We start from the raw sequence: 66,176 nt of genomic DNA on the forward strand, positions 1-66,176 counted from the left end.
AAGGTCCCTTCCACTTTTCTTTTAGTGGTTTATCCTTCCAGGTCTGGATGTAAACCAGATCTCTGGGCTTGAAGTTATGTACCGGAGAGTCCAAAGGAAGTGGAGCCCGCTGGTTGAGATACCTGTGTAAAGAGGATAATACCTGTGAGAGAGATAACAAATAATCTTTCAAAATTCCTTCGCCTTTAATGTGTATCTGATCAGTCTGGCTACCCACCTCATTGATGGGATTTGGTTTTCCATATAATATTTCAAAGGGGCTTATCCCTTCCCTCACTAGTGGAGTAATCCTAATTCTCATCAGGGCAATTGGCAGGATATCTACCCATTTAAGCTGGGTTTCTTGTCATAATTTAGAAATTTGTCTTTTAAGGGTCTGATTCATGCTTTCTACCTTCCCACTAGACTATGGTCTCCAAGGGGTGTGCAGATCCCACTTTGTCCGGAAGAATTTAGATACCCCATGGACTATGTCTGAAATAAAGTGAGGTCCTTTGTCCAAGGACACACCCTCAGAAACTCTGAACCTGGGGATTATTTCTTTCTATAAAATCCTAATTACTTCCCTAGCTCTATTGCTGCAACAAGAGAAAGCCTCAGGCCATCCAGAAAACGTATCCACTAAAACAAGTAGATACTTGTATTGTCTGCATTTTGGAAATTCAGAGAAATCTATTTGCCAATATTCCTCGGGTGTTATTCCCCTTCTTACTTCACCCATCAGAGGTTTCTCCTGAATTTTAGGGTTGTTTGCACAGCAAATTTGACATTTCTTTACTATTATATCTGCATTTGTCTGCATTTTTGGCTCTATAGCATATCTCTTGATACTGCTCATCATTGCATCTGATCCCATATGTGTTTCTTCATGCAACTTTTTAAGGAAGGTCTCCATCATTTTAGATGTGGTTAATGCTTGTTGATTTGGAGTTACCCACCATCCTTCTCCACTTTTTGTGCACTTCAACTTTTCTGCCAACTGTTTTTCTTTTTCTGAATATTATGGAGGTTTCATATCAGGTTTCCTGTTGGGTATGAGGGCTTCTATTATCGGTTCGTATAAAGCAGCACTTTTTGCAGCCTGGTCAGCCAACCTGTTACCTTGGGTTATTTCCCCTTGTCCCTTTTGATGGCCTCTGCAGTGGATTACTGCCACCTCCTTTGGTTCTACTACAGCCTGAAGCAAATTTAAAATCTCTTGTCCATATTTTATACTGCTCCTCTTGGAATTTAATAGCCCACATTCCTTCCAAATAGCTCCATGAGCATGTACAACTCCAAAGGCGTAGCTGGAGTCTGTATATATATATTGATACTTCAATCTTTTCCAATTTCAAGTGCCCTTGTAAGAGCAACCATTTCAGCTTTCTGTGCTGAGGTATTTGGGGGTAAGGATTTGGCCTCTATTTCTTCCCATAAGGTAACCACTGCATATCCAGCTTTTCTTTCGCCATTCCGTATAAAGCTGCTGCTATCTGTAAATAGTTCCAAATCCACATTTTTCAATGGGTCATCTCTCAGATCTGGCCTGCTGGCATAGACCTGTTTGATAGTTGCCAAACAGTCATGTTGTAAAGGTTCTTGTTTTGCCATCAGCAACAAGATGGCAGGGTTTAGAGTTGATGCTACACTTAGAGTGACATCTTCTTGATCTAGTAGCATGGCTTGGTATTTGGCCAGTGGGTTTGGAGAAATCCAATGGTATCCTTTTTGGTTTAAAAGAGTCACCACTGCATGTGGGACTAGTACTATTACTGGTTGTCCCAAGGGGAGCTCCCAGGCTTCCTGGATTAACAGAGCAGTGGCAGCTACAGCTCGGAGACAAGCCGGCCATCCTTTACTCACTTCATCCAATTGTTTCAAAAAATAGGCTACTGGCATTTTCTAGCTTCCAAGCATCTGAGTCATTACCCCAGAGGCCACTTGCTGTCTTTCATGTACATATAACTGAAAAGGTTTTGTCAGATCAGGGAGGACCAAGGCGGAGGCTTCCATCAGTTTTCTTTTAATTTCATCAAAACTACTCCCACACTCTGGAGTCCATTCTAACAACTCCCCTGGGCCCTTTGTGGCTGCTTGTAAGGGTTTGGCTGTAAGTCCAAAATTGGGGATCCGTATTCGGCAGAATCCAGCATCCCCAGAAACCCCCTTAATTGTTTTTTTTGTTTTGGTGCTCCTATTCGTCATATAGCCTCCTTTGATTCTTCCTCCAGTGCTCATTGTCCTTTTGATATATTAAAACCAAGGTATTGGACTTCCTTCCTCACAATTTGTGCTTTTTCTTCAAGACCTGGTATCCAGCCGGTCCCAGGAAGTTTGGCAGGCTTACCATACCTTCTGTACAAACTTCTTCAGCATCAGCCCCAATTAAGATATTGTCCACATACTGTAAAAGAGTAACACCATCATTATGTGTTCACCATTGTTCTAATTCTTTAGCCAATACTTCACCAAACAAAGTAGGACTATTTTTTAAATCCCTGGAGAAGAACAATCCAACACAGTTGTCCTTTCCTTCCAGTAGTCAGATTCTCCCATTCAAAAATGAAGAGTGTTTGACTTTGTTCTTTTAAGTCTAGCACTGTAAAATAGGTGTTGTTCTCTGGTACAGCTGTTAATCACGGTATAAGGGTTAGACACCGTAGGATGTGTGTCTCTGGTTATCTGATTTATAGCCCTCAAATCCTGCACCAATCGGTATTCCTGGGAGCAAGGCTTCCCCACTGGTAAGATTGGTGTATTTTATTCAGATTGACATTCCCTGAGCAGTCCATATTGCATAAAAATATTTATCAGGGGTTCGAGGCCTCTGTGAGCTTCCAGTCTAATAGGATATTGGTGCACCTTCACCCATTTTGCCCCCTCTTTTAGTTTTATCTTAATTGGACTTATGTATTTTGCTTTACCTGGTTTCTTAGAAGCCCATACCAGGGGAATTACCGCATTTAGCACAGTGTTCGGAATATTTTCTTTGGATTCTTCATATGTCTCATCTGTCAGCAAGCAGTTCTGGGCTCTCCAGGCTGTTTCAGGCAGGATATGGAGCTGTACAGCATTCTCAGAAAAGGTTACTTGTGCATTTAGTTTGCATAGCAAATCTCATCCCAACAGAGGTACAGGGCATTCTGGCACATATAGAAACTCATGAATTAATTTAGTTCCCCCAGTTGTGCATTCCATTAGTTGTAAAAATGGTCTTAAGGTTCTTTTTCCCATCGCCCCAACAATAGGTATAGTTATTTCACTTAGAGGTCCTTTACAACTGGTGACCACTGAATGAGTGGATCCACTGTCAATTAAAAAATCTATGGTCTCATTCCCCAGCTTAACTGGAACCAGGGGATCGACTTTAATGTTTTCCCCCGTCCCCTTCATTCATTATCTGAATCTTCTAACATCATAAGATTAGCATTTCCTGCATGACCTTGTTCTTCTGGCCCCTTTCAGTTTGGGCATTCATTCTTCCAGGGCCCTTCCTGTTTACAGACCACACACTGATTTGGTCCTGAAGGGGTTCGGTTTGGTGGACGCCTTCCCTGCATTATTCCTCCGCGTCCTCCTCTTCCTCTACCTTTCCCTCTGACATCATTTCCATTTATTGCTGCTGCCAGCAAAGATGCTTGCAACTTCATTCTGTTCTGTTTTTCTTTTCTTTCTCTCTCATCTCAATTGTTACACACTTTATATGCTATTTCTATCAGCTGTGAGACTGACATTCCCCCAGCTCCATTAACTTTCTGCAACTTTCTATTATCACAGCCTATGCAACAACCGCTCTCCTTTTTCTCAGAAGCTGTATACATCACTAGGTCAGTAGTTAGCTTACATTTTTCCTTTCTGTACAAAGTCGTAAAGGCATCAACATAAGGTACTTTGTCCCATTTCCCCATCCAACGGCAAAAGAACATCAATTGTCATATAATATTATAGTTTACCGATCCATTTTCTGTCTGGACTTCATTGTCATCCAGTTTATAATTCAGCCACCATTGATTACAATATCTTTTTATTTTATCTTTAGTCATCGGATCTCGCCCAAACTTGTCCAATTTTTCAAAACACACCCCAAAGGGCTACAGGGAGGAATTGTGGATTGGCCTGATCCCATTTTCGCCAAATATCTAGATTATTAATTATTTGCCACCTCTGACCCCCCGGTCAGTAATTCCCTTGTGTGCACTCGGCTCTAACCCCACTGGTCAATTAAGGCACCCTTTGCCAACCATCTATGTGCGACTTTCCATGGAAGCAATTAAATTAGATTAAATTAAATTAAATTAAATACTCACCAATCCAGAAATTCGCCCCCTTTCACCCTTTTACAAATATCTCTGGTGGGTGTTGCACCTCCAAGTTGCTCGTCGCCCCGACTTCGGAGCGAATGCGGAGAAGACCCCGATCAATAGGTGGGTGCGTGCTGGGCCTCGCTCCGCTGTTGGGGATGGCAAGATGATGCAGGCAAGGTCTTATGGCCATCCCACCTGGGGTGCCAAAATGTTGTCCCAAAATGGGGTTCTTTGCCCGGTGGGTGAAAAGCCAGTAACACCCAGAGCCGAGAGATTTGTTTCTCTCGTGCCTGCGCAGAGATGGGTGCCAGGTGGTGACCCCACTAAGCCAGCACCCCTCGGTTAGCACGCGGACAACATTTATACATCCCGAGCAACAGCGATCAGTACTTTCACAGCTTCGCTCCATCACCCTTTGCTCCTTTTGGTTCTCGCCAGCCTCGGCTCCACTTAAAACCACAGCATCCTCCTTTTTACTGCACATGTGCCCTGAGGAAGGGGCTGCTGGTGGTAGGGGGCTTTCCCTGTCCGAGGGCAGGGTTTGTACCATGTTAATTAGGCTAGTTCACTCAAAATTCAAGTAGCTCTTTGACTTTACCAGTAGTAGAGTTCCCCTTGTGCTTATCTTGGTATTCCCTTGTTCGACTGATTTACAGTGTAATTTTGTTCTTTCGCTCAGGGTCACGCCTCGTTAACTCTTTACAGAGGTTAAGTAACATCCTTTGTTTTATTTCTCGCATATCTCCAGCAGTGCCCTTCAGGAGGTAAAGACAGCTTGAAAAATTATGCTTACGGGGGAGGGAGGAGGAGGGGAGAGACATCTGTGCTTGTTTATTCATTCATGTTTCTACTAGCCTTTATTATATTTCAACTAGGCTAGATGATACTAGAAATATTTTGCATCTAATGATGATCTGGGGAGTGGGAGTGCTCTATGGCTGCCTTTACAGCTCCTCCTGGCTCAGGTTTCCTTACACGTATTTGACACTTTTGATGCAGGTTACGGTGCACTGTCATCTGACAGAGGTGTAAACTCCTATCTTTTTTGTTCAGTTGCTTTGCTTTGTATTTTCTTTGCTGGCGGGCTGTAATCAGACAGGAGCAGAAGGAAATCAAACATCATTAAGCACGGGGAGACCTCTGCCCTTTTTGAGCTTACACAGGAAAGTCTTCATTTCTTTGACAGCTAAATGGGAGAAAACGAAACACAATGTTCCTCGTATTTCTAAACAGTCGCTGAAATGAAAAAGGATCAATTCTGAGATGAAGGAATTATTCTTAAAGCTGGTGCTTGACAAACAGTGGTGTCTGTGTTTGATATTTGGAGAAATACTAGGCTGGGACATTGTTATAGCTTCTTCGGGTGCCTTTATCCCTCCCTTACAGAGAGGCAGAAAACCGGAACCAGTTTATTGCTTCTTCCGAAGTCTATCAGGGACATTAGGCATACAACGTAACTTCTGTAAACTGCTTTAATCTGATCTTATTTTCCATAATAGTGACATTTAACGATCACTTTGTCTTAACTTGTCCCTGGTCCGAAGGGAAAATTCTTCGAATGCGGGGAGAGGAAGGAAGCAAAGCCAGCAGTTTCAGCAGCTCGCAGCCATGCCAGCTTTGTGCTCTTAGACAGGAATTAGCCGAGTGGGTCTACCCTGACACGTGAAAATATAATTTTCCTTTTTGCTATATCCTGATGAATTCTGCAGGTTTTTACCCACACAGAACTCTCTCTGGTGTTTACGATGAGAGTTAATTCGGCTGAGGATTGATCAGAAGCCTTAAATGCACAGCTCCCAGCCTTTCCAGTACGAGGGCAGGCTCTGAAACCCTCTTGGTGTCTGACAGTCATTCCGCAGGTCCCATCCCCATATAAATTATCACTGTGCAAGACAGATCTGTACCTTTTATACTTTATCACAACCTGTCTTACCGTTGCAGTGGGTTTTTTACTTGGGGGCTTTATTCGACGCTGTCTCAGTGTCATGGCCAGAAGTCGTGCTCTGTGCCCAACGCGTGCTTTCCAGAGCCTGTGCACGCAGTGATACGTGCCACGAAACGCTGCCTGTCCTGATGCTCAAGAGGTGCAGAACAGCCCAAGCGGGGCTGTGGTTCCTCATGCAACATCAGCAAGAGGGACGTGCCTTGGCCTTCGTTAGGAGTGGTTTTAAACCAGATGCCCCAGGGGGAGTGGATTGCTGGGCTGTTGAGTTTTGTGCCCCCATTCAGCTCCCAATTCCCCTCTCTTACCTCTCACATGTTCACTCGCTGCTGGGTTTTCCCACTTCCTCATAACTCATTCCTGGAAAAGGGAGGGTGGGAACGGAAAGACGCCATTAGACCTCTCTCCAATGATTTATATTTCCATGGTGCATACAGTAACAGGCAAGCCAGACTCCTCCTGGGTTTAAGCACCACATACAAATCTTCCCTGTTCAATTAGAGCAAACCTATGCTGCCAGCTACCACCGCTGACTGACACATCAGCAAGGACTAAACCTGGCCAGAGGAGCTTCTGATCAAGAAATCAGATTTTCTAGGGTCTGGAAGAGTCAATATGTTGGATCAGATTCACCTGCTGGCTGCCGTGACAGTCCTGGGAGTCCTGGAGCAAGGTAGGGACCATCGGATACACATGTCCAAATACTTGCTGGGTCAGTCTACTGTACCTCCAGGGATTTCCTTTCATTTCAGATTTCCTTTCTGCTGTTGCACTGGTGCTTCCCCGCTTTTCAGACAGCAGACTGATATCTTGTCTGGGTTTTGAAAAGTATTCAACGAGTGCCTGGGAAGCCCTTCCTCTGAACTGACCTACCTCCTCAGTTCAGAAACTTCTTGGTAGATGTTCTCCTCTGCAAACATGTAGAATTCTTTCTTTGAAAAATGTGTTTACAGCAGTTCCTTAAGTTCATGTAGACGTTAGCATACAAAGAGCACTGCCGTGCAGAAAGGTGGAAGAACGGGCTGCGGTGGGTCACACAGAACATCTCCCAGCCATGGTTCCACATTGCATGACAATTTAATTCAGTGTCTGGGTGGCTTATCTGTGGCATCAGTTCCCTCCCTACTCAGCTATCAGGATTTAGAAGGGCAAAAAATTAAAGATTGAAAAAACCTTAAAATTGGCAGTAACAAAGTGCATCTGAACTGTGTAACAATTTCTGTAGATAATAGATCATCTGTTAATTACGCAAGAGAGAAAGCAGATATCTGCTGGTGGTACGTGACTGCATACTCCTCCCTTCACCGTTGCACTGGGTCATTCCTTTTCCTTGTCTGAAACTTAATCTGGGATTTTCATCCAGCTTTCTCTGCTATGCAGGAGTGCAAGGTTAGGAGGAGACCACAGACCTTTTGCCCTTACCTCTGGCAGTCTCCAGCAGAGGACTGACCACTGCTACTTTTCTCTCTTTTGCCGCAGCCTACTTCTTGCTCCAGGTGATCTATGCCAGGAGGGTGTTTGGCATTTCTCCTCCAAAGATCTCAGGCCCACCTGAATTTGAAAGGATCTTTCGAGCACAGTAAGAAACTCCTCCGACAAGACGTTTTCCAGATCTCGCGTCTAACGGCACTGCCCCTCCCCTGCTTTGCCATTTATTTCTCGGGACTGTAATTCAGCAGTTACTCACCTCCCTCGGGGGTAAATTAATGGGCTTAAGAGTCAGCATCGAGACTGTTGGCTCACCAGTCCTAAACACACCAGCCGTTGCTGACAGAAACCACACAGAAATCTCTGCTGTAGAGTGTAGGGCTGCTAAAGACAAAGTTGTGGGTGCCTGAGCCTTAGGCTGGTTTTAGCCAAGAGGTGTCAAAGCCTCGGGCAGCTTCAGCCCTGCTCTGAACCCTGCTCACTGGGAAGGACAACATCCCAGAGAGATCTCAGCTGAGGCTGGTACGAGGATAGTGACAATCCAGCATCTCTGCTGTGACTTCTGTGCTAGGGCTGCGGTGGGGAGGGAAGCAGAGAGGGAGGACGCTTCCACTTTTGCTGTAGCTGAGCAATGAAAAAAAGCAACTGGGCAGCAGGAGCAGGATGCCCTCAGCCATCCCCTTCTCTGCTCCTTTGCCAGCCTAGGCTCAGCCTCATCCAGCATCTCTTTGTCCTACTACTTTGTCTTTGGGGGGAAAAGGGCATGGTGTACAAAGAATCCAAAGAGCTAAGTGCTCTCTCCCAGTCCTGCACGAAGCCCAAGCTGTTCTGGCCTTATCTGCTTAAGATGCACTTCATCCTCAATATGTCTGCAGCCTGCTGGGGCAGACCTTCCTTGCAGCTTTGGGGGCTTCTACAGCAGGGTTTGAGCTGTAGCGCTTGGGAAGGGGCAGTCGGGGTGGTCCACAGAGCCTTTCTGTGCATGGTCTGATCTGGGCATCTTTTACTTAATTCCTTGTGCCCTGGAGACCCCATTCCTTCTACTGTTTAATTCCTGTGAATAAAGGTGGGATGGAACTGCAGGGAAAGGTGCAAGCCTTGGATGCTTTTTATGGTGATATCAGCTCTAAAAAGCAACAGCCTCCAGCCCCTGGAAACTGCTAGGGGAAGCAAAAAAGGAAGATCTTCCTTTCCCTTGTGTATGACCTTCCTCTTTCCTGCCAGGGTGAACTCCTCCGAGTACTTTCCCATTTTCCTGGCGCTTCTGTGGCAGGCTGGACTCTTCTTCCATCAAGGTGAGAATAGCCCGTTATCTGGTTTGTCACTGGATCTGTTCCCCCGAGTGCTTGCTCAGTCCTCAGGTCCTGCTCACCTTCTGAACAATAAAACAGGCAATAATTCTGTCTCTGATGGGAGGGTAGAACCAGAGGACACAAAGCCTCTATTCCTTCACTTTGGGCTACCTGCTTGGCTCAAAGTAGCTCTAAAAAGCCTTTGGAGATGGTCACTGTCATCTCTCTCAACTGCAGGTCTGGCTGCAGCCTTGGGTCTGCTCTATCTCTATGCCCGCTACTGCTACTTTATGGGATACAGGGCATCGTCCTCAAAAAGGTAAACACCTCTGCCAGCCTGGAGTACATGATAACCCCTGGGGGTTTGCATTTGGGAGCATAATGTGCTTTGGGGAAGCTCAGGACTCCCTCTGGCTGCTTCAGGGTCCCTGCATGGCTCAGCCTTGCCGAGCTCTCCCCGGGGCATAACGTGGGCATGGGTACGGGGCTGGGGCCAGAGACACAGGTACGGGGCAAGGCTGGAGCTGCCCCGAGCTCTTGCGGGTGCGTGTGTGCTCCCTCGAGGTGGGAGCAGGGCACAGGGCCCCATGTAGGGGACAGGGGACAGCCAGGGGCTGCCTTTCCACCGCCCTTCTCCAAGGAGGAAGGGATTATTCCCGGGCGAGAGCAGCAATGCTCGGTCTTAGCAGGGTCCCTCTCCTCCACCAGGCTCGCCCCGATATACTTTAGCACTGGAGTTCTCTGGATTCTCATTGCAGCATCAGCCCTGGGCATCTTGCATTTCTTCCTCTCTCACTACGTGGGGCTGAACATCCTCCAGCTTCTCACAGCGTGACCCGCTCCTCTGTCCCTCATCGGTGTCCTTGCCTTCGAGTCCTGCTCCCTCCTGCCCATGGTAACAGACTGGCTGTACCTAATACAGCTAAGCAACAAATCCACCCTCACCTGAGTTTTTAACACCTCCCTCCCCGCTGCCCAGCACCGGCATGAACTGCTGAGCTCTTCAGGAGGTATTTTTCCCCCACAGCACTCTTTGTGCCAAGTGCTCCATACCTGGCAGCTCCATCATGCCTGATGCAGAAACAGCAATGCTTCAAAACAAGGAGAATTTTAGGGAAACTGGACACATAAAAGCAAATTCATCTCAGCATGAGCTTCCCAGTGAATTGCCATGTGTTCCCCTTCCTCCAGCAGCTCTGCCTTCAGCCCAGGCACCAAACGTGGGTTCATGGCAGTTTTCCAAGGCCCACGCCTAAGAAAGGCATTTGAAACCAGATGTGGGCTGGGGCATAACAAGAGTCAAGGTGTAAACAGGAGTAGCCATCAACATGTTGTGTGAAAGTCTATTAGTGCCCTTGTAATGGTTATCAGCCATTGCCCTTGGACAATATTGTAAATCAGACTGTGCTAACTCATAACCACTACTGCATGTATAACTTGGAATACTGCTGAGCGACAACGTGCACAAATAAAAAGGCACTGAGCTTGCTGTGCTGGGTGTCTCCTTGTGGGTCTGCAACTAGCAGAGAACAAAACCACGGGTGTTTGAACACGAGGTGACTGCCTCGGTTTCCCTGCCGTGCAGCGTAACACAGTCTGCAACCCTACGTCCCATGGGAGGAGAGCTCTGAGTAGGGAGAATCTGATTTTCAGAGGTGCCGAGCTCCCAGGTTGGGGGCTAAGCTGCTCAACACCAAACAGTGGTCCCTGCTGGGTGGTTTGCCCGGTGCTCGGGTCCCCATCCGGGCTTGGCCAGGATTTTTACGGGAGCCCAGCGTTCACAACATTGATGCTTTTGCTTACTGGTCCGCTCATGTTAGTGACACAGCTCAGAAAACACCAGCAGCGCTCCGTGCCATTGTCACAGGGGGATTTCACATCAAACCTGGAGAGCGAAAAAAACTGCATTAACATGCTGCCAGCCTAACCACACTTTAAAGCCTGCCATTCACCCCTCCTTTCCCCAGGAGTAGGCATATCTAGATTGTAAGAATAAAAGGCAGGGGTTTTTTGGAAGAAGTGATTAATTTTTCACATTGTTTCATTTCCTTCCCTGCATTTTAAATGGGCTTATCCCACAAAGTCCCCAGTCTGTTTCCCATTCGGGCTTTCCTGCCTCGGAGTCATGCTGCTGCATTGAAGTCGGCAAACACTGCAGGGAAAGCCTTAAATCCAAACAAAAATAACTGTACAGCACTTGCTTCTGCAAAGTTTTCAATGCAGCAGGGCCCCATACTCACACAAACCCACGGGTGTCACAGCAAGGTAAACAACAACAAAATAACTTCTTTTCTAGCAGCTTTGCTAAAACACTTTGGAAAAGGCTGAGCATCATTTAACACCGGCTGTGCCTTAGCAAGGCCAGGGAGGAACAGACATGCCACATGCCCCCACTGAGATTTTACTTAGCCTTTACATTAACATGTCCCACCACCTCCTGAAGTTAATTCTCTGTCCTCACCTTTTTACCTGCATTTTACCAGTCACCTCCCAGAGGATTAATACAGAAGGACCAGCCCCAGCTGCCAGTGCAGGTCCTGGCTCCGTCTCAAAGCTCTGCTGTCTCGGGTTAGTGCAAGTGGGTGCTCACTGCTTCTGCAGACACAACCTCCATCTTTTACCCTGCAACCACTTTTCTAACCCTATTGTATCAGCCTGGAGCCACCACCACCTCAGCCCTGCTTATCTCGGCTCCCTGACAGGGCTGCAGAATGACTCAGAGGAGGGAAGTTAATGATTCAGCAGCGAGGTTGTGGTGAGCCAGCTTCTCCCCTTGGAGGCACGGAGGACCATTAAAAATCCTGGTGCAGCGCAGCCAGGCTCTGGCCTCGGCTGCCTGCCGTCGTTAGTTCTGTCACAGAAAAACTGCCCGGCACATCAGCCCCTTCAAACAGTTGTCAGAGGGGTCGATTCAGGTGCCTCTAGCAGAAGGAAAGCTCCCCCCCTCCACCCAGGGATGCTGTCATTACTCTGCTGCTTCATAACTGTCATCAGAGAAAATTACGTTGCACCAGACCACGGTTCAACGATGCAGTCGATGGTTTCAGGATTTACCCAATTCGAAGCGCTGCCGCCGCACGGCACGTGAAACCACTTTGCCCACTCGCGTCCTCTGCAGAGATGCCGAGGGGCCAGTTTTGGACTGGGAACGTGCGTGCTGGGTGGGACAGGGTCTGCCCAGGCCACCCCAAGGTTACGTGGCTCCCGGTTCACCATCCAGCTGGTGTGAAGACCGTCCCGCGAGCTCCAGTTTGACGGCAATCCAACCGCCCGGCGGTACTGGTCCTGCCGCAGGGCCCATTGCAGAACCGCAACTTCCACCGCTGAGAGGGTGAAGAAGGTTCCCGGTTGCTGCTCCCGCCCCGGGCTGTGCCCCCTCCTCACCTCCCGCTCCTGCCCGGCCTAGTGGGAGCCGTGATGGGGCGGGGGGTGACCCACGAAGCCAGCTCAGCTCCCCCCCAACCTGCGGGATTTGCGTCCCGGCTTCATTTTCTTCTGGTCTGGTGAGCTAAGCTGGCTGAGGGAAGAGCCGGGGGCGGGGAGAGCCGAGGCCGGGCTGCCGTGCCCGCAGCTTAACGGGGCCGAGGCACTCCGGGCTGTGCCCGAGCCCCATCGTACGAAGCCCCTTCCCCGGCCCCGGGCTCCGGCCGCCGCCGCCGCTCGGGAGAGGGCGCCGGTGCGACGCGGCTGCGGCCGCCGGGCCGGGGGGAGCGAGAGGGGAACCGGGAGGTGTCGGAGGGGGTCCGGCAGCCGGCTGCTCCGGGCCGAGGCGTCTCTCGTTGCACCCCCAAGAGGTGCCCAGGCCGTCACTGGCTGCACCCCAAAACGGGGCTCGGGCAGCGCTGAGGCAGGCTGCCCGCACCCAGAGCCGTGGCCGCGCTCCTGCGCAAACCCTCCTGCTTCCAAGTTTTCAGCTGTGCTGGGCCAGGCCCTGGGGTTAAGGTTGTCGGGGTGGGGGAGTCCTGGAGACTCGCAGAAATCCCCTGGAGACGGCTTACGAGAGACACAAGAGCCCCCTGCGAAGGGCTTTACGGATTCCCGAGCTCCTTCCTGCTTCCTCCTCTTACGCCTGCCAGTTCAGTGGCAGCAACCGGGAGGAAAACGTTTGCCGTGAGATATTTGGAAGGAAATCTAATTTGGCATTGCCACAGCCTCCCAGGCGAGGCAGCCAGCCGGACGGGAGGCCGGCAGAGAGCAAAGGAAACCTGCAGAACCAGCGAGAACTTTTTTATCACAAGAAACATAGAGACTGAAGTTGTAAACAACCCTCCGTCCCCCGTAAGGCTTGCTCCCACGCAAGCAAACCCGTGACAATGAAACTGCACGGCTCTGCCCCACCGACGGAGCAACTGCCATCCTCTACAGGGATCGCCGGTGCACGCGTTCCCATTTCTGTCTTTGCAGGAACCTAGCCAGGTTCCCGTAAGGCTTTTGTACCATGTTGCAGAAGTTTGTGGCTTATTTTTAACCCGAAAACTTCAAGGGCGCCCACGTGTACTTTCCTACCCATCACGTGACGGCCCGTGCAGGATATGTGCACAGACAGGTCTGGTGTGCAGACAACGGCGGGTTTACACGTGGCCGCCAGCACCAAAATGCTGTGCCCTGGGACCGGGGAAAAAATGCAGCCATGCACCTGAGCCCAGGGAAGAGCAGCCTGGTCCCTCCAGAGCACGGCTTGGTGGGATGGATGGAGCACACCCTTGAATTTCCCCGGCAAGCAGCACTGCTGACTTTCTTTGGGGGTATGCTTGGGAGGGGAAGCTCCTGTGTGGCTGGGAGAGGAGGGTGCAGCTGGTGACCCTGGCTTTGTGGCACTGGCATGTCACCCAGGTTTCCATAGCACCAGCATCCATAACACGGGGCCAAGGGGAGGGAAAGAAGTAGGTCAGACTGGGCTAACAATACCCAGACATGTCTCTCTACAGCTCAGCCTGATCCAGGAAAGGGGGTGAAACGAAGGAGGAAGGGAGAAGGAAAAGAGAAAAAAAAGAAAAAAAAAGGAAAACACAAAGTGCCCATAGTTTGAGCAATGCATTTCTTTCCCTCAGAAGAATAAGGACTTTTTAAAGCCACCTTTGTGTATCAGTACTGAGAGACCCAGACTAGCACCCACCTCCTGCCCATCTGACAACAGACTACAAGGGAATTCAAATGCTAATTTGGAGCCAGACTTCTCAATGGGTCTTTATTTCTGCAGCAGCTCCAGGATCAGAGCTCTGGGGAACCAGCCTGCTGGAGCTGTGAGGATGCTAGTCTCCAGACCAGTACTGTGGGATGCTTTCCTTTCCCCTCTCCATTCCTCATCCTGATTTTGTTACGCCCTCGTTTTACTTGTTTACATTCAAGTGACTTCAAGGGCAAGGAAAAAGAAAGGCAGGCACACTGGAGTTGTGTAACTGAAATAACGACAGTAGTGACCCATTTTATGTGCTGAGTCTGCAGAGGCCTCGCTGTCAATATAACAGGGTTTTGGTGCTTGCCTGCGTGCACTACAGTCATTTAGAACCATGTATCCATCAATGCCAGAACTGAGAAGAACATTATAGGCAGTAAGACCCAGAACCCTCTTGACTGGCGTAATCGTACGGACACACAGATCCGTGGGGTGTGTAACAGAGCAAGATCAGAGGAAGAAGGAGTGTTTTGCTTAGGAGGAATCGGAGCATCTAGGTGCAAGAGTACAACCCTCACTGGAGGGTGTCGTGGTTTAACCCCAGCCACCAACTAAGCACCATGCAGCCGCTCACTCACTCCCCCCCACACCCCCAGTGGGATGGGGGAGAAAATCGGTAAAAGAAGTAAAACTCATGGGTTGAAATAAGAACAGTTTAATAGAACAGAAAAGAAGAAACTAATAATGATAATGATAACACTAATAAAATGACAACAGTAATAATAAAAGGATTGGAATGTACAAATGATGCGCAGTGCAATTGCTCACCACCCGCCGATCGACACTCAGCTAGTCCCCAAAGGGTGATCCCCCCCCCCCAACTCCCCCCAGTTTCTATACTAGATGGGACGTCACATGGTATGGAATACCCCGTTGGCCAGTTTGGGTCAGCTGCCCTGGCTCTGTCCTGTGCCAACTTCTTGTGCCCCTCCAGCTTTCTCGCTGGCTGGGCATGAGAAGCTGAAAAATCCTTGACTTTAGACTAAACACTACTTAGCAACAACTGAAAACATCAGCGTTATCAACATTCTTTGCATACTGAACTCAAAACATAGCACTGTACCAGCTACTAGGAAGACAATTAACTCTATCCCAGCTGAAACCAGGACAGAGAGACTGAGATGGACTGGGGTGAAGAGCGTGACTGTGGCTGACCCGTGTCATACCTGTGGTTTGAGCACACTGTGTTTGGCTTGAACGCTGAACCGTCACAGAAGAGACGCAGCCATGGGTGGAGGCACAGGGTTTTTCAGACAGGCCTCTGAGAGCAGGACCCTCGCCCACAGGCAAATACTCCCTTTACATTACCACAGGCCACAGCCCTATGCAGTAAAAACTATTCCTGGATTAGATAGTGGGGTAAAATCCAAGCAAAACCAAAGCCATCTGCCACTTTGTATGTTAGCAGGTCAAGAAAAGGGAAGCCAGGAAAATGCACACTCTAAGGTTACAATTTGCCTCACCTTCATCAGTTTTATACCTCCCAGCAATTATCACTTGTCAGAGAGCACCAAGAATTCATCTTTCCCCTGGTGAGGGCAGAGCCACAGTATATACAAAGCGGACAGGGCTTAACATGCCCTTTTGTGAATGCCCTCTTTCCAAACGAAAACTTACACATATACTGTGGTAGCTCAGGAAAGTGCATGCCCCGCTCTGGCCCCCTCCAATGCTGTGCCCGACTCTGTGTTCGGGGATTTCCAGGGTTTAAGAGCTAAAGGTAAAAGTTAGGTAGGAAGAGCAAAAGTAGCGTCAGCACTCAGGAGGACTCTCAGAGCACTTCTGGAGTGAGAGAATAGAAGAGGATCTGTGCCAACAGCATGTGCATCAGCTGCGTTGCTTTGACATTGCACTACTTGACAAGAGAAAGCTGGGTGACCCCAAACAGCTAAGGCAACATTACCTGCAAGGGGTGGAAGTCGGGAATCATCATGTCAGCAAGAACGAAACCAGTAAGCTGCTGTGGTCACTGCTCCTGAGCCTGCAGTTGGCGAGTGGCTAAAACAGGCTCCATTTCATGAACACATGTGGCTAGAATAACAAGAGCTCAGGCACCGTGTTATCTGCCCTGATACAGATACTGCAGCATGCTCTCCCAAGACTGGACTCGGTCATCCCACTGTATTTACAGATTTACAGCTCATTCTCCTTCTGGGAGGCCGTAAGGAAATGCAGACAAGGCTTGTTGCAAGGGATGCAAATGGACACTTGCCCACCTCTCTCCTGACGGGTACATGGCTGAACTGCCAAAGAGCTGTAAATGTTTTGCCTGAGTGAAGAAACCTTCTGAGAGAGCAGCCTGATGAGCTCAGTACAGCACTGCACGGCCAGATGGCTTCTGGGTCAGAGCTGACTCATGCCCACCTAGCTCAGAGTCAGGCAAAACATGCAGATACCTAAAGTATGCTGGTAGAAGACACCTCTTCTACTGCTGTCACTGCATTCACAGCAAGGTAGCTAGCCGTATCAGTATAAAGCAAAAGGTATTCTGCCAACTGCCATAATTACAATGCTGCAAAACCGAAATGGTAACAGGCCTGAGTTACACTAATGAACAGAAAAGCATCAGGTCAGACAGGTGAACTCCCAGCTGAGCCCCAAGAGGATGCGATCACTGAGGGAGCAGAACACAGGCAATTCTTCCATTCCCTTTTGACAAAGGATGGTGAGCGTAAGCTGGGGATAAGCTGGTGATATAAAGGGAAGGGTGATAGATTCAAACAGTGCAGCAGTGGCCTCAGAAAGGAGGAGGGACTTGGGTATCTGCTTTTCACTAAAGCATTGTCTACCAACCTCTCCAATTGGTTTCCAGACCGGCTTGGCTTCTTAGTGAACTACAGCTTAGGAAAGCTGGGAAACATGAGCTCTGCCCAGTCTCTGCTGCAGACCACCATTTTCAGAGTAATGAATAAAGAAAAAAAAAGTGAAAAGGAAGAAAGTAAAGGTAAAGTGTAACCAAAACGCCTCTTAAATTGCCCAAAGCAAGAGCGAGAGGGAGGCTGCATTAGCAAAGCTGTGCATTGGCAGCATTAGCACATGATGAACGTGGCCATGTTATCTAATACAGTAGAACACACATCATCCATATTTAATAGCATTTTTAGCTTGTATTTGTCACAGCATCACAGTTAGAGGCTGTTTCTAAAGCCATGGGTAGGGACAGAAAGGTTATAATTGAGTTCTAGGGCTTTTGATTGGAGGTCACACATACAGAGAAACCTACAAAGCATTGGTAGTATAAGACTTCCATGCATTCCCCGTTTTCAGACCTCAGATGATAAAGCAAGTCAGCTGCTAGCAGTATTTGCTGAGCGTTAATCAGGTTTGCAGATTAACTGTAAGATCCTGAATTATACGTGCTTATATGCAAACACAAGGAACATGCAACACACATAGCTGAGACACGAAGGATGAAGCTTATGATGGAGCCAGAAGAACAAATGGGTAACACCTAGCTAGGAAAGAGAGAAATGGAAGGCGCATACAGCAATGAGATCAGGATGGTGCATAATGAGTTCTGTCATCTTTTCTGAGCAGGTTTTTAAACTCTGATCACTGTTCTCTTCTCCCTGAAATGGCAAATGTGGACCGATAAAAGAATTATTGGTAATTGCTTTTTGCATTTGCAAAACCTACTCAGAAATCAGCACCTGCATCACTTCCAGGCACGCAAAGTGTCTCCATATGCTTAGATGCCTATAAAACCCTTGAACCAGAGCTGCGGATTTTCTCATTATTTTCTTGCCCAGGAAAGAAACTTAAGCAAGCTAACAAATAGAGATTTATGACTGGTACCGAACAGAAATGTCCTGAGCAGGTAGCAGGCTTCAAGGAAGAGCTTTACTTTGGTCCCACTTAACATCTAACATGTCTACTCAGCTTTATGCATCTCTCTGCAGGTTGGACCAGTGCTTATGCTGTCCTGGTGCGGGTCTCTGCTCCCAGCCCCGCTCGCCATGAACTGTGAGGGAATTGGGGATGTTGGACAGGGGCTGTGTGACTATCTGGCAGATCATTTCTCCAGCAGATTTCTACCCAGGAGGCCACCTCTTTGCCCATTTTCTACCAGATGGACTACAAAACCCAGCAGGCTGAGCTCGGCTTAGATTACAGCCCTCCCCAGGCTGACCTGAACGAGGTGAAATTTATCATGTGGGAATGCAAGTGGGAAAATGAGAGCAGCTCCTCTCCCCAGCAATCTGGGCGGCAGGTGGGCCTTTCCCTTTCACAGGAATGGGCCAGCGAAATTCTGAAGTAGAACAAAGCCCTTTCAGAGAAAAACAAGTACCTGACGCTGCAGCTCGGGTTGCTGACAGGCATGCTGACAGAGACACTACAGTTCAGTTGTGTCTGCTGGAGAGGAAGGTACAGGTGTCAGGCTGGCACCATAAAACAAAAAAGCCAGGTAAACTGATGATGCCAGAGTCCTAGAAGAAATCACAGAAGCAAGACCTGCAAGTTTACATGTGTAAAATACATATATAGTTGTATCCTTGCTCAAGAAACCTAACAAAATCCTGCATCAGATGTTTCCAGCAAGATTTTTATGCCCCATCTCATTCTTTGCAAGTGCTCACATACCAAGGGACTACCCCTACTTGCAAAAGCACTTACCAGGGATGGCCTCTCAGGAAAAGGGCTGCTGCTGTTAACAGTAACTCCACCGCAATTGTTAATTATTTTCATCTTTCAAAGACCGCATATATGTTGGCTAATTATAACTCTTCTGGTAACTATTTATGTCTTTCTTTGCCTCTGCTGTTCACAGCCACATTCTTCCCCTAGAAGTGGCTGTACCCAACTTCCTCTTGGATGCGTCAAGTTTCAAGGCAGGCAGGTATTCTGCCTACACTTAACAGCAATTACATATTTGCAAAAAAGTCGTATGACCTTTCTTCTAGTACTGGAAGACTATGCATGCAGCAGAACTTCTTCCCGGTGTGAACACAGGATGATTTTAATTTCCTAAGGGACCTCTAAATAGAAAACTTAAGTCAGAATGCTGTTTAACTACAATAAACGTACGATCAAGAAAATGTTGGGCAAACCAGGCTTTATTTATCACTGAAAATAAGGTAGCAAGAAATCAGCCAGTACAGCCCACTTCAAAGCCATGAAGTCACGTGGATCACGATGCATAAACAGAGAGCCCATTTTCCGTCATTATTCGAATGCAGTAATGGGGACTAAAAAGACCAATCGGCCTAATAAAATGACACATAGTAAACGTACCCCAGCGTACGATTATTAGTATACATTATAAGAAGACAAAAATGATCATTAACTGTTAGAAATGCAAAGGCTTCAACGGGGATTAGCAAGGGGATTTGCTTTACACTAACCACTGGGTCAGAAACAAAGCTGTGAATAGATGCCACACCTCCACAGTCCTAAGGTCACCGCTTATCTGTTCAATCACACTGGCTCCCTTACAGCTATTTTAATCTACAGTTGTTTTAGCTAATGATTCGTTGCAACAGTATTTTGCAGAGGGGATTGGTCCGGTTGGCTGTAGGGTGAAAGGACTGCAGGGTGCAGAGGGCGTGCGAGAGAGCGGCCATTCCCGCCACCCTGCTGGGGGATTTCCAGCCGGAGATCCAGCGAATAAACCTGCCTGCATCTAAGCCCAAACAAACAAACAAACAAACGGTCACTCTGAAAGCACGATCTGGAAAGCTCAGGGTTGGCAGATTTTCAGCTGCTGCGGTTACTATCCCCATTGTTCGCGTTTCCGCGCCAGGGCTTGCAAAAAAAAAAAAAAAACAAACCCAAATCAAACCCTCATCTGGACGGTGCGCGGGCAGCCCGGGGAAGGCCTGCCTGCCTTCCTCCCCCCACGGCCTGCCCGGCCGCCATCTCGGTGCTGGGCCTCCCGCCGGCCGCGCCTCACCCCGCCCGGCCGTGCGGCGCCCCTCGCTCCGTCCCCCGCCGCCTCCGGGGCTGGCAGACCCTGCCTGACCGCCCCCCCCCCCCCGTCCGCTCCTCCTCACGGCGGGGAGGCCTGCGGCCTAGCTCCCCTCGGGACGAACCCGACCAGGCCGCTCGGCGCCCGCCCCGGCGGGAGAGGGGGGGCCCCCCCCCTCACCGCCCCCCCTCGCCCGCCTTCTCGTTCCCCGCCGCGGCGGGAGGCGGAGCCCAGCCCACCTGACGGCGGCGGGCGCTGCTGCAGTGCGCGCGGAGCCGCCGATCGCCGCCGGAGCTCCGCGGCCGCAGCCCGCCGTGAGCGGGGGTGCTGAGGCGAGGGGCGGGGGGGGTGTGTGTGTGTGTGAGGGAAGGTGGGGGGGGGGAAAACGGGGAGGGGGAACGATCGGCGCGGCCCGGCGGGTGGGGAGGGACAAAGCCGCCGCCATGTTTTTGGGGAGAAAAACAGGCGAGGCGGACCCTCGAGCGGGGGGGTCGAACCCGGCCCGCCGGCTCGGTGCACGGGGCGTTCGTCGCCGCCCCCCCCCCCACGCCGCAGCCGTTGTGGGACCCTCCGTGGGGGTTGGGGGGGGGGGGGCCTACTCTCCTCACCCCCCGCGCCCCCCTCCTCCCCCCCGCGCGGGGCCACCGGACGTGACTGGCTAGTTTAATTTGTCGCGCTGCCATTGGCTGGCGGCCGGTGAAGGAGGAGGGGCGGGCGGTGCGTGACGTCAGGGCGCTGCGCAGCGCGGCCGTGCGGCTATTTATAGGGGCGGAGGGGCGCTGCGCAGAAGGAGCGAGCAGGCGGGTCGGGCCCGGTCAGGCCGGCGGCTTCATCGCGCCTCATCCCCGTGGGAGCAGGGAAAAAGAGACCGAAAAACCGCGATCCGCCTTCGCCGGAGCGTCCCTTCGGCGGCCGTTGAGCTTTTGTTTCCGTTTGCGCAGCGCCCGAGCGCTCCCCCTCCCGAGCTTTGTTCTTTTCCCGGCCCCTGTGGGGAAAGGCGCGGCCAAGATGGATCCTTGTCACACAGAGGAGACCGAGGGCGAGATCCCCGGCTTGGGTAAGGCCCGGTGGCGGGGCGGGGGTGGGGGGGTGGGGAGGCGGTGGCGAGGGGGAAGCGGGAAACGCGGGGGGGGGGTGTGGGGGGTGGGGCGGCCGGGCCGCGGCGGGTGGGGGAGGGGCGGCCGGTCGGTCCCGCCCGATCCGGGGCCCCGCCGCCGCCACCGAGCCCCCGCCTTGGCGCCTGCTGGCGGCGGGGGCCGCGCACCGCCCTGCCGGCGCGGCCCCGGGCGAGGGCGGCCCCGCCGGCGGTGGCCCGGCCCCGGCCGCGTGCGCCGCTCCCCTCCCCCCTTCCCCCCCCCCCCCCCCGCCGCGTGTGTCGTGGCGGCCGCGGCGCTCGGCGGGGCCTCGGGGCGGGGGGCCGCGCTCCGGGGTGGGGGGGTGGGGGATGTTTTTGGGGGGGTGGTGGGAGCAGTTTTGGGGGTTGCTGTCCCGCCTCGGCCGCCCGTGCAAGCGCCGGCGGGTCCCTCCCCGCCCGCTCCCTGCCGTGACCGTTTTTGGGGGGGGTGGGCGGGAATTCGTTTCCCCGTGGGGGGGGGGGTCGTGAACAAGAAACGCGTAAATTACAGTTTATTGCAGGTGTAACCCTTGCGACTACAGTAACGTCCATCCTTAAGTAGCATAAATCCTGTGAAAACAGCTCTTGAATAAAGCAGAAGTTGAAAGTAAAGGTTTCTGGACGCCATAACAGTCTCGTCTTAAAATGGTGAACTATGCCAGTTATTGCAAAACAACCCTGCCTCAGCGCCTGCTATCGCTATTTACTGGGTTGTTCAGCCGCTGATAACCGGTTAACTCCTCCGTTGTTAAAGCCAGTTACTAGTCAGTTTTATTTCAAAATCTTTATTAGCAGAGAATATACACAAAGTACATTATCAATGCACCCCGTATTTGTTTGCTTTAGCTATACAGAAAATTCTATCAAAAACCACAAAAGCAAAAAAAAACCCCAACCCAAAACAACTCCAAAACCCCCAAACCATAGTTTGCACTTCAATTCTTGCCTTAAAACAAGTTATCCATGTAATATATTCTGTTAAACTAAATTGTCTAAGAACACACTGATTGTTAGGTTTAACTCTTGAATTTCAGGAACTTGTCATCCAAATTAATTTTCATGTCTTAAGAAGTCAGGAAAGACTTGACCTATGAAAACAAAAAGCATACATATTTAAGGCATTAAAAGAAAAGCTAAATCATTAGGTTTTTGCCTTCCTTTCTTGGCAAACAAATGGTTTGTTACTCTGTAGTCCCCAGTGCTGTTCTACCTCTGCCTATAATTCATGACCTGAAATGCTTTTCAGTGTAGCAGATGGCTGTGAACCCAAGACTTGCAAGTTAAGTACTAGGTAGAATTGAGTAACTTAATTACTGAAAAATAGCAAGTACTTATGAAAGGTAGCTTCTGGAATGCTTTACAGTGTGTTACTTCATTAAAGAAAAATGAGATTTCCTTAATTAGGAAGAGAAGGATTGCCTGAAAACTAAGCCAAAGATCTGGTAGTGCTTGCAGCATGGTGCTGTACCCAGTACCCCAAGCTGAACGTAGAGCTGACCTCTTCCTACGCTGGGTGATGAAGGGAGCTTGGCGGAGACAATGCTGGAGGCCTTTCAGTGGGACAAGCTAAAAAAGATAGCAGCTATGAGTGTAGTCTGGTCTGTAACTTTCCAAGCTGTCAACTGCTGGTTTCCAGGAGGATATAATTTAACAACAAATACCTCCACAACTGAACATTGTGCTCCCCTCCCCAGCTTATGTAGAGCTATTTGACTGGGAGAATTAGGCTTGGCTTGAAGGAGTCATTCTTCAGTAATGATGACCCAGTCATTCTTCAAATTGATGACCCAGAATGAGATGGAGAAAACAGTTTATACAGTTTGATATGAGGGCACTTCTTTCCATATTGCAAGAACACTCTTGTTGGGGCAGTGGGGGAAAGGAAGGTTAAAGTGTCCCAGAGAGTGAAATAAGTAATGTTACAGCTCTGCTTGGAGGGTTGGGGATGAGCCCCATGTCTTTAAATATTAGGAGGTGCTGCTCCCCCCACCCACTGTGGAGCAGGGCACACAACACGTGGCTCCAGCAGAAGAATTTCTTTGGGCATTTAATTCCTAAGTCTTGCCTTTCCTTGGAATTAGCGAACACCATTTTGACTTGTGACCTATTTATTACCACCTTGTTTCCTCAAATGGCTGTTGATTCTCCCTCCCAGCTCTGCTTGGAAGTGTCACTTCATGCATTTAGAACTGCGTGCAAGGTTCAGTTATCTCTGCATTTGTCAATGTGTTGTGCTCTTGTCCAGGAAGAGCCGAGATCCCTCGAATGCGAGGGGGCATAAATAGCTCTAAGCTTACTGCAGGATTTTTAGGACATCATGGCTGACATGAATTGGACAGTATCGTTCTGTGAACTATTTAATGAACGGTATGGCAGTGCAGACTTGGCAGAGATTAGTCTGAGTAGTTCAGCTGCTGTGTACTTGCATCCCCCGCAATTGCCCCTCTTTAAAAACACCCTATGATTTTTTTTTTTGAAGGAAAGCAAAAAGCCTTCTCTGCAGCCATGTAGCTTCCTAAGTGTATGAAGGAGACTACTAGCCCCAAACAAGTACTTCATTACAAATTTCAAGAATGTAAATTGATAACTTACAGCTACTACTGCAGAAGAAAAGCAGATGAGGAAACATTTAATACTTACTTTATCAATCAGGTACTCCTGTTTAATCTTGTCATTCTTAAAATCTTCATTAACATCCAGAACCAGAATTGGAATCTCTTTAAGGTTCTCAAAATCAACTCTGTTAAGTAGAAGAACATCATGCTAGTAAAAATGGTATAAAGTACTGTGTATAAAACAATCTAGCTCTTCCAATTGCTTTCCCAAGTCATCTAAGGGTGCAGCATTACTCAGATTACCACGTGCACCTGCGATGTTAATGCTGATGGCCATGACTTAAGGACAGACTTGACTTGGGCTTTATACTTAATTGCTCTTGTATAACCCTGTCAACATTGTATCACCATAACTTTAATGTATTTCACAACTCTGGCCTTCTAATAGCTATTTTTACTGTACCAGCGTGTGTGTGTGGGGAAGATAGTTGCTGCTGCTTACCTTAATTTCCTTTACCTCATTCTTTTTGTTACAGGATCAATTATCAGGAATGTGATTTTGATAAGTGGGAATATTTTTTAAAATATTACTTGCCCTGTGTCTCCCCCACCCCCTTCTAGTTAATTGCTAATCCATTTACTAAGATGCAGTTTTAAAGCTTCCTTTCATGGGGATGACCTCTTTAACAGGTTGTAAGACTGATATTTAAAATGGCTCGGAGATAAGGAAGACCATTTTGTCTACAGGTTAGGAGCAGATGGGAGCAGTAGCTGTGCAACTGGATGTATTGTGCTCTTAAATCAGTATTTATTCTCTCTTCCTATGTGTGAAAAGCATTTCCAAAATGCAGTAAGTGTGCTGATCAAGGTTGTTAACTTGTGTTTGCAGACTTAAGTGTTCCTGTGAAAAATACAGGAAATGCTTGCTCACAAGTTTGGAATGAGTACACAATGTAAACATTCGCAAAATTCCACAATATGCAGTGCCTTCTTGTCTCCTAAGCATTTGGGTCATCCCACATGAAACTTCAGAAAGTAGATGTGACCGATAATGTACTCTTCCTGGAATTGTTATGCTTCCCAGTCAGTAGAGGATTTCAGGTCCTCTGGGAGAAAATCTGAAGTCTGCTTTCATATTTAGAGATTCCTTACGTGGGAAAGCTAGTAACAGTCAGTAAGGAAGTTGGGGGGAAGGTTTGCAGAGATTGCTTAGTTGCTGGCTGGGTTTCTTGTGTGTAACAGCGCCTGCCAAAAGCCTTTCTGATCATTGTTTATTTTGAACCTAGGATTAATATTTAAACCTTGTTGAAATACAGTCATCCTAGTTTAAAGGTAGTTGGGACCTTGCCCTCCCTTACACTGGTTCTGGAAGCTGTTTAGTAGATAATTCATGTGATCAACCACTGAACACAATCTCAACTCTATCCTATTCCTGTGTACTTCCAGTTAAAAAACTTCATATCCTTGCTGGAGTTAGAACTACATAGCTTTCTGGTTAAAGCTAATGCTTAACAAAGAAAGGCTTCAAATTAGATGAATTTCCATCTCTTGGCAATTTTTACTTCTCTGCCAAGAGATGACCTTCCCTCTGCATATAACCTAGAGTAATAACATCGGTGCCAAGAAATGTGGAGTGGGTCTAAAGATAAGTCCTTCCAACCGTGCCTGAGCGAAGCTAGACTTAAGCCTTAGTTTTATCCCTAATCAACTTTAGTGTAAGGTAGGAAAGAGCCTTGCCTGTAAGTTGAAACTTGTCTACAGAAAATGGTTTCATACCTCATAGTCCTTTCATGAAGCCAGGTTTCATGTTTATAGTGGAGGTTTTCCAAATATTCCAGCTCAATTCCTTGCTCCTCTTCTCTTCCCCTCATCTGTAGTCTTTCCATGCATTTCTGAGAAAAAAAAAAAGGTACAAGCCTGGACATTAATCATGCGTTGAAGGCTAAATCGGCTAAAGAGATCAAGTGGTCCTTAAATGAGAAGGACTAATGCTAGACATTAGTGAGCATTAATTTTAAATGTTTGGCTGAACGTGAGTTACATCTAGAATAACTTTTCTTTAAAAAAAAAAATCAAGCTTGAGCCACTTTAGCTAAATGTTAGTAGTTTATTAAAATATTATATCTTAACTTCAACTCAGAACTGTATGGGAAGGGAAGTCAAACTTTAGTTCAATTTCATCCTTGGATCCTTACTGAGAGTGGTGGATGCTAGCAACTGTAGCATTGGCTGACATCAGAATAGCAGCTCAGAAGGGAGGGTTTTTAATTTGGCCTGTGAATGAAACCTGAATTTATGATAGGCTTCCTATTATGTTGTGAGGGGGAGCTAATTCAGTGTTAAGTCACTGCAGTATTATGTCATGAATACTTAGGGTTTTGTACCCTCTTAAGCTCCTGGAAACAAAAGTTGGAGGTGAAAACTGTAAACGTACCTGAGGTGTGGTTCTTAGGTAGATCATGCCATCCAGTTCTATATCTGATTCAAACTGATTCAGAAGCCATGTGTGCCAGTCTTGATAAATAGCCCACTCTGTTTCATTAATATTTCCAGACTCAAACAGGTTGGAAGCAAATACATATCTGCAATGGAAAACAATAGTCACATGCCAGGAATGACCAAAGCAAACTCCTAAAACACTTCTCACTAGAATCGGAGTTGTGGTACTGAAAAAATAGCTGCCTGCTCTTACATCTGTAAAACTACTCTTGATACCATCCAGTTCTCACCTGTTGAATCAAGCCTGCTCATTGCAGATCCTAGTTTATTATCAAGTGTTTCCCCAGCTCCATGTCTTTGATCATAAAGACCTAGAGCTTTTAATCTGAACTCTTGTTGTACTATGAGAGTAATTACCTGTCACTGTACACAGATCTCTCAAAAAATTGCACTGGATATTCTGCTTCATGTAGCTTGGCTGAGACAGGTTTTAATTGTGCTCTTACTCGGCTCAAGCAAGCGTAAGTCTGAAATGTGTAAGCCCATCTTGTAGGTTTATCGTACAGCATTTGAAGTAGATTTCCTCCACTCTTCTGAGATGTTGAAAGTTCCTAGGGGGCAAGAGATAAAACTTAATACCAGTATATTTGCAGGATTTTATTTCTTAATCCAGAATTCTGGTATGTTGAAGAATTCATGGCCTTGTATGTTGTGGGGTTTTTGTTGGTTGGTTTTGTTTTGTGGGTTTTTTTTGGTTGTGTGTTTGTTTTTTTGTTTTTGGTTTTTTTTTTTTTTTTTAGGAAAATGTTGAGGCATAGGAATAAAGAGATTTGTTTCTCAGCTGATGGTAGTCTTTATGACAGCTTCTTTAGAATAGGTTGATTGCCGAGTTTCAGACTTTAATGTGATTCCTGTGGAGTAGGGGTGGTTACTTGGAATACACATTCAACAGTATGTTCTAAGTAGCCTCTAGAATTCTGAGTGACCAAATGGTGTGGTAGTGGGGATGACTCCAGATGCTCTAGACTCAGTATAGCTGGATTTTGGGATGGCTCCCCAGCCAACCACTGCGGTTTCTTCTGTGCCCCATCCTTCCCCCCCAGCTTCCCGCATCCAGCACACCTACCGCGTATTCATCTTCGGCTGTCTGGATGTTGCACCACTTGGCGATGGGCTCAGGGATGATCTCCCACTCATCGCTGTGTTTCTCTAGTAGCCTGACAAATGTTGACTTCCCTGCAGCTGGGGAAGATGCGAACAGGGTGTGGATTAGACTGGTCTTACCGGCGAAGGTAGAGCGGCAGTTGTGAGGTTTCTTAAGAGGCTGTAGGCAGCGTGGCTGCCGTGTTTGAGGTGCGGAGCTGCGCGGGACCCCGGGCAGGCCTTTGGGATGCTGCGGAAGGGCCTGCGGGGCCGCCTGCACGGTGTTAAGCGCCCCTTCCGAGAACACGGCTCTAATCTCCAGCGCCAGAAGGCCGTGCCTAGGCCGGGCAGCCGATAAGGAGCCGGCCGAGCCTGCCGCCTCCATTTTAGGAGCAGGCTCAGCCGGGGGGGGGGGGGGCGGGCCTTAGTGCGCGCCATTGTTCGGCAGCCGGCGGAGCGGAGGGAGGCTGCCGCGCCTGCGCGGCGCTGGGCCGAGGCGGTGGGGGAAATGCCGCTGCGCATGCGCAGCGCGGGCGGTGAGCTGGCGCCGGCGGGCTGGAGCGCCGCGTAGGGGCCGGGTGCGCGGGAGGCGGCCGCGGGCATGGCCCTCGGTGATAAAAGGCTCGGTCCTGGAGCAAGAACGTCCCCGGGGCGGGAGCGGGCAGGCGAAGGGGGTCTCTCCTGAGCCCGGGAGGGACGGGACGGTTATTCTCCTCAAGCCCACCTCCGCGGCGGTTAGTCGCCAACGAGAACGGTGTAGCGCATGCCCGGCCCGGGCACGGCGGCGGGGTTCCCCTCCTCCGGGCCGTGGCGGCAATTTCTGAGTGTCGCCGGCGGCGGATGAGCGCCGGCCGCGCTTCTCCCTCAGCAAGATATCCCCCCCCCCCCCCCCCCGCGCCCGCCCGCCCGTGGAGGTGGGTGGGAGAGGCCCCTCCGCCGCCCATCTGTGCCACCACCTCAGGGCGCTCCCCTCCCCCGGTCCCAACCGCCGCGGGACCCAACCCCCGACTTCCCCCCCCCCCGCCGCCGCCGAGCTCACCGATGTTCCCCTCGATGGAAATCTTCCTGAGGCGTTTCTGGAAGCTGGAGTCGAGGGAGCCGGCGGGGCTGCGGCAGTGCCGCTTGGCGGGGGTGGACATGGCGGCGCAGAGCGGGAGCACTCGGGGCTCCCGGCTGCTCCAGCCCACTTTAAGTCTCCCGCCAGCCGGTGGGCGGGATGGCCGCCTCCTCCCCGGGAAGAGGCGGAGGCGATGCCCCCTCCCCCGCCGCGGCGGGCCGCTCCTGCCGCTGCCGAGCTGCTGCCGCTCGTCGGGGTGTTACAAAATGGGTGTTTGGCGAGCGAAATGGAGCAGAGCTGCCGCGTTCAGGAAGTTACCGTAAAGTGGTTCCACATGCTGCTTCGATTTGCATTAACTTACACGGGTTCTCCGTGTTGTTGTTTGATTTACAGGCATAAACTTGAAAGTGTTCTTCTTTCTTCTCTTTTTTTTTTTTTTTTTTTTTTTTTCTTTTTCAAAAAGCCTCTAGCTTTGGGGGGAGGTAGTCATTAGTGGCCCGGACTGGTATCTGTTAAACTAAACACTTTACATGCAGGATGAGGCCGTGTGGACTTGCAGGCAGGTGCTGGCACGGCTCAGCCAAGGGCTGTAGTTTAGTGCGGGCATTGACTGGAGAGGAAACACGCCAGGGTGAAGGGTTAGGCGCTGCTCTGAGCGGCTTTGCTTCTCAGCACCAAAATTCCCATGTTGGTGCGGGCAGGCCTGGGGCTGAACTCCTGGCGTGGGTTCCTTATCACCTGCCTGGGCCTAAGTTGAAATGTGAACAGCTTGTTCCTTCCAGGGTAGAGAAAAAAAAGGGGATGGAGGATTCTTGGGTAATAGCTTTTATGGGCGCAACTATCTGGGGTTGTGCGACCGTAGTTCCTGCTGTAACTTCTGTTGCCTCTGCAATAATGAGATTCAGGGTGAAATCTAGCTAGGTCTGGTGTGTTTGGAGGAGATGGGAGGGAGTTATATTTTCCTTTCTTTTATGATAATTGTGACCCATGTCTCTTCTTTCCCCATCTCCTCCAAACACACCAGGCTTCAGTGACCGAAGCGAGCAGATTGTTTCACGTGGGGTAGCGTCAGCATTTGAAGCTGGTAAGTGCTAGTTCCCACACACCTCTTTGTTCAGCCAGACTCCTCGCTCTCCCTGCAAGGCGTGCCGTGCTGGTGCGGGGCGGGGGGGGGGGGGGGGCGGCGGCGGCGGAGAGTGTCGGTAACGGGGACCGGCCCCCCCCCCCCCCCCCCCCTGCCGCGCACACCCGCGGCCCCGGGGGGGGGACGGGGGGAAAGCAGCGTGCGGCCTCCGGGGCATGCGCAGTCTGGAGAGCGGCGCTGAGAGGCGCATGCGCGCAGGCCCGACCCGCGCTTTGCGCGGGAGTCCGCGCCGTGGCTTTGTTTGGGGGAGTGGGGGGGGGGGGGGGGGTAGGCAGGCGACGCATGCGCACAAACTACCGGGGGCGGTGGGTGGTGGTAGAAGACCGTAGAGTAGCGAGGACGCATGCGCAACCTGGCGGGAGCGGCGCGGGGAGCGTTTGCGTAGCGGGTGTGTGTCCCGGGGCGGCGGAGCGCAGTGGTACTAGAGAGCATGCGCAGGTGGGTCCTGCGGGGGCGGGGCAGGAGCCCTCCGGGTGTTGCTGCGCATGCGCCCCCGCGCCTTACTCTCAGCCAGGCCGCGGCGCCGGCAGCCCGCGCCCCTCGGCCGCCGCCGCTCCTCTCCTGCCGGCCGCGGATCGCTGTGCGCGTCGGCGGGGACTGCCGAGTCGTCGGGCTCACCAGGGCGGTGTCTGGGGCCGGGGCGCTTTGTGCGGCGGCGGCGGCGGCAGGCCCGGCCCAGCGGAAGCGGGAGTACCCGCCGCCATTTCCTAGCGCGCTCTCGCCACAGGCTCGCCCGCTCGCTGCCGCCTGACTGGGACTAGGCGCTCTCCGGACAGCGGATCAGGCTCGGAGCCCTAGAACCACCGCGGAGCCCCACCATGTGTGCGTGCGGGGATGGGGGCTGGGCGCGGGCCGGGGGGGGCGGGCCAGGCGTGCGCCGGGCGGGAGCGGCTCTGTGTGTGTGAGGCGGGCAGCGGTCCGAGGTAGAGGAGGCTCGGGGGCGGGCGGGCACAGGCCAAGGGGGCCGCCGGGCGCTCTGAGGGGGTGCGGGTGGCGGCCGTGCTGTGCGGCGTCTCAAAGGGCCCGTTTTGGTCTTCTCCAGCAACCACGGAAACGGAGACGGAGCCGAGCCTCACCCCCAATGTGATGCTCAACACGGAGAGCAGCGAGGGATATGTGGTGAAAGTCAGGGGGCTGCCCTGGTCCTGCTCCACCGAGGAGGTGCAGAGGTTTTTCTCCGGTAAGTGGAACTGGGGGGGAGGCCGGGCTCTGTTGTCAATTCTGGGTTTCTCCAGGCGACGCTGTGGCAGTGGGAGTGCTGCAGTGAGCAGTTCCAGAGCACATTCAGGGCACTTCAGTAGCTAGTGAAGTTTGGAGTGCAACAAGTGCCTCAGCTAGGACCTGGAAAGCTGCGCTTTTGCTAGCGGGAACTAGATGCAAAGGAGCTTAGTCTGCAAGTTGCTGGGGTAGCCACAACTTGAGCACTTGAGCCACTTAGCTTCTTGAGCAGCCAGAAGAGAGAAGCTTCCATTTTAAAGAAAACTTCAAAATTCTTGCTTCAGGTTGGACTAAATCAGTTTAGTTCTCGGTGTTGTCCCAATAGGCTCCCTTGTGTTAAGTGTTTAGTGTGTTGTGTCCTTCCCCCAAATTATTGGCATCCTGCAGTAATAAATAGTGGTGATAAATACATGCTTTCTTCAGTGACTGGAGATTTTAAAGCTGCTTGAGGAGTTTGGCGTATTGGACTTGATTCTGATTTAGTTCATTACACTTCTACTGATTTCACTTCATGCTGTTGAGAAAGTCTAAGTCATTTACGATCCAAAGCAGATAGCACGTTCAACTTGAGGCATCAAAGCCTTGAAAACAGATAGCTAATTTGCATTTATCCTTACGGACTTGATGAGAAGGGTAGCTTGATTTTAGTTAGTCCCTTAGTTTATTGGTCACTGTAAAAATTAGAACAAGAATACTGCCGGTTTTGTCGTCTTGGTGTAACTTGATGGTTGTTTTTTCCTTTTAGAATATCTGAAACTTCTAAAGTCACAATGTTCCTGTAATAATTAAACTAATTCTCGCCTTCCTGTTTCATTTTCAGATTGCAAAATTCTAAACGGGGCTTTGGGTATCCGTTTCATCTACACCAGGGAGGGCAGACCAAGTGGAGAAGCATTTGCTGAACTTGAATCAGAGGAGGATGTGAAATTGGCACTGAAAAAAGACAGAGAAACAATGGGACACAGATACGTTGAAGGTTTGACTCACTTGGTCTAGTAACTGACTAAATGTGTTTGTGCTTGATCAGGTTTTGGTTAATTGCTTTTCTATCTCTTTAATATGCATGTGAAAGGACAAATGGACTTGTATATCATAAGTTGACTAGTTTCAAGGCAAATGACTTTTAAAACTGTTGCGTATTCCAGAATGCATTAATTCTAAGTGCCTTTTACAGTTTTCAAGTCAAACAACGTTGAAATGGATTGGGTTCTGAAGCATACTGGTCCCAACAGCCCTGATACGGCTAATGATGGTTTTGTTCGTCTTAGAGGACTCCCATTTGGCTGTAGTAAAGAAGAAATTGTACAGTTTTTTTCAGGTATGTTGGATAAAAGTAGTAGCTATAGCACTATTGGTCTATGCTAAAAAAAAAAAAAAAAAAACCAAACCAAAAAAAACCAAAAAAACCCACCCAAAACCAAAAAACCCCCACCACGGATTGCCCAGTAGTACTTGCAACAGTATGCTAATGGGTATTAAAAGTAAATAAGAAATTCTTTATTAGTTATCTGGGCTTGAGGGATCAATTCCTAAAGTACTCGTTTATTTAATAATTGAGGGAACTCCAAAAAGCTGCTATAATTTATACTTAGCAGGACATACTGTTATCCATACATAAGTAAGGATAGCAGAAAACATGTGTCTTGCTTTCTAAATGAGAAGTGAACAATGCAGGTGGGAGGATATTTCCACCCGCAGTCTTAGCTGGTTCATGCTATTTAGTGAAGGATGTAGAATACCCTTACTGCTGGGCTCAGTACAAGGAGCAGGATCTGAGGAGGGACACGCATTGTGCCCACGACTATAAATGTAGATTTAGTATTGAATAAGGTTCCGAAAAAAACAACCTGCTGAACTCCACCCAAGTAGAGATTTCCCCCCTCCACTTCCTAGGGGGCGGGGAAAAAAAATCCCTTGAAGTTGTCTAGCTTAAAGTTTTTATGGTTGAAGAGATAATGTCTTGAATTGACTCATTCTCACTTTTTTGCAGCTGTTGTATGTTTTAGGAACTGGAATACTATTATAAGTGCCTAAGAATGAAATCTGTTGACCTATCTAGGACTTAACTTGTTAGTGTTTTCAGTGTAGTAGATTTCTAAATGTGAGTGTTTAAAAATAGCTGGAATGTTTTGCTATAACAAGATACAATTGAGCTTACTGTTTTGCTTTAAAATACAGTAGAAATACTATCAATTTTACAATTTCAGAACTTGATTTTTGTTTTCTGAATCAGTAATATATTGTGAACAAGAGCAATTCCTAAGCATGTGCATTTTAAGTTGTTTCTTACATGGTTAAGTGATTCAAGCTTTAAAAACTGTTAATGTGCTTAATATACAAAATGTGCCTCTTCTGTTCAGAAACTAATACTTTTGAAATTACTTCATGATTTTTTTCTTAACTAAGCACTCCTAAAGATAAAAAAATTAATGCTGAAACTTGATGTTTGCGTAAGACTGACTATTTTACCTGAGTGACTTCTAGTAGAAATACTTGTTATATATAAAGCTGTTTAACTTGCTGTGTTTGAATTTAAGTTATATTAAAAAGTTCATCGTAAATACTTTCACAGAATTGAAGAGGTTTGTAATAATATGTGAACTTCTTAATGCACCCTGCATTAGATGCCTTATCTGAGGAGTTGTCCCTGACACTCAGAATGTTTCTGTGCTCTGCAGGGTGGGTTAAGAACATAAACTGAATGGTATGTGATCGTGGATCTCTCTTTGTTGACATGCTTTTTCTTCTAGTGTTCTAGAATCAACATACCATTCACTTACAAGTGTTAAAATTCTGGTGTTTTTAAAGCTATAAGAAAAACTCATGACTGGGCTTGTGATGTTAATATTGCCCCCCTACTGGGGTTATTTGTCCTTGGGTTGAAGGGTTGGAAATCGTGCCAAATGGGATAACATTGCCGGTGGACTTCCAGGGGAGGAGTACGGGGGAGGCCTTCGTGCAGTTTGCTTCACAGGAAATAGCTGAAAAGGCTCTAAAGAAACACAAGGAAAGAATAGGGCACAGGTGGGGATGGATGGTTGGTTGGCTATGTCACTTTTCTTATGGTAAACAATTAAATCCATATTCTCTCTTCTGAAAGTGTTAACATCCAAATAGAAATAGTATTTTGGTCTCTAACTCGGTGATAAGTAAAGGTATTGCTAATGTGCGTATGGCACAGACTGTTTGGATCTACCCAAAATGAAAGATAAAAATTGGGCTAAGTCTAAGTGTGCTTTGGAAACTGGGTAATAACAGAGGACTGCAAAACTGATAGCTTGAAAGCAACAAAGTTGAGAGACTATGGCTTTAACTTCTCAAATAGCACCAATTATGCCTTTAGCTCTAAAGACATGCACAGTACTTTTACTACCATAAGAAAATGTGATACTTTCTAAACTTGTTTTATAAGTTGAAATGTAACAAATTTTCTTACTGTATTAATCTTCAATGTAATAAGCATAGCTTTCAAGAAATTGTCACAAAGGGTTTTTATTCTATTTTACTTGTGACTATTTTTCATTGAAGCATGCACTTTTTGCCTACGCTGAATCACTGAAGCATAGGCTGGGTTCACTAGCACATGCAGAGCTTTTTGTAGCATCCTGATGGGTTAAAATCTTGGTGGAGACTGGGTTTTTAACCCTCTGTTTACATTGCCACATGAGCAAAACAGTGCTGAGTTGAGTGGACGTCAGTCCCTCCTGTGTTTTTTGACTAACACTTTTTAAATTGGGGGGAGGAGGGTGGGGAATCAATATTGCTCCCCCACCCTTAAGGTTGGGATACTGTGAAGTATGAGGAGCATGGAAACCCTTCAGTAATTGTAATTTCTTGAAAAAACACTGATTTGAAAGTAATGTAGTACTTACAATAGTATGTCATTGCCTACATAATGTAAAGAAACCTGGCTTAAAATACATTGCCAGTTTCAAGGCTATGACTAAATGGCTTGTTTTAATGTAAAGTTGTGAGGTATTCGTGGAAGGAATTGAAGACTGACTTCTCTCTGTGGAAACACTTCTAGGTACATTGAGATCTTCAAGAGTAGTCGAGCGGAAGTGCGCACTCACTACGACCCTCCACGCAAGCTGTTGGCAATGCAGAGACCCGGTCCTTACGACAGACCTGGTCTTACGCGGGGATATAACAGTCTTGGTAGAGGAAGTAGCTTGGAAAGAATGAGGCGTGGAGCCTATGGAGGAGGTAAGTATACGAAGTCCAAGAGGGAGCTGCTCATCTGAGAAGCAGCAACACTTGGACCGGGTAGTGTCTTCCCTGCTTTGTAACTACTGGTTTGTATATGTCCTTGGTTTTAATTCTTCTAGAAGAAATGGAACTTTATAATCCTAGTTGTCTGCAGTGTGTTCATGTATATTTGGATCTTTCTGTAGTTGAAATGAACATGTTGTCCAATCTATTTATAGGTTATGGAGGTTATGATGACTACAATGGGTATAATGATGGCTATGGTTTTGGTTCTGATAGATTTGGAAGAGGTAAGATCTCTCTAATAGGAATAGTAACTAAACTTTCAATACATCTCAAAAGAAACTAAAATACATCTGAAAGACCTAGAATGGACTCTTTTCTCTGCAGGAATGTCGGACCACAGATACGGCGACGGGGGATCCACCTTCCAGAGCACGACTGGCCACTGCGTCCACATGAGAGGTCTGCCTTACAGAGCTACGGAGAACGACATCTATAACGTGAGTTCCAAATCTGCTGCTCTCTTAAATGCATGGCTTTACGGTTCTGTGATCGTGTTGGACCTGTCAACTGTGCTGCAGTTAATGAGTGTTCCTTTAGAGAAAACGGCTTGCTGTAAAACTCAGCTGTTGCATTGGTGCGTTTTAATCTGTGTGACTGTTTTGTATGTAGTTCTTCTCACCTCTGAACCCTGTAAGAGTACACATCGAAATTGGACCAGATGGCAGAGTAACCGGAGAGGCAGACGTTGAATTCGCTACTCATGAGGATGCAGTGGCCGCTATGTCCAAAGACAAAGCAAATATGCGTAAGTACGACTGTTCTGAACATGTGGCTTTAGGGAAGATACAGCACAGCGGTGTAGCACATCTGCTGTAGCTGGAATGCCAAAGGTTTTATTGCAGCCTTACTTGCAGTGAGACAAACTGTGTGGGTTTGGTGTGAAATGCTCTCATGGCAAAACTTTCTTCTTCCAGAACACAGATATGTAGAACTCTTCTTGAATTCTACAGCAGGAGGAAGTGGTGGTGCCTATGGCAGTCAAATGATGGGAGCAATGGGTATGTGTAGCAGTCTAACTGCACTTTAAACAAGCACTTGATGTTTAATGAAGCTGGCTGATTTTATGCAGCTCCTGCTTATTCTATGCCTGGCATAAAAACTGAAATTCAACATTCTGTCTTAATCACACAGTTAAGGAGTCGGAAGGGGTAGTCCAAGATTGGAACACTAGCACATTGCCAGGTATATAAACCTTTTGGGAATACATTTGAACAACTAATAGGTTGAATAAACTGTGGTGCTGAATGTGGTGTGCATGGTGGGATGAGTGGCTCCTGGGAGCATGGTGGTGAAGTGGGAGATGCTTGTCCTTTTATTCTCCTTCCCCCTCCCTTTTTTTGGAGACCAGAACATAGTCTGGTGAGGGAGGATGTATCTGTGGCACATGACCTGTCATTTAAGCCTGGTCTTGGTGGTGAGGGAAAATCTATTTGGAATTTGGAGAAGCTGTCTGAATTGCTCTAACAAACTCCAAAATTGTTTGAAGTGCATGTTGCAACACAAGTCTAAATGACTGCCGCTGTTGTGTTGATAAAGCAGATACCCTTCTTGATACCTGACTTGTCTGGTTTCTTAGAGATTGAGGTGGTGGTTGGTTTTGGGGGCTTGCTTTCTTGAGGGTGGGAGGGTGGGGGTGTTTGTGTAGATATACTGCTGCTTTTTTAGTATTTTGATTACAAAATGTTTGAAGTGTAATGCTGATACTTCAGCTAAGTTTTGTGGGAGGATAGGCAAGTGATGAGGTGGAGAGCAGTAGTTAGTGAGCTGAAGTGGTGAGCCATAGTGCTGCTGCGATGCACAGGCAGTCTGGAACAGGAGCAGGTTTCTGTCAGGACCGAGTACAAACGAGTGACTGCATTTAATGAGTCGGCACGCTTCCTGAAGGGCTGGGTACTGTCGTGGGCAGCAGTCCTGTGTGAGGTCACTTAAAGCCCAGTTTAAGTCTCTTGGGGTGTGTTATTATATACAACAGCAGATTGATCCTGCTACATATAGCCCTAGAAACGGCAAAAGTAAACTCTTACAGCAAGTGCTTGAAAGTCACAAGCACTTGCTGTAGTTCTCAAAGTTCTTGTTGCCTGCCGCTTGATTGTAGGAATGTCTTTAGAAACCTGATCACTTCCTTTGAGCTTGTTGCCTTATGTACTTAGTAAGAAAGTTACCCAGGTGAGAGAGGGGGCTAGTGCAAGAGTACAGGGGCTGTTAGTTAGGGGCTTTGTTGATAAGGAGCAGACTGTGACAGGCGAGCTTTTAACGTTTTTATCTTTAACTTGAAAGGAAGCCAATCCAGTTATGGTGGTCCAGCTAACCAGCAGCTGAGTGGGGGTTATGGAGGAGGATATGGTGGTCAGAGCAGCATGAGTGGCTATGGTAAGAGCATTTCTTCACTGGTTTTAGGTGGGCTGGGTGCAGCTGGCTTAGCATGTCTGAAGGTGCTGTCCCCTGGTGTGGAGGGGTCATGCTACAGACGGGGCAGCACAAGCCCTGACAGTTGAAGACTTGGCTGCTGTGAATTTTAGAACTAACGGGAGAACTGGAGGGGAATAAATTCAAAGCAGGAACTTGGAGCTGGGTGGGGGGAATGCGGGAAATTATTCTGAAAGGGGTGGGAAATGCCAGCCTCCAGACTTCCATTACTCTGATCGCTTTCTTCTTGGTACGGAAGCTGGAGACCAGCCTGGTTTAAAAACAGTACAGACCGAGTACAAACAGGGGGGAGGGTGCATGGGAGGCTGGGTCCTCCCCGCTTCCACGGAAGGGTGATGGAAAATGCTGAATTGAAAAGGGGGGCAAGGTGGAGCTGGCTCTTTCATTGAACAACTGATAAACTTAATTTTGGGTATGGAGCTGTACACTGACACTCTGCAGTATTGGGCACAGTAGGCGGTATTTACGAGGTGGCCCAGCAAGGACAGGCGTTGGGGGAAGGATGCTTCGAATCGGCCTGAACCAGCTGTGAACCTGCTGTCGGTTTTCCCCTCAGACCCCGGGAGCCAGGGCGCCATGAACAGCAGTTACTACAGCAGCGGGAACCGCGCGTCCATGGGAGTGAACGGCATGGGCGGCATGTCGAACATGTCCAACATGAGTGGTGGCTGGGGAATGTAACCCATCGCTGACTTTTGGTCACATCTTTTTTTAAAAAACAAAAAAACAAAAAACTAAGTTTAACAGTTTTGCAATACAAGCTTGTGATTTATGCTTTACTGTAAGTGAATTCAGGATTGTTATTTTAAAACCTTTCGGGTTCAGTATTTTTGAACATACAGAAATGAACATTCATCTAGGATGTAATAACCAAGTTGAGTAAAGACTATAACTGTTAAACAATTTTGAGCGTTTCTCAAGTTAGTTTTGTTGTAGGAGTGTATTTAAGCAGTAAGCGTATTTAGGTTAAAGCTGTTTGAATTACGTTAAATGTTGCTCTTATACCATATTACATCCAACACTGTTTTGAATACATGTTGAGAGAGACATGCTTTTTTGTAAAGAAACAATATAGGAGCTGTGTCTGAAATTCAAAGTGAACATTTGGCATGTTAGTTCTAGTTTATTTCTTTTAATATCCTGTAAGGCACGTTAAAGCTTTTTTTTTTTTTAAGTTAATGGGGGAAACATGTTGAGACGCAATACGGCTACTTTAGGATTTTGGTCTTGGTGTTCGTATAAAATTCTGAGGCCTTGATTTAATCTTTCATTGTATTGTGATTTCCTTTTTAGGTGTATTGCGCTAAGTGAAACTTGTTAAATAAATCTTCCTTTTAAAAACTGGAACTCATTCCTTCTTGCCCTCCAGCTTCTGTGGTGTAGCTATACCTGCAGCATTATTGTTCCTACCTCGGTGACCCTAGTGCTCTTAACATGCATCTGCCGTGAGCATTGTGACTGCTCCCAAGGGCGGTTCTCACCTGAAAGCTGTGCCCTTGCGGGGTGTTAGAGTGACAGCTCTTTCTCACCCCAGTGGGGTTGGTGAAGAAAACCAGCACCTGCTGCTGCGGGGGCCCACTGGGGGGGGTTGGTTCTGACTGCCCCAAGGCTGGGATGTGACCGAGGCTCTGTGGAGCTGCAGAGGGGGGCTGAGGTAATTCTGTACTTCCTTGTAGGCGTCTCTTCTGTGGAGCAAAAGTGCTCTGTGCTTAGTGCAACTGTGTTTCAATAAATTCAACTCGGGCAAGGCTGTGGTTAAAGATGTGGTTTTATAAGCAGCTTAGTTACAGCTTCTCAATGCTGGAACTTCTCCTGAAATAGTATGGAATCTGCTTCCATGCATTTGCCATAGTAAATTTGCCCTTTCTAATTAACACTAATTGCACTTTCTAACCCCTTTGTGAAGGGGTAGAAAGAAATCTGAGGTCCTTTTTCTACAGTGTAGAGAACCCCCTTGCCCTCTCTAGCAGTGGAGCGATAAGGGTTAAAGGCCTGAGCACTTCCTACTGCAGCCAAGGTGCTCCTACCTGCTTCATCAACTGGCTGCTGACTGCAGCATAAACCAGGGAGGGAGCAGGGTTGGTGCCAGAGCCCAGCTCACCAGACCTGTGGCCCTGCTGAGCTTCCAGCAGCACTGGGGGGAATGGAACAGGCAAGGGGCAGAGTGTGGATCTGGCCGGGTTTGTATGGTTCCAAGTGAAACCTTCGATGGAAACAGCCTGTACGCAATGGCGTGCTCATTTAGCAAAGAGCTGTTCTGCATCACACAGTGCTCTGTGAGCAGCGCAGGCGCAGCTGGGGACAGTGCTGCTTTCACCACTGTTAGCACTGGTGTTATTTGGCAGCTCCCTACCCTGACATGCAGTGGAGCTGGTGCTCCATCCACCCTGTGTATCGCAGCCTGAGCTGCTGAACCAGCCTGCCTCGGCCCTAAGCGCAGCCTTGCTCAGCCTTGAGAAAAGGGCTTCGTTCGTGGGAGACAGGCAGAAGTCGGCAGTACCCTTGCCGGTTGAGGCAGCACCTGAGCAGCAGCCCTACTGCATGCTGGGGCTGGGCCCAGCAGCTGGAGTCCCTGCCCTTCTCCTGGGGAAGTATGGAAGCAGTTACACCTGCAGAAGAGCGTTGGCTTCCTCAGGAGCGGTCCCTGAGCACGCACGTGTTGGTCAGTTACTCTCGCTGCATTTTGGTAGCACTAGCTTAAGCCCTCAACATGCACAGCAGTGCACGAACATTCTATTCCAGGATCTGTGACTGACAGCTGTTAAAAATCAGAACTTCAATTTTGCTTTCAGTTTTTGCAAGTTTTTGCAAAAGGCTTTATTGTGTAACTACAGCAATGTGCTCACAGCGACTTTCAGAACAAGTACAAGGTGTAGTTTTTGACTCTGCAGTGAACAGAAGGCACATTTATAAAGCTCTTTCCTTCTATAGACAATTCATAAATTGACTTTCCTTAGCAAATACAAAACTGTACACTAGCCAGTGAAACGAACAGGAGCAGCTATAGTGATGATACAGAGGAACTGAAGTTAATGTGCAGAAAGACAGTGGCATCTAGCGGGATCAAATAAACGTAGAAATGCCATATACAAATTTTAATACAAATACCTATAAAAATCAGAAAAGTGAATTTGCATTTTAGTTTCAAATAGAACTTTAAGGGAAATTACAGTTGATAACAATTTTCTTAATTATTCCAGTTGGAGAAACATTAGCTTGCATAATCCCTACAAATTATTTCACACTGCTCTTACAGTGGAAAACAGTAGAGACCAGACAGTCTGCTGCACAGAAGATGCCTGGAATTCAGAATTAAAAAAAATAATGGCTACTTTCCAACATTAGGGTGGTCAAGGTTACGAAAGCCTTAGGAGGAATTGGACGAACAGCGCTGAAGGAGTAGAGTGTGACAAGTATCGCAAACACGGACAGGTTTGGGATACGATGGCAGTGCAAGTTCATTACTGGAGCAAGTGTTGCAGAAGATGTCCCCACAGTTTCTGCAGTGATGCTACAAACAGAGAGAATAAGCACAACTGCCTAAAAACGGAGCGTCACGAGGAGATAAATCAGACCTTAAAAAAAAAGCATTCGGAGTCCACTGACATCATCCTCCAATTCCCAACCGGCCCAACCCTCCCAGCGGCACTTCTGCCCGCACGGAGGCCTGAACACGACCAGGAGCTGCGCTCGCCCCGGGCCCTGCAGGCGGAGCAGGCCTGGCCAGGGGCTGGAGGAGCTGCTCCGCTGCCGCTAAGCAGCTCCCTGGATCAGCACGCAGCCAGGCCCGTGCTTTCAGGAAAGCACACGCAGGCCCGGCTCTACAGGGAGGAAATCTGGTGTTTGTGCTGCCGGGCGGCCTGCGCAGGCACCCGGAGCTGTCCCAAACCACGCAGCAGGGCCCCAGCAGCCGTCCCTGTCCCTGAAAGGCACCGAGCACGGCCTGTCAGCATCCAGTCCCCAGGACACACGGCTCGAGGGGGAAGGGAGATGAACCTCAGCACAAGAGAACTCGCCCGTAACACCTCCCCTACCAAGGAAAGCACCCAAGCAGAAGAATGTTATTTTTAGGATGGGAAATGCCAAATTACTTCTCTATGTAGTTATCATGCCAGCAAGATCTGGAATTGAAGCAGCGTCAGTCTTCCCTAGCAAACTGTGCAACAGCACGATTTTTGTTTTCTGTGACAAAAGGAAAAAATAATCCACTGAACAACATTACCTTCCTTCTCGAGATAGAGAATTCCTTTTCACATTGCTTGCAGTGTGTTGCTTCATCATCCTTCAGCCAGGTATGGCCCTAGAAAATTGGAATGAAAACCTCACTGTAGATTCAAATAAATGTATAAAATAAAATTCAAAGGCAGTTTACCAACATTGTTAGTATTTTTTAAAAGCCATCTTTTAAAGTAGGATAACTGTGATGAAATGTGAAGGTGTTAAATGAAATGCATGCGCTTAGTCAAAATATCCATGAGAGGTAGAGTACCTTTAGTGCTTTATTTACTTCTTTAATATCTTCCATCTTCAACTTTGATCTGGAAAAAAGCAAAATCATTCCCTCTGCATGACTTTACATTTAGTTGTCTTCAATTGTACCTGCCATTCCACTGTCCAGCCATTGAATCTAAACTCTAATTCTTCAGTTAGCTCCCTGTTACAACTCTGAACTGCTCAGTATCACCAGGAAACTTCGTCACCTTGGGGCCTGCCCCCTTTTCAGTATATTCAGAAGAACGTGGAAAAAGCACAGTTCCACTGCTGGAACTCAGCATTTACTGTATTGTTTCCTATCTCAGCCAGCTTACTCATGCAAGGATCATCCCTCACTTTTATTTCATGGCTGTTTAGTTTCCCATGCATAGTAATTACCTCCTAAAATTCTCATGTTTATTGATTTTTATAACTGGATGCGCTTTAAAATTATTTGTATTATTTTGATACTCCATCCTCCAAGTCACATCACTTACAGCAGTTCAGTTCCTAGAACTTACTGGCTGAGATGAAGTCCCATTTCTTGAAGAGCTTGCTCCTGCTCCTCACAGACTTTCTCTAACTGCTGCTTCTCATCTTGCAGTTTTCTCAGTTCCTATAAAATAAAGCAAAAAATTAGACATAAAAAGTTTTTTGTGTGCTAAGTTTGACCTATAACCTAGATCAGTTTATCCAAACTGCCCAAGCACTTCACAAGAATAAGCTCCTTTACAAACCTACCTATTTCTAAGGCTTGATTTTTAGAATTACATGGGTGAACTACCCAGGGGTTCTGCACAAACAACAAAATCATTTAACCATATTTACCAGAAAGAGGAAGATTTTCAGGCTTTAAACATCCTTGAGCATAGCTGGAATGCAGCAGTCCTATGCCCACACACGAGCATATAGACAGTTACTGGTGTACAATTGTGTCTTCAAAATCTAAACTGCTAGATACACAGGAGCAAATTCTCTTCAGGTTAACAAGAATGTTCGCGCTTAAAAAATAAATTGCATTCAGTTGTTTTAAATGCTTGAAAACGTGTTCTTATTTTATTACATACAGTTGAAAGACCTCACACAGTCACTGAAAGCCCTGAACTTGCCATTTCCTACCTGAGCAGGGGTACCTCACCATGGGACAGCCGATGAGCTTTTTGTCCCCAGAGATCCCACCTCAGCTTCAGCTGCTGACTGATGGTGGCTCAGACACTCGTGCAGCTTGGGCAGGGCAGATAGCTCGAGGTGGCTGAGGAGGCTGCTAAGCTGTTTTCATCACCTGAGCCCTACATTGGCGTTTCACATGCAGACTTGTGTTAATACCAGCCAAGCTTTTGAAACCCCTCAGGGGACAGTGGTACAGAACAAACACTCTGCTACAGAGGCAATCATTGCATGCTTCCAAGTCAGCTTTAATCCTGAACATGGGGCGTGCTGGCACTGCGCATACCTTTTTCAGTCCTTCCATTTGTTGCAATTCTGTTTTAAGCAGAGTGGTAGCATCCTTCTCTTGGTGTAGTTCTCTTTGCAAAGTTTGTCTCTGTTCCTTTTCAGATTTTAACTCCTTTTCCAGAGTTGAGCTATTTAAAAATAATTAATTCTAAGAAATAGCAGAAAAATATTCTATAGCACTTAGATAGCAGAAAAATGTTCTATTTTTATATCTATATTTCTATCTAGCATTTAAGGATAGCAACACTATGAGAAGAAGAAACCTTGCCCAAAAGAGGGCAAAAACTAGAGTGGTGTTCTGGGACATGAAAGAACAGGGGTGTTATGGCAGCAGACAAAAAACGATACTAGCATTTTCAGGTCACAGAAAACAAGCAGCAATGAATGGCTAGAAGAAAAAAAAACCAAAACACAAAACAACCAAAAAAAACCAACCCCAAAACAAAAAACCAAAACCAATCCCCACAAGTACATATTTGACTACCTATGTTTAAACAGCCATGTTTAAAAATTACTCTACCCTGAAGTCTGAACAGTGAAAGAAATGTTTTCTATAGGTATTAGAAGTCTTTAGAGGATTAACATTCCCTAAGAACAGCAGGACACTACCCAACCCCCAAACCCCTCCAAAAACCCCAATGCATTTGGATGACAGTCACTTAAATGCTCATCCTCCAAGCATGACAGTACCTATCTCCAGATTTAGTAAAAAAGCCATTGAAAGCTCCACTGCTAGTCTGAATGGCCAGATTTCTATTGGCACTCTGTGCTCTCAATTGGATATTCTGGAAAAAACATTTCCAAATCCTCATGCTAACTGTGCATTATACAGAAGCGCTGGGCTTTCCAAGATCTTGCATACTTCTGTCAATACTTGCTGAACCCAATATAATTCAAACCTACCCCTCTTTAGACCTTAGCACAACAGGAGTAGAAAGCACTTCTTAAAGAAATGGCAGAAGGGAAGGAAAAAAACCTGATCAGATTAAATACCATTTACTATCCAGTTGGGACATCTGTTGCCGACAAGTGTCAAGCCTGCCAGCAAGCTCTTGCTTCATCTTGTTGCATCTTTCTTCTGCAGTCTGCCTTGCCTTTTCTGCATGCTGCAATCTACAAAGTAAGGAACATACACATTTGTTGTAAATTCACATCCTCCTTACCTACACCCTCTCATTCTGTTCACCATACAGATCTTTGTAAAAGCTTGAACTGAAAATGTTAGAGGAGAAAAAAAAGACTTTTGAAAGCAACTGTTTCTGAAAAAAAAAAAAACCCCAAAAGCGAGAGTCATACCTGTTCTCAAACTAAAGTCAACATGTTTTGAAACAGCCTGCCTATGGAAAGAGCTATGGCTTTCGAATGGTGTCAGTTATGGGCATGTTTGCCTGGGAAAAGAGAACAGGCAAGCACAGAGGGTGATAAGGAGGAGAAAGGAAAAAGAACGTCATGCTGGCACGCATGCCCAAATGTTTATAGGAGGTGTATGGAAGGTCATCCTATAAAGGTTTCAGCTGGAAACTTTCTGCCGACTTCAGTGTTGACTTTCTGAGCTTGTAATGATTACCTCTCTTCCATTTGTTTCATAGAGGACAACATCTCATTTGTTTTTCCTTCAAAAGAGGATATTGCTTCTGTTTTCTGTTGTAATGAACACTCTGCATTCTGTAGGAATAAGTGAATAGATATTCCAGGTAATACATTTTAGTTTTCCAAAGCACAAAGTGTTAGTGTTTAATGAAAGTCTGCCACTAGATAAACAATGTTTAGCTTGTCACATGGCCACGACTGGGTCTAACTGGAACGTACAAACAAAATGCTGATAATGCCAGACACTCCTCAGCTTGTTAAGAGCTCAGAAGAAAACTTAACTGTACTAAGTTTTGACCTATGAGATCAACTACAAGCCCCAGATCTTCTCTTTAGAAACAAGTTTGAAGAAATAAGTCAGATTGAATTGACAGGATAAGAATATCAATTATGATTTGAATGTAACAACTGCACTCAGTCAGCATGGAACCAGGAAGACAAAAAAATATACAAAATAAATACTGCTTTTGAAAGCAAAGGCATACCTCAGCACTGGGGTTTCACTGGCCATTGCCTTGCAAGTTTCTGTGCATCTGTGAAGGAGGCAAAGGCCAGGATAAAGCCTGAACAGGCATGAGGAAACAGTCCATAAAAACTGAGAGAAATCCCCTCTGGATTTCTGGCACCAGGTATGGGAGGGGAAGTCTAGTTAAACTCTTATTGCATTAATGGAGACAAGCTCTGTATATCTTGTATGAACACTACTACTCCATCACTTCCTTGTAGAAATGCCTATCAGTACCGTTTTTGTCCAATTGAAAAAAACAAGACAAAACACCACAACCCACTCAAACAACAAAAAAACCCCACAAAAACATTCCCAAACCCCTGCAATAGATGACACAAAGGATGGAGAAAGTAAACTCTAAAAACTGCCAGGGTAAGGAAGACAGGCCCAGAAAGCAAAATGTTTTTTCATTTTACTTCTCCAACCATCTTACATCTGGAGAGCCAGGTCTTACGCTAAAAGGGGTATAATGAAATACCTAAACCAGTCCAACAACTTTTTGGTAGCTCCAGAGGCCAGCCTGACCACAGAATTCCTCCCTCCCCAAATCCAGTGTTGCCTTTCCACTGGCTATAGCACTCAGCTGACCATTTGGGTACAGACTACAGGAGATAGGCAAAAATAACTGACAGTTTTGTAATGGTTTAGAGAGGCTTATTGCTGGTTTCTACAGTAAAGTGTTAAATGTGGTGTAGGTGAAAGGCAAGACAACACAGATGGGAAGGAGAAGCAAGACAGTTCCTGGCTGCAGTAAGTCATTTTTTTAAAGACTAATCATTCAGTGGTTAGAACAAAGGACTCCTGCAAACACTTTCTCCCCTGTGAGAGCTCTCCATTTGTCTCAGCATTTGTTGGATGATCCTACGGCATACTATGCAGCATACTCAAGGAAACCCCCTTTCTTTCCAAACATACCCAATATCTTACCAATAATGAAGCATAATAAAACATTAAACAATTCCTTCTACAGTTTTAAAACAGATATTAAGAAAATTGTTGCATCTAAGTATTACTTCAGATGCATATAAGTGCCTACATGTCCTCAGTGCACGATTAACACGTAAAGACCACCACTACAGCTGTTCTTTCTATTCTCCACTATGTACATACCTGAGATTTGTGAAACATCTGCAAGTTAATAGCCTTCACTTCTTCTAACTGTTGGCGAAGTGCAACTAAAGTGTCTTGTTTTTCATGAGTATCTTTTTCCAGAAGTTTCATGGCAATTTCCATTTCTGTTTTCATTCCAATTTGTAGCTCCAACTCTTTCTCTAGTTCCTTACAAAGAGATTCCCTAGTTACTGCTATGTAGTCATATGTCAGGAATAAGCATTTCGAAAACCCATATAACCTCATACACAAGCTATGTATTACTCTGATACAATAACGAACTATGATTTTACAGAAGAACTAGGTCTCAAACAATACATTAAGTTAGCAAGACCAAAATACTATTTCAGCTCTCCAGATCAGGGCAAGGGTACAGATCTGCTGGCATGAAGCATAGAGCTCAGTGTGTAACTTAACAGCCTGTCAAATGAAGCATTTCTCCTGGCAGCTGGACTTGGGTTGACTTAGAGCCATAGGCTTCAGCAAGCCTGGGCAATCTCTTCACCAGTCACTAATTAGCAGTTCACTGTGCAAGTGACTGTTGTGCATATACCATATTTTCCTCCATAAAGACAGTTGCCTCTCTTGTGTTTTGATCGTAGTCTCTGCTATAATAATGCTGGTAGGTTCTTAAACAGGGAAAGACCTTTTATTTTCAGCATTCCGAAAGCCCCAGTTTCCAGTTCTTTACAGACACTGTTAATGACCAATATCCAGCATCTTGCTTGCAATTCCTTTATGAATTCTGAATAGCTGCAAAAAGTGCACAGCATACATCTTTTACTTGTAATGCTACCTTAAAGTCTGCAGAATCCTGTATTTTTCATTTCACTTTCTATAGTTAAGTTTCCTTACCAGCCTAATTTTTTTTTCTTCTTTCAACTGCTTCCAAACATCACTGTACATTTCATCAAGACCCTGGCGTGACTGCTTGTAAGTATCCAATTCTACTTTTGTATCCTCTTTCGTTACCTATAGGAAACATCAGCAAAAAACCCACATAAGATCACAAAGCTATGTATTTAAAGTATGCCTTAAGTTCTTGTGTGTAACACAATATTTCTATGTGCTATTTCAAGTAAAATCCTACTATTTTACAATTAATAAGCTGGCAAATGTTAATAAGCTGAAGTTTCAAAGAATAAAGCAAAAATAAAAATAAACCATTCTAATACTTTTAATGCTTTCTCCCTTCTGCAAGTATATGTTTAAGTGTGTAGTAAAGAACAGCAAAATCTACCACCTGTGCCTACCACGCACAAAACCAGTGATCTACGCAGTAGCATGCTAAACAGTGCTTAGCATTCCAGTTCAAAGTGCTTTTGAAAGCACTAAGTACAGTCGATCAAAAAAGATCACTTATTTTAAGGATCCTCATTATCTTTAAATAGGTGTCCCACCTCTACACTTTTTTCACTCCGTTCACGAATTAATTCATTTTGTTGTTTTAACTGCTGCTGCTCTTCCTGAAGTGATCCAATTCGGTCCGTTGCTGCTGCAAGCTGTTTACAAAGAGAACATATCTATATTTAATCACTGTACAAGCATGCAACATCTGGAGGAATTCTAAAGTTAGTAGCTCAACCTTTGTAGCAGGTGCACTGCTCACTTCCCCTTTCGTCCCTTTCATTCTCCCCGGAAGCTGCCTGACCCTTTTGCAGCCACACTCACTATACAGCCTAAATTAATAAGCCCACCAACATTCTTTCACTTGACTTCTGCTTCACACCCTCATAATTATTTTTAAATATTAACTGTGCAAAGAAATGCATCCTAGTGTAAAAGGCTAAAATCCACCACAGATCTGTGATCTGTGGTATTAATTCTGGTATGAAATAGAAGTCATACAGCAAGTCAGGCTTGACATTCACTGCTGGAACCTTATGGCATTTTCAAGTGGAGATACCCCAGAAAGTATTGGAAATTGGACTTCACAGATACACTCTGAACAAGACATATACATACATACATATATATACACACACACGTTATATATACATATATATATATGTGTATATATATATATGTAAACCCACCACCACAAAACCCAGAACAACCACTATCATGCATGCTGCTGGATTCTATTTCAGTTCCCAGCTAGGAAAGATTTCCTAATTGAAGTGTGATTCTTTTCCTTCTCTTTTTCCAAGTTCTGTTTAACACACGTGACAAATACATACACGTGTGTATGTGCAGAAGGAAGAGGGACAAGTCACGTTCATTACAGTGGTATGATTACTTTTGGGTGGAGACACGATTGCAAGACAAAAACTTGATTAAGGAAACCCGTCTAACAAATAGGCGCCGAAAAGCATCTTAACAGCTAACATAATGTAGAAGCTTTCCACAGAGCTTTCCCCATGTGCTGACTCATGCCAGTCCTACCAATCCCCCACATTCCACTAGTATCAACTCAAATATTTTAGGTCTAAGGTATATTCTTAGGGAGTTTTGCCTCTAATGGAAAAGAGCTATGAGAAATATTTAACAGACCAGACACAAACCTCTTCCTGGAGTTTGGAATTGGTCTTTTCTAAACAGTCTATTTTGTTCTGAAGATCTGCAACCGTGCAACTGCAGCAAGGAAAAGAGATGCATAAAAACAATAAAAGAAGTGCCAATGTCCAACATTTATTCCTATCCTCAACCATGCTTTTACCATCTTGCATTTGTTAACAATGAAATACTTTGGTGAGCTGGCAAAAAGTCTGGAGGAAGGATAACTGTCCCTCTTAAGCACTGAGAGGACCATGCATTTCCCTACAGTTGGCAGCCTACTGTATTAGTTGGCAGTCCTGTTCTGGCTCAGCTTTTGCAGTCTTAACACCTCTCATGTTCAAGAGGGTAAGTGAGGCCTGCTCCTCCCACTGAACAACCTATGGGGGAAGAATAAAGACCCTTCCTCTAAAGAATGAATTTCCAGATGCACTTGTAATAGTTTTCTCTTGAAAAAGTAGCTCCAAAATGTTCTGTTAGTCACTAATAAGTTTCAAAAAAGTAAATTACTATTACACAGATTTGTTTTCTGCATTGCATATGCCATCAGAATAGTAAGATTACAAGATTAAACTAAGATTTTGGGAAATAATCAGAAAAGGCATTTCAATATCAGACAAAGATCTACAAGACTGTAAGCAGAGACATTCAAAGCCATACTGGAAAAGCTAAACAGGACAAGTGTTTGTATATTAGAATAGAGGAAAATCCCACCTTAGATGTCGGTTGAGCTCTTCCACATAATGCTTCTGGTCAAGGACAGCTGTAATCCCTCCGTCTCTAGTTGTAAAAGTGAGAATTTGTTGATTAAGAAACTCCTTCATTCTAAAGTGTTATAGTTTGTACTAGGGTTTTCAGCATAGACTTGCAAACTGAGTTTCTCCTTTTCTTATAAAAATACTTGTGCCTGAGCTAGACTGGAAGCACTAGGGAGATGAAACAGCTGTTTATTGGCTTCTCCTCAGCAGCTATACAGTAAAGTGCTCTGAAGTGCCAGGAGCACACAAACTATGAAGTCCCTTCCATTCACTACAGGTCTTCTGGATACAGTGATGGTAACAGTTACAGTCTCTAATTCACCTAACATTTCACCTAAACCTACTTTTTTTTCCTCCATAACTGATCTCTCCTACAAAGACAGCTCCTTAACTGAGAGCATTTCTGAAACAGTGCTTAGAAACAAAGCAGTGATTTAGTAGTGGGTGACCTGGCAGATCATGTCTCCTAAAATCAAATAAAAACACAATCTAAAATTTTGGGTGCTTTTACTTTGGTCCCAGCTCAAGACACAAACTCTCCACACTGTATTGTTGTTAAAACTACCATGGGCTCAACCTTTGAAAATTAGTACCTTGGTTTAGCTAACAAAATCTATTTTAGATTCTCTTTTTCAGATGATAAGAGTTTGAGGTTTCTAACACTCATGTGCTCCCATAGACTGACAGGTTTGTTCTACAAAAACCATACCAACTTAGAATCATAAATTCACCATACATACTGTTTGCCATCACTGTCCTGTGTTTCCTTCAGGTACAAGGAAAAATCAATCACTCCAACCTGAAAAATATATTTAAAATATTAACACACCTTCACAGTGCAATTCTGCATAGCAGCAGGCATTACTTTATATTAGGAAAAAGGTAAAAATCTGAAGCTGAAGTTTAGAGAGACAGGTAATACCTATATTATTCCTAGCTGAAGCAAATGTGCAAGCTAGTGCTTGTCATAAAAGCATCAAAATAACCATATTCAGTGTGCTCAGTTTCCTAGCAGTTATTAGTTTTGACAGCATTTCCATAAACTGCTACTTAAAGAGATGGATACTTATGTACTTTTCTTTGATTCAATGTGGGAAACATGACAAGCTTCAATACAGGAGATTCTAGACAGAGTTCTGGACCCATCTCAGTAAATTATTTATGGATGTGCTTAATTCTATTAGAATCTCATACCAACTGATGTTATCTAAGCTTTAATCTTCACCTGGGAATCCAAGTCTTCTCCTTTCAAGCAAAGGTTTGCATCAATAACATTCAGTCCAACTAGCAGACCCACAATGACTGCTCCTTCCTCCTCCATCATCAACGCATCAGGTTCATAAAATTCGCTAGAAGAAATAGTATAAGGCATCACTGCACATCAAAATGATAATAGTACTTCCATCACTAAAATCATATAAACGGTAATGTAGTCCTTATAAAGCACAGCTGATCAGCCCCTTCTTGCTAATTTATTGCGCAAGGCAGAGGATGCAGAACTCTCACAGAGAATACTCGTTCTTCTGTAGGTTCACTGCAAAAACAACGAACAACTTGCTCCTCTGCAGGTTGCAAGAACAAGCTTAAAGTTAAACTGGTCAATTAATGACCTCTCACTACAGCAACACAAGGTTTCAGTGATTCAGTGAATACAATCTACGTATGTCTGTACTGTTACCTTAATAGATGCTTATGGTCCAAGAGTACTTTGAGATAATCTGCCAGTTTCTTTTGCATGAGTGCTAGATAAAGCCACGCCCTTCCTCTTCCCACAGCAGTCCTAAAATGAAAGGTGCATGTTTTGGTATAAAAAAAAGGCGTTTTTTTTAAGTAGATGTGTGCAATTCAAAATTCTCCCTTTACAAAGGGAGATGAAGGTTGTTATTTACTAAAACACCCAAAATTAAAGAAGAAATCCCTGGGGAAATGAAGTGCTGTCTCCAGAACACAGAAGCATTTAAGTATACTCCATTGCTTCAGCAAACATTTTCAGCTACCACCATAACCCAACTATTGATGCATCCTAGCATTAAAACTAGTCTCTTTCCATCACCCAGAATTACCCAAATTAAATACTACTAGCACATGCACAAAATGACATAAAGTCATAAAAGTGAGGGAAAGAAGAGGAAAGAAAATAGGTGTGAAGACTTTACGGTTATTTTTAGCAAGGTTATAGATGTTTCCAAATGCTGTTTTTAATCTGACAGTATTGTTTGAATCAGAAGCACTGGGTATATTTTGACATATCCCTCTTATCTCTTGGAGAAGTCAATGCCTCCTACATACCCTCTTTTTCTCTTTGGGAACAAGATCTCATTAAGGAAGGCGAGAGACTATATGAAGGATTCTTTCTCCCAGCAGTATAAGTGAAAAGCATCATCCCCAACCATCAACTTACTTCAACTCTGGCAGATTTTTAACACTAGTTGCTATATCTGATGCTTCAGGACAAAGTTTTTCCACTAGCTCCAAAGGACCAAAAAACGATTTGTTCTGTCCAATAAAAGTCTTCTTCACTAAAATGAGTATACAGAGAAATTTGTGAGGAAAAGCGACAGGCTTCCAACTCCAGAATTACAAATTTTAGTCTACGTTTTACTTTGTCTTACAAGCTCTTAACATGTCAACGAAAAGGGGGCACTAAAAATACCTCAACAGTTTAAGAGGCACAGAATACAGGGTACATGAGAAGGTAACCACACAGTTATATCTGTAATACTGATTAGCATCACACAGCGTATGCGATTAATACTAAGGTCACACAGAAGTCAAACTGGAGACACAGCGAGATGTGACACAGGATCGTTTATCTGCCTCTCCTCAGCGTGGCAGCCGTCGCAGCCGTGGGGGAGCGGGTGCCCACCTTTCAGCCCGTGCTTGAGGCAGTGCTCCAGCACCACGAAGAACTGCTGCAAGGGAGGGAAGTCGGAGTCCAGGGTCCGGCCCAGGCTCAGGGCCGACTGGATCAGGATTTTGATACTGAGCTTCATCATGTTCATGAGGTTGGCGCGCTCCTCCATGGCGTGGTATCGCGCACCTGGGGAGGGGGGACACGGGTGGAGAAAGAAAAGCTGCTTTTAGAAACGCACGCCTCCTGACCCCTCACAGCGCTGACAGGAGCGGTGCCTCCCCGGCTTGGCCTCCATCTTGCGGAGATGAACGGCTCGAGAAGAGCTGGATATAAGACACGGGTGAATCCCGCCTCCCCCCCCCCCCCACCCGCAACAGGCTGTACGCACGGATCGGAAACTGACCCCGGGGGGAGCGGGGCCGCTGCCCCGGCCCTGCCGCTCCCAGCACCCGCCGCCCCCCGCGGGGACACGGCACCTGCCCCCCGGGCCTAGCGCCGCCTCAGCGGCCGCGCAGGGCGGGGGGGGGCCCCCCACCGCGGGCTGAGGCGACCCCTCCCCGCCCGCGTTACCACGGCAACAGCACACGCACCACTACCCCCCCCCCCCGGCACCACGGCCGGGAACTCTCGCGAGACCGAGCCTGGCGAGCGCGGGCAGCACCAGGCGCCATTTTAGAAAGAGTGACTGGTGCGTGGCGCGGGCAGCGCCCGGGGGGCGAGCGCCCTTCGTCAGCGCCTCTCCCCCCCTCCCCAGGCGGGTATTGCTGCCTCTCCCCGCCAAGGCGGGCCAGGCTGTCCTCCCTTAAACCTGAAGGGGGGCGAGACAAAAACAGGCTGCCAGCTACCACTTTTCCTTCAGTCAACAACAGGTTCTGACAGAAGCTGCCAACGGCAGACCAGTGGCCGCCTAAATGATCTTTTGAGCCAACGCTGTTGCAGTAGGAGAATCCGGCTGTCACCTGTGGATCAAACATGGTCATACTCCCTTGCACAAATAGCAGTTGCAGAAGACCCAAGTCTTAACAGGTAGAGCCCCTGCGTCAGTCACATGCAAGATCGTTAACACTGTTCTTAACACTGTGCAAAAATCTCTTTCGGTACTAATTTTCATTATTACCTACCTTTTTGTGCACATAATCTTAATTTAAGATTAAAACCGAGCAAAACTCTTATCAGAAGAGTGAAGAGAGTCATTCTGATCAAACTGATCTTGATAATCACAAAGCACACCAAGTCCTGTCTTCTCAGTAGCCTATTGTATCAATGACTATAGTCAACATAGTGGATGCCTCAAAATTGCATATAATGCCTTGAGATGAGACTGAGGATTAAAAGTGCTGTAACATTTTGATGTCAATATTGTCAGGTACACATCAGGAACAGAAAAAAAGCTGACTGCAGAAACACAAAATCAGTGACTTTGGGTATTGCGGTGTTTCAGTAACAACGCCAGCTTAGGTTGATGGTTTCCTGAATTTGAATTTTTACTTTATCAGGAATATTTTGCTTGTAAGCCTTGCTCAAGGTACATGTATTATCCACAAGACTTAAAAAAAACCCCAACAAAACAAAACAAAACCTGTGAATGAAGTGTTCTTTATGAACACAAACTTAAACAGTGTCTTAATAAGGGTTTGTATTAAGTTAACTAATTACTTGAACAATATTTTTTAGACTGTTGCAAATTTACACAGTCAAGTACATCTTTTGCAAAACTGTGAACAAGTTGGTACATGCAAAATAGGCAGATATTAGACACATTACCAAAGCCAAGCCTCAAAGATTAGGAATTGGGTTACCTAAGTGCAAAAGATCAGAGACATTATGCTGCAATCTTTAAGAATGCAGTCACACAGTCTAGAATCTCATTCAACAGGTTTGTTTTAACATCTTTTTGAAGCCCCATGCCTTGTTTACTGTAATTATTCAGTACGCTTTGAAGTCAGAAAACACTGAAGCAGGAAGAAAAGCTAACAGTTCTCCATTTCTTGGTCTTTACGACTGCAAGTCTTTCTTGATTTGTATTCTTTAGAGTTGCAGTTCCTCGCCTTCTCTGCAAGGCGGGACATAGTTTCTTCAATAGCAGCACTGGTTTTATGATGTGCCTTTCTGTATGTCCAACTGACTGCATAGCGCACAGCACAGTTTATGTGTGATCAACAGATCCGAAGTAGCAGGTAGAGGTTATAAAATCTCTGGAAAAAGATGGCAGCAGGGAACAAGTTGCTAGTTTTCAACAAGTGGTCTTCCAGGCCTCAGCTTATTTTTTAAAAATACCTGCTTTAAATTGAATTTATAATGCTTGGTCAAAGGTAATAATGAATAGGCAGAATAGGCAGAACAGGTGATTTAGTGCCGGTTCACATTTTGTATCTAAGTTATGAACAGATTTTTCTTATGGAATTTTCCATAAAACTGATCAACATATTATCTGAATACTTCGAACAATTTGGGGAGGTAGTGTTGTATTGCCTTATTTTACAGAAAAGAAGCTGAAAGATTATGGTAAAAGTTCCATTAAGTGTGGGGGCTCCATTTCAGGCAAGAGAACATTTTATTCCCCACCCCTTGCCAAATGCTGTATGTTGTTTTGAATTGCATCTATTCACAGCATTATTCCAAATGCAACTGAAGAAAATGGGATATTCTGCCCCTCCTCAGGTTAGATCCCAGGTGCTCAAGATGGGCATCCAGGAAACAAATATGTGAAAAGTTTGGTGTGAGACTTAGAGATGCAGAGAAAGACAAGAATCTAGTTTTTTCAGGACAGAATTAATCTTAACTCTTGACTATGCAACACTGAGGAATTTTCACAAAAAATAAAAAAGTCCATCAGCAGTAACTTATTTCACCATGCAGTCACAATTCATCCCCACAAAACTCCAGCTGGAATACTTAATATCATTAAAACCAAAAAGGTCAGCACCAGTTAGCAAAACTCAGCTCTATTGCTCCAAAACCATTAAGTACTAGTCCGAGACCCTGGAGTACAAGACTCTAGGCCCAATTACTGCTACATTTGAATGTTTTTGTTTCCATGTGATGAATATCACTGAGGTTTAATTTCCATATGAATTCAACTAAAGCCCTTTTAATTCAGTTTTAAGAGACCTGTTGTATAAATCTGTATGGTTGCTATATCCATGAATACAGATGTTTAGTAAAGCAAACTGTGGTTAAATAGAAGGCATTTTTAGCGCAGTTAAGAAGTAATTTATAACAAATCTGCATCTTGGTTCACTTGCCCACTTTCTGACATTAAAGCTATATGAGAAGCACATTATAGTTCCTTCTCCACACCAGCACACCTAGGAAGGATAACGAATTGACTAGATCACTTATGAGTGCAGCCAGGCTGCTGCTGAGGTGAACTTTAAGGGAGAGGGAGAAAAGGAATCAAATAAAAGCTTACTGCATAAGACTAAAGTCAGTTTTCCCAAATATATTAAGAGTTTAGGAATCTTCTGATTGCAATAAATTTTGTTCCACATCTGTGTTGTTTGTATAATTTTGCTTAAATAAAAAACTGCAGCATCAGGTTTTAAAAAATAAATTCAAAGTAATAACCATGCATCACGGACACTAATCAACAGCACTTACGGGAGCAAACTTATTTGCGCACCATAAAAGCAAGTTTACTAAATAAGCATAACCATACTTGTTTTTGCTGTGCTGTCATTGCTGACTGGTTTGGATATGAATCCTACCAAAGATGCAGACTTCAGAGCGTTGCCATAGCTCAGCGCTAAGTTTTCCGAGGCTTTCTTGGCCAGCGACAAGATGGGAGCAGACCACCTCGCTTCTTCCGTTTTCTCTTTTTCCTCGTTTTTCAACTCAGTCGTATTAGGAATCTGTTTTTTGTCAATAATCTCAAAGTCTTCTTTTATTTCCGCGGCAGATGCGGTGCAACTCTCCCCTTCAGCCATCTTTAACGTGTCATATGACACTAGTCATGAGCAATCGAGTCGGCAGCCCCACGCCCTGCCTGCCTGCCGGTTGGAAGGCAGGTGCCGAAGAGCCAGCTGAACGGTTTTAAAGCAGCTGCATGCATAAGCAGGACTCTAAGACAGGCTTTTCAAGAACTGAGCAGTTTGCTTGATGTTCTGAGTTAAAGACTCCGGGGGGGGCGGAAGAAGAAGAAAGAGTTTTACTTTTAAACAAATTATGAAAGTAACAAAAATACACTTTACAGGTTCTTATTGTTATCTGTGTTCCCAAACATCATTTTCTATTAGAAAATTTATAGTATCTTTTGACATCCCAGATTTAGGCAGTTAAGTTGTGACAACTTAAAGAGATCTTCATTACTCTGCGTATAATTCAAGTCATCGTAACTTGATTAAAGTGATGGATTGGTATGACAGGTTCACTGTTGTGAAAAGTGCTTGCTCGCATCACAGACATTACAAAACTGTAGCCAGTAGGGCTACTTCAGTAATGTATTTCAGCTGTGTTTGGTAGAAAAGACTTATCATGAAGGGGAACTGAAATTGCCCTAGTATGAAAATGTGACCTTACTGGGTGTCTCAAATACTGATGTAGCCTACTGATTCATGGCTTATTATCCATTTTTCCATCCAGCAACTGTATGTGCTTGAGATGCATCACTCATTTAGTCATGAGATAGTAGATGCTGCGTATTAGCTTTTTTGCTACATAGAGGAAAGGGTTGTTTTTTTTTTTTTGTTAAGAAATGTAAGAAGGAGGAGGGAATAGGAGAGAGTAATTTCAGTAGTCTTGCAGCAAAATAAATCTTCAGGTCTGTATCTTATTTGTTCTCCTACTATAAGCTACTTTAAGATTGATTCTGTCTTCTTGGCTTCTCAGACACTGAAAATTTAACAACTTTTTTTCCCACAAAGCACAGGGAAACTCTTATATTTTTGTTGAGAATTCAGAGATCAGCAGTCTCTTATTCACCCATGATTCATATGAGCTAAGTATAGGCCTTAAGCTACTTTTGCTAAAAGCTTATAGAGATAAGTTTTACTCCATCTTGTGGACTCCAGCAGTATTTGGCTGTGTTTATAAGGAAGTATTATCTAACAGCTTTGTAGGTTGCAGCTGACTATATGAATATAACTCTGTTTGACTTGAGTAAGACTTGACATTGATTTTCTGCCTTTTACTATCCACCCAATATTTGGGTTAGGGCAATATTGGCTAGAGAAGCAAAGCATAATTCTAAGCATTGAAATAACTTTACTTTTTTAATACATCTGAAGAATAGGGCATAAAAGTTTTGCGACCAGAAAATAAGAGCAAAGCAAGACTCCTATTTAACCTCTCAGTACGTTGCTCCCATAAGGTAATGATGCATCAGACTCCCCTTTACAGCCTTACAATTAGCTACTTTGTAAAAATATTAAGTGAAACTACTACATAGATGCTGATAATCTTTTCTTAAGTTACTATTAAAGAAACATTTGATCATTTCATTTCAGGTGTCTGCTGAGATCAAATAGGAAACTTTGTACATAAGAAATTTGCCAAAATTTTTGCTACACTGCCATATGATTTAATTGTGCTTCACTTATTACTATTTGGTCAAAATGACTTAAATATTATGAAGTCAGCCATTGAATGCATTAAATGCCCTTTTCCCTCACACTTCTTATTTTAAAGCAAGCAAGAAGTCTTGTAGCATTGTAAGTGAGCCCTAAGTTAAAGAGGTTTGTTTTTTTTACAAAGTACAATTTCCTAAGGAGTCATTTGGGGCAGCCAAGGAGGATGTAGTTTATACAGGATACAGCTTTAAGCACTTAAAAACAAAAAAAGTAAAAAAAGAAAGTGGTGTTACTTTGGTTTTGATTCACAGATTTATCAAGGAGGGGCACTATGCATGAATAACTATTCACTTTTAGCTTTGAGAGTGGGCTTATTTTAATTTCTGTCTTCTGCAGATGATGATATTTCAGCACTGTAGTCTCTTTACAGACCACTAGTCCAGCTCTTGCTACTCATGTGAAGATGAATGGTGGTTTCTTTTGAAAGCCCATTATGTGGCTTGTCTAGGTCTGCCAGAGTACATAAATGTCAGTTCTGTGTAATCACAAAATATAGAATTTTTGAGACTTAAATTGTTAGGGCTTACTGAAAAGTTAGTCAGGGAACCAAGTGACCCACTTACTACTTTTTTGCTTTTCCTAACCATAGAAATCAACAAGATGCTTCTAAAGAAAAGGTATCATTATGAAGCTGCCTGAGCTAAGTGAAATTCAGTTCCTTTTTCATGCAGCTCTTGCATGGCCTTGTTTGGTTTTACCATCCCCCCTCCTCTGTCTTCTGAAGGGGGGGAAGCAGAAGAAATCACATTTGAAATATTTAAATAATGGTGAATTTAAAGTATAGAAGAAGCTTATTCCTGAAGGATTCCTATTTTAGTCAGGAAACTGTACATTTAAGACAAAAGTCTGATTAACCAAAATGGAAGAGTTAATTTTAGAATAGGTAAAGCTATATTATTTGCATTCAGTGATATTAAAAGGAATATTAATTTTCATGCAGTGGTACTTAGCAAGACAGTTTATTTAGTCAATTTGTCTTTATCTCAGATTTATTGTTTTGTGGGGTAATGTTTTGAGAAACTTTTTTGCCATTTAACATTTCAAGTGAATCACACACTTTAAATATTTTAAATCAGCAAAAATACTACTGTATGCTAAAGGGTAAACTTTCATGATAAACTGTCACTTATACCTTGCAGTCCTATAACATCTTCAGTCAGCAAAACATGGATTACATTACAAATGAGCTAGTCAAGTTTTTGACCTTTAAAAGGCTAGTAGTAATAAATACCAAGTGTAGCTGTAGTTTGAATAACATAAAAAAAAACCCCTAGTGTGTTGTGTGTTTAACAGCATATTATAGAAGATTCACAGAGCAATACAAATCACAGTATTTAGCAAGAAGAATTCAGTGGTTGGTGAGTAGAGCTGGATCCACCAAGTTCTGAGCAACCACTTTGTGCTAACATGATAGCAATAAGCTATACATGTATGTAATGCAACTATCAAAAGTCATCTTCCAGTGATGACAGCAGTGTCAAATATCAATAAAAGGTTCCTTGCTTGTGTTGTACTATTCCCTCCCTCCCTGTTCTTCAAACCACTAAATCATTCTTCCTCTTCTGCATTGGGGTAAGTGAGTGCCAGTTGAGGAAAAACAGTATTAGGAAATGATAACATGTTTTTTTTTTTAGGAAGTCATCAAAAAAACCCCCCAACCCCTCAAAAAATTCCACAGCAGTGAATAAATTCCCCCATTATAACAGTGATTAAGTTATTAGAGACAACAGTTTTAGCTGTTGTTCTACCTCTAGTGCAGCTGATTAGCTAACATCCTTTCCAATCACTTCTAATCAAAGAGTGATTAAAAAAAAGATACTATTTCCAGTTGTGTCATCACACCTGTATTGAGTCAAAGCAATCATTACTTTTTTTTTTTTTTTTAAACCCACAACTTTATGCTCTCTGATCCCAGTGTACCAGCTAGTGCCATCCTTGAAAAACTCCTCATTACTACTGAAAGAATCAGCTGTTTGAAACTTATTTCAAAGGTCATTAGAGTCCCTGAGAGGAAGTGGAAATAGTATTAGGTGGAAATGTGTGTCCTTGTAGTAAATAAAGGAAAGGACAGAGTAGAATATTGAAGAGAAACTTGCATGAAGATATTGGCACGGAATCAAAAGAACAGCAACAGAACTCAGTATATATTTAAATCAACCAGTTAAGACCAAATACTCACCAGGTATATATTAAATGACAGCCCAAGGAAAATTGTAGTATATGTATTGTTCTACTCTTAACTATTGCCTGCTTTTTAGAAAAAAAAAAAAAAAAAAAAAAAAAAGCTTTTAGTAGGAGTATAGTGGCCTGGAATGTGGAATATCGGAAAGCAGGTAAAAACAAGACACCGATTTTCCTTTTTGTTATTTAACACGTTATTGGTACTGTAAAAAGAGGGGCAGCAAACAGAAGTTGCCACTAGGTGACACTACGGCACTACTTTACTCACAGAGCGGCACCTGACATACAGCAAGGACACACTGAGAGCAAATATGTTGTGAAACTACCTGGGAAAAAACAAATGGCTTACAAAGTGTCACCTTCCCAGCAGGCGCTGTAAATATCAGATCTTTTGTGCCAGCCTTAAAAGACCACGTGGATTTTAGAGATAATCTTTAAGTGGTCTTCTGTTGGGAATGTCTCTTTAAAAGCTTTACTTTTTTGGAGCAAAGTTTTTCAAATAGGAAAAGAAACAAGCTAAGATGCTTACCTGAGCAACTCCTGAAGTTGTAGTGCTCTGTGATATAAGCTGTGCTAATAGAGACCATTTGGGGAAAAGGAAGTAGTTGCTTGGCTAGCTTTTATAGGAGGTTCAATTTGTGACTGTTGAATATCTGTCTGGGAATATTTGCTAATGTCATCCTAGCTGTTAATTAATTCAGGGTCATTTACCAGTTCTAGAGTTTCATGTGGGATTATGAAATGATTAGTATTTTACAAAAGATTTTGGTCTGTTAAAAGTTGTTACATAATGTTCCAAGCACTTTACAAGAGTTGGGATATTTGGATAAATGGTATAATTTGGTTTAGTCTACAGACCAAATCAGAAATCAGAGCACATGTGTTTGAATAGTGTAATTTATAGACTTCATGACCTGTGTGGTTTTGGGTTACATTTTTTCATGGCTTATCTGCTTTTTTTTTTTTTTTTTCCCCTTGGCTCTTACTAGCTTGGCTTTTTTCTACTATTACATGCAGACAATTTTGGATCAAGTATAATTTTGAAGGTTTTATGAAAGTGGTATAAATTGACTCAACTGAGGGGTGTAGGGTCAAAGGAATTATAAATGTGATTACAGGCTGAATCCTAGTAAGATATGAAAGCAGTATCTTTAAAATGTGCTGACATTTTTGCTACTTGATGAAGTTTTTGAACTAACACACATGAGAATACTTATATGTGACTTAATTAGCTGAAGAAATGGGCTCAAATCCTTCTATTAATGTAACAGAAATGTTGCAAGTTGCAGAATAAAACGTTGTTAGATATTAGATGATAAGCCAATGAAATACATTATGTAGTCCCTAGACAAGTCTAGAAAACCACCTTTATGCTACACAAAACCATTGTTAGTTATTTTAGTCATATATTTAAAAAAAATATTGGAAGTTCATTAAAAATTTAATCTATTATCCATGAAGGTTGAAAAAAATTCAGATTTCTACTTAAAAGTGAATTTCTCCCCCCTCCAATAAAATGGCATGATTTGCTATATCATGGCTACAAAAAATTGTGAGACAATCACTTCATCTGTCGTGAGTAGTTCCCAGTATTTTTTTCTGCCAAGTACCCTTTTGGCATCCAGCTACACTTCCAGGTTTTTCTCCTTCCCTTCCTGCCCAACCACAGAGAGAAGTTTGGTTGTTCTAGGCTACACAGCCATTTTCTGAAAAGCTTTGTAAATTTGCAAGTTCACTGGAAGCAATAGAAATGTATGCAAAATTATTTTAAAGTTACTAAAGAATGGTATTATAAGAACGGCAGAGTTCTAGAGGAGTTTAAAGTTTTGCAAAGTACAGCACATATCAGATACCACAGTGTTTTGCTGCTCCAGTAAAAAAGGAAAAAAGAGAAATTAGGCAAAGGATATTAAGTTTCCTGTAACAATTTAAGTGGTAAGTTTCTTCTTCAATAGGAATACTAAAAGAATCCTTTCCATTTAAGATACTAAAGAACATTTAGGTGCTTCCATACAATTCTGGTGACACTGCGCTTGTGCACCTAAGGGAGAATGTGGCACAAACTGGCTAAGTCTTCTCCACAAATAATTGAGGTCTTACAACTGAGTCACATCTGTAAGATGCAGTAAACAAACAGCTGAAAAAGATTGCAACAGGTAGTGTGAAAAGTGCAATTCTTGGCTTTTTTGTTGCTTTTGATTTTCTCAGTTTTCCGATTGCTTTGTGCATGACGCTGCATACTGATTAGTAAGATATCTAGAGAGCCTAAATCGAAAGTGAAGTCAATAAATCTTTAGCTAGATTTTTGGTTTTAAATGGAAACAATATCTTCTCTCTCCTCTTTCCTTTCTTTCCTCAGAGCTTTTATCCTTGCAGAGCTGTAACCAATAGTTGGTTTGCCACACTTAAGGATAACTCCCAGACGGATACCTTCCAGACCCTTTGATTCAATAGGAATTTTTATGGGGAGAAAAAGGGAAAAAATGAACTAGGTATTTTACAGATGTGCGAAAGCACCTTAGTTATTGACAGAATCAAAGGGAAACTTAGGCTTTTTGATAATGCAAGTGTGTAGCTCAGTTACCTTCACTGTTTCTCTGCTATCAGTTCCCCTCACATTACAAGTTAGGCTAATTTCTCTTAAGGCCTTTCCATGCATCAAGAGTAAGATGGAAACTTGGGTAGGCAGCTTAGATGTTAAAAGTGAGATTTCTTAGCGATCTCTCACCAACAATCCTTTAGAAATATCTTTGCTCTTCCATTTGAGGGAATTAATCATATGTAAGTATCTCATCTTTGGAAACAGAACTGAAAAACTTAGGACACTAGTGACTCAAGTGGTTTAAACTAATCTAAGCTGGGCCACTGGAGTGCTGCTGATCTCCTTTTCCTCCAGCTGTGTGTTCCCATTTCCTTACAATAGCACTGCTCCCTATCCGACCTCTTGATAAGGCAATCAAAGGTAAAAAATGACAGGAAATTAAGGCTGTAGCTCTCTAGCAGCCTAAGGCAATCTAACTGCTGGCTACCTTGTTGCTATCTCTTGCCTCTGGCCAAACCCTTTTCCCGACTCCCTTGGTCATTGGGTTGCTGACCCATGTCAGTGCACTGCATTGGCAGAAAACTAATACAACAAAAGTGAATAGTTTTTCTGCTGATTTAATGCACTGAAACAGCTCATATTGTCCAAATTGTGTGTTGGAAGAATTGCTCACTATATGGATGTCCTGTTCAACCCCCAGTTTTCTGCCTGCCCTGAGTTCTTTGCAGAGATTCCACATGGCAGATTAGTAAAATGGATGACAGATTTACTACTGGAGTGCTTTATCTTAAACATCCTTCTTTCCATCTTTTGTCAATCATAGAGGCTCCTGGCATCATAGCAGCAGTGAACACATAGGGAAAGAAAGACCAGAATTAGAAAGAGGAATCATTGCCTTGGTAAATCCCCAAAGCATCTAGTAAACAGTGGATTATGGACTTTGTGATTAGGAGTTGCATCTGAAGTAGCCACCTTTAGATAAAGAGAATAAAGAGAAAACACGATCTGAGTGTAGACTGAAGGCTTGTATGCCCAAAAGCAAAACCTCCCCAGAAGCCTTCAAATGATTATTCTTTCAAATTTGTTCTATTAAGATCCTCAATTTATACTGTTCCTGACTTATACTTTTAACCTTGAATGCTGGCGGTATTGTCATATGGGCATGTGTAACTTCCTTCCTTAAATCCTGAGAAACAGAGCAACCAAGGAAGCATTATAAATTTTTCAGCTAGAAAAAAAATAGGAGGGTCTAATAACACCAAATACATTTAGTGTGCTACAGGTGGCATTAACAAGAAGTGCATACCATGGCAAATTTCTGTTGACACCTCACCTCATGTAATACAGATCTCTTTGAACTATCTCACATGATCAAGAGAGTTCCTTTTTATACAGAAGACCTCCTCCTTACGGGTGAACTTTAAAAGCACACAAAGATGAAAGTTACAGAATTTATCAAATGGTGAAAGAGCCATAATTTATAATAACTAGGGTGGCAAGAAAGAAGTGTAATAATGGCTTCAATGAAATGAAGTGGAGAACATTAATCTTTTTAGGTGAAACTTGTTTAAAATTTCGAGCTGTGTGAAAGGAAGAGAACTCTAATTGAATTGCCACTTTGTGCAACTGGGGAGACAAAGAAACCTCCGGTAGATGGCTGTGTTTTGTTAACAGAGAGTAGTAATTGGCATCCAGCTGTTAAGATACCGTGTCTTGCCATCTTTTCTTTTCCTCTTTGTTCTATTAATTCCAGAAGATTTTACACATTGCCCTGACTGCTGCTTCGAAATATGGTATTAGTAACTGTAGCAAAATTTTCTAGCCCTGTATTTGAATAATATCCCTTTTTTAAAAACCAAAACAAACCCCCCAAGCCCCCATCTGAAAATGGCCCTATTGACTGAAGCACGGAAGAAAAATGTGAGGCCCTAAAATAGTAATAAAGGCTGAAGTTAAACAGTTTTCTTGTTTTTCCAATAAACATAAACTAAACATGTTTATTTTTTAAGTATAATAAGAGCGATAAAAAATCCTGTCGTTCTCTGCCAATTAACATTTCAGGCTGTGATCTTGTCAGATTTCATAAGCTCCAAACACCAGTACTGCCAGGATATGTTGGTATTGATCTCCCTTGAGTCAATGCTTTATAATGGTTTAGGGCGTAAGGCCTCCCAAGGTGGTAACTTTCACATAATACTGAGGCCCTACTTTGGTCTTTAACTGTTTCAGGGTTGCCTTGTGGAGTCTCTAAATAATGAAGGAAAAGATTTCTTTTGTTTCACAGTATTGTATTGGTGTGTTACCACTGCTGTCTTGGAACTCTTAAAAACGGATGGCATTTCAGGTGCATCTCCAAATGTTCCAAATGTGATGGTTCCTGCCAGTCAGGTGTCTGCTCCAGGATGAGCAAATCTCAGTTTTACTATTAATGTTTTCTTTGTTTCTGAAAAATCCACATGTAGTTTCAGGTAGAGGAGAAAATCTGGATATGCTGCTGAACAAGATGAGTAAATGGGATATAAAGGCAGTCACAGCTGGTTGCATTTTACTTGTAAATTGAAAAGTCATTAATGAGTTGCATGGTGTCAGAAAAATGGTTTTGCTTTTTGAAGAAAATGTTGTATGTAAAACAAATACTACTTGATTAAAAAACTTCACAGTTCAATACTAAGTCACACTGCATTTTACTCATAAGGAGAAGCCTTATGGCTAAGGCACTGGAGAGGGACTTAGAAGATCTTTGTTCTATTCCCAGATGTGTGGTAGTTTATTTATGCCCTAATGCTTATATTGTTTATGATTCAGAACTTTGCCTTAGTTTTCTTTCTACAAAATAGCCACTATCTTCATTTTCTCTACTTAGACTGCAGGCTGTTTGGAATGGGGACTTCTTCTTGTATTACTAAATGCATATATCATGCCTGGCACAATCAGAGCTAATGTGGTTTGGGTAAGTAGATATCTATTTAATGCTACTGTTTTAAAAAAAAAATTATTGTAAAGTGCTGCTGTTGAGTTGGAGTGCTTCCAGTTAACGTTACTTTTATATCTGGTCATAGAGAAAATGTTTCACAATGAAAGCTATAAATTTTCATTAACAAAACCAACTATATTTGCCACAGGCTTCTAACTTCAGCTCATGACAAATCTTTGAAAGTAAAGTATCTTGGTTATTTGTTATTTGTAGAGGATGAGCTGCAAAATCCATATGTGCTTGAGAAATGATGTAGGTATGGTGGAT

The 66,176-nt window shown here is 44.9% G+C and overlaps 4 protein-coding genes and 3 long non-coding RNA genes across 24 annotated transcripts in view; 3 read left to right on the top strand and 4 right to left on the bottom strand.

The window, feature by feature from the left end:
- Positions 1-5,903: 5,903 nt before the first annotated feature.
- Positions 5,904-11,640, bottom strand: LOC121232538. 2 transcript variants are annotated; one of them, XR_005931156.1, is made up of 2 exons: positions 11,418-11,640; positions 5,904-6,588 (listed from the first exon to the last, which is right to left on the bottom strand). It is a non-coding gene; the product is annotated as an uncharacterized LOC121232538 (long non-coding RNA). The 2 variants fall into 2 exon arrangements; XR_005931155.1 differs by lacking the exon at positions 11,418-11,640 and adding an exon at positions 6,862-7,220.
- Positions 6,583-11,396, top strand: LOC115334443 (leukotriene C4 synthase-like). 2 transcript variants are annotated; one of them, XM_029998575.2, is made up of 5 exons: positions 6,583-6,901; positions 7,708-7,807; positions 8,881-8,951; positions 9,186-9,267; positions 9,657-11,396. In XM_029998575.2, exons 1-5 carry the CDS (start codon positions 6,844-6,846, stop codon positions 9,781-9,783), a joined length of 438 nt encoding a protein of 145 aa, XP_029854435.1. In that variant the 5' UTR covers positions 6,583-6,843; the 3' UTR covers positions 9,784-11,396. The 2 variants fall into 2 exon arrangements, with proteins under 2 accessions (XP_029854435.1, XP_029854433.1); XM_029998573.2 differs by having other exon boundaries at positions 9,707-11,396.
- Positions 11,641-15,149: 3,509 nt separating the features above from the next.
- On the bottom strand, positions 15,150-20,362 carry LOC121232537. Its single transcript, XR_005931154.1, has 3 exons — positions 20,269-20,362; positions 18,413-19,098; positions 15,150-17,693 (listed from the first exon to the last, which is right to left on the bottom strand). It is a non-coding gene; the product is annotated as an uncharacterized LOC121232537 (long non-coding RNA).
- Positions 20,233-38,748, top strand: HNRNPH1 (heterogeneous nuclear ribonucleoprotein H1). Of its 12 annotated transcripts, none has more exons than XM_029998567.2 (15): positions 20,233-20,343; positions 20,971-21,086; positions 29,362-29,421; positions 30,524-30,661; positions 31,520-31,675; positions 31,874-32,017; positions 33,585-33,723; positions 34,727-34,905; positions 35,127-35,198; positions 35,278-35,411; positions 35,584-35,719; positions 35,889-35,972; positions 36,106-36,156; positions 37,252-37,344; positions 37,958-38,748. In XM_029998567.2, the coding sequence occupies exons 2-15, from the start codon at positions 21,038-21,040 to the stop codon at positions 38,080-38,082; spliced, it is 1,560 nt and encodes a 519-aa protein (XP_029854427.1). In that variant the 5' UTR covers positions 20,233-20,343; positions 20,971-21,037; the 3' UTR covers positions 38,083-38,748. The 12 variants fall into 12 exon arrangements, with proteins under 12 accessions (XP_029854427.1, XP_040975334.1, XP_040975333.1 ...); XM_029998570.2 differs by lacking the exon at positions 20,233-20,343 and adding an exon at positions 30,209-30,303 and having other exon boundaries at positions 20,785-21,086; XM_041119397.1 differs by lacking the exon at positions 20,233-20,343 and having other exon boundaries at positions 20,782-21,086; positions 37,855-38,180.
- Positions 21,895-28,532, bottom strand: LOC115334442 (deoxycytidine kinase 2). Its single transcript, XM_029998572.2, has 7 exons — positions 28,320-28,532; positions 27,264-27,379; positions 26,555-26,748; positions 26,133-26,280; positions 25,475-25,590; positions 23,784-23,883; positions 21,895-22,231 (listed from the first exon to the last, which is right to left on the bottom strand). Exons 1-7 carry the CDS (start codon positions 28,417-28,419, stop codon positions 22,208-22,210), a joined length of 798 nt encoding a protein of 265 aa, XP_029854432.1. The 5' UTR covers positions 28,420-28,532; the 3' UTR covers positions 21,895-22,207.
- Positions 38,749-40,187: 1,439 nt separating the features above from the next.
- Positions 40,188-56,642, bottom strand: RUFY1 (RUN and FYVE domain containing 1). 5 transcript variants are annotated; one of them, XM_029998148.2, is made up of 18 exons: positions 56,304-56,642; positions 52,658-52,831; positions 52,193-52,310; positions 51,470-51,571; positions 51,017-51,140; positions 50,532-50,590; positions 49,748-49,813; positions 49,042-49,111; positions 47,938-48,039; positions 47,393-47,509; positions 46,538-46,705; positions 44,897-44,994; positions 44,323-44,442; positions 43,328-43,457; positions 42,396-42,490; positions 41,891-41,939; positions 41,624-41,701; positions 40,188-40,912 (listed from the first exon to the last, which is right to left on the bottom strand). In XM_029998148.2, exons 1-18 carry the CDS (start codon positions 56,569-56,571, stop codon positions 40,769-40,771), a joined length of 2,082 nt encoding a protein of 693 aa, XP_029854008.1. In that variant the 5' UTR covers positions 56,572-56,642; the 3' UTR covers positions 40,188-40,768. The 5 variants fall into 5 exon arrangements, with proteins under 5 accessions (XP_029854008.1, XP_029854006.1, XP_029854009.1 ...); XM_029998146.2 differs by having other exon boundaries at positions 40,188-40,941; XM_029998149.2 differs by having other exon boundaries at positions 40,188-40,941; positions 56,353-56,476.
- Positions 56,643-65,804: 9,162 nt separating this feature from the next.
- LOC121232539 overlaps positions 65,805-66,176 on the top strand; it is a 9,823-nt gene continuing 9,451 nt past the window's right edge. The window contains exon 1 of the long non-coding RNA XR_005931157.1: positions 65,805-65,885. This is a non-coding gene — a long non-coding RNA (uncharacterized LOC121232539). The remainder of the gene's footprint in view (positions 65,886-66,176) is intronic.

This window comes from Aquila chrysaetos, chromosome 22 (genome assembly GCF_900496995.4).
Source record: "Aquila chrysaetos chrysaetos chromosome 22, bAquChr1.4, whole genome shotgun sequence".
In the NCBI taxonomy this organism is placed as follows: Eukaryota; Metazoa; Chordata; class Aves; order Accipitriformes; family Accipitridae; genus Aquila; species Aquila chrysaetos.

Coding starts and splice junctions, on each gene's coding strand:
- RUFY1 (XM_029998146.2), bottom strand. CDS start 56,571: ATGGCTGAAGGGGAGAGTTGCACCGCATCTGCCGCGGAAATAAAAGAA. Junction 52,311..52,657: donor CCTCAAGCACGGGCTGAAAG/GTGGGCACCCGC, acceptor TACTCATTTTAG/TGAAGAAGACTTTTATTGGA. Junction 42,491..43,327: donor AAATGGAAGGACTGAAAAAG/GTATGCGCAGTG, acceptor TTTATTTTATAG/GAACTGAGAAAACTGCAAGA.
- HNRNPH1 (XM_029998567.2), top strand. CDS start 21,038: ATGGATCCTTGTCACACAGAGGAGACCGAGGGCGAGATCCCCGGCTTG. Junction 21,087..29,361: donor GGGCGAGATCCCCGGCTTGG/GTAAGGCCCGGT, acceptor CAAACACACCAG/GCTTCAGTGACCGAAGCGAG. Junction 31,676..31,873: donor GGGACACAGATACGTTGAAG/GTTTGACTCACT, acceptor TGCCTTTTACAG/TTTTCAAGTCAAACAACGTT.
- LOC115334442 (XM_029998572.2), bottom strand. CDS start 28,419: ATGTCCACCCCCGCCAAGCGGCACTGCCGCAGCCCCGCCGGCTCCCTC. Junction 25,591..26,132: donor ACCTAAGAACCACACCTCAG/GTACGTTTACAG, acceptor TTTTTTTCTCAG/AAATGCATGGAAAGACTACA. Junction 22,232..23,783: donor AGGAGTACCTGATTGATAAA/GTAAGTATTAAA, acceptor TTGTTTTCATAG/GTCAAGTCTTTCCTGACTTC.
- LOC115334443 (XM_029998573.2), top strand. CDS start 6,844: ATGTTGGATCAGATTCACCTGCTGGCTGCCGTGACAGTCCTGGGAGTC. Junction 6,902..7,707: donor CCTGGGAGTCCTGGAGCAAG/GTAGGGACCATC, acceptor CTTTTGCCGCAG/CCTACTTCTTGCTCCAGGTG. Junction 8,952..9,185: donor TGGACTCTTCTTCCATCAAG/GTGAGAATAGCC, acceptor TCTCAACTGCAG/GTCTGGCTGCAGCCTTGGGT.